Source organism: Triturus cristatus, chromosome 1_2, assembly GCF_964204655.1.
Source record: "Triturus cristatus chromosome 1_2, aTriCri1.1, whole genome shotgun sequence".
In the NCBI taxonomy this organism is placed as follows: Eukaryota; Metazoa; Chordata; class Amphibia; order Caudata; family Salamandridae; genus Triturus; species Triturus cristatus.
The window spans coordinates 1,064,708,929-1,064,781,017 of record NC_140580.1 but is presented as its reverse complement, the minus strand read 5'-3'; positions in this window follow the sequence as shown (position 1 = coordinate 1,064,781,017).

The following is a 72,089-nucleotide window of genomic DNA, read 5'->3' as shown; positions in this document are numbered from 1 at the left end:
ACGTCTAAATCAGACAAAGCTAAGAAACGATTCGCCAAAGGAAGGGCCGTGGGCATGGGCTCACTATTGTTAGTAATGGGTTTGTAAAAATAACCAAGAGTGAGCATACATATATTTGTCTTAAAACCCGGCAATAACTCACGAGTTCGCATTAAAGACTGGACAGTGTGGGGTCTGCAAAAATTTATAACAATACAATCCCCTGTGATGTTTTTGGCAGATACCCCCACCCATCCCACTCTCCGCACCATTAAGATTTCGTGTAACCTGGCCGGATCAAATCCCTTGCGTTTCCTCAACCAGTCCACACATTTGTTTCGAAGATCCACCCATGACTCCTTCTTTGTACCTGACAAACAAGGAACTCCAGCCAAAATTATCACATAAGGGTGTGACGCAGGGGGGAGGTTCAAAGTCTCGGTATTAGGAAAAGTCTTTTGTGGCATTGGGACTGTGGGCAGTGGTCTCACTTCGTGGTCCAATATTTGGGGAGGAACAGTCACAGGGGGATGTTGTGATAAACTACTAGGTGGGCACTGGGTTCTGCTGTTAGCATTAGCCAACCCGGGACCTAGGTTGACGATATCCCCCGGCAAACAAGTGGTTGTGGTTAGAGAACTACGATTATCAGCCGGTGGATCAAATGCTGACTCCCGAATTAACAGTTGCTCCATGCGTATAAGTCTTTCCTGTAAGGAGGCAAAATGTTTATCAAATAAAGCCTTAGAGTGACTAACTATTGCTTTCAAGCCCGACTCCAGGGCTAACATAATGTCATCCTTACTTTGGGAGTTTCTAATATCATCGGTTTGGGTGCCAACCGACACAGTATTAGGAGCAAAAAATGTTTTCAGTGGGGCATTATTAGGGTTTTCGGGGCAGCAATAAGAATTAAATTTATTATTATAGGGGCCCCTTTTCCGTTTTGCCGGCGGGCCCCTTGTTTTAGCCCCCACAATTATTTTAGAGGTACGTGATCTAGTGCGGGCTTTTTGACCACTAGAGATAGTACCTGCAGGTAAATCTGAAATAACTAAGGGGGAGGGTTGGGGAGAAGGTGTCACAGACATGGGAGGTAGGGTAGGTGACACAGAGAGGCGGTGATGTAAGATGTCTCCCTGTGTTAGGGCTTCAAGGGAAGAGCGCCGCTGAGCCGTTATTAGATCTAAAGATAAACGCCGCTCAGTTAGCTCAATATCATGTGTCAGTAAGCTCTCTGCCCTAATCATAAATGCATCAAGTGTCCCCACCACGCCCTTACCTCTATTCATTTTGCGTTATTTAAAACACCCCCAAAAGGCAACAGTACACAGCAGTTCCAACAGATCACACAGTCGGGAGATTGAAGATCACCTGGGCACGTAGTTAGTCGAGAACAGCAAAACCAAGGGGGGTGTCCCGGCCCGGCCTCCTCTGGCCCCGGACGGCCACAGACGGCCCGCCCTTTGCCCGGGCTTCGCCCGGCGCATCCCGCGAAGCGGGCCTCAGCGGCTCTTAAATGCGCCTCCGGGCGCTGTCGTGTTGTCAGCAGAGTGCGCCGCCGAAAAGGACCTTGGGAATTGTGGTCCCGTGGCGGCGGCGCGAGTTGCAGAGGCGGAGGCAGGGGCTCTTGTCACGGCCCACGTGATTCTGTGACTCCTGGCGGTGTCGGCGGTAAGTCAAAACTCCTGGTGGTGTGACGCTCTATTGGACTTCTATTCACTAATCTTTTCTTCTGGTTTTGTCTCCTCATGCACAACACTATTTTGTCAAAAGTCTTCATTCTATCTAGAATAAAAATGAAAAGCCTTCTCTGCAAAGCAAAGTACTTATCAACTACTCTCTCAACTTGTTCTTTCTGTTTTAGTGCCTCTCTCCTTCTTCTATACTCCTTCATAGTTCTATTGCCTCAGTAATTAAAGGACTGAATAGGTACTTGATGGGTAATAGGTTTACTTCAATGGTACTCTCTACGTAATTAGATGAGTGCATGAGTATAGCCTGAGTGTTTCATCAGTTCACACATGTGCCTCAGTATTTCAATGATGGTGTTTAGATGACTGCAAAGGTTTTGCACACACATTATAACGATTGCATAGTTACAACCTTGTTAATTGCATAAGTCAATAGTTAGTGCCTAGGTGATTAGATGAATGTATGTGTAGTGCCTGCATAGTTCAATGACTACCAAGAGTGCATGTGTAGTGTCTGGGTATTTGAATAACTCCATGGATAGTGAATTACTGATTTGGTGACTGCCTGCTTGGTTGATTGCATAAGTGTCTGAATACTGCCTGACTGACTGTGAAAGTACCTTCATTGCTGTTAGATACATTACAGTTGCGACTATATCTCTGACTCATTGTTTATCTCCTTCTGTCAGTATCAAACTACCTGTTTTACTGTCTATATGCTTTTCCTCTGAGTTATGTGTCAGTGAAATCTAGGTATCACACTTGTTTTATAATTGCATACATATCTCTTTAGAAAGATTCATTGCTTTGTTACTGAGCGTACACATGCATCAGTACGTTTCTAAAATGGAAAACAACATTTTGAAAATGTTCAAAGCACAAAATCTTTTGCGAATGGCATACCTACATAATTTCTCGAATACTTCTTCTGCTTTTAAAACATATATTCAGAATATCTCAAACAAAATATACACTTGAAATGAAGCTAGCACTAGAACTCTCGAGGCATTATGTACTATCAATCCTTCTCAATTTTAAACAAACCATGTTTAAAGAAAAACACTACCCTCACCATATACATGAAGTTTTCATCAGCCTTACTGAACATAGATCACCATGTAAACCTATATGCAATTTCTTAATAGATGCACACCTTCAAGCCATGTTTCCAAAAATATATACCTCTCTGCATCTTTAAGTAAACTCATAAGTCCCACCATATATATAGCTATGTGCATGCACAAAAAACATATCTCACCATCTAAGCATATGGAAAGTGGTCATATAAGTTAAAAACCACATTGACAAACACTTCCCCAAACATTCCCAACAAGTATTACTTCTTTCTAATTCATATACGGGAAAACAACATGTTCTCATCTTTTATTTGTGACTACATTACTTGTATAATAATATTGCTAAAAGTACTACAACTCCCAGAATGCAAATAGCAGATGGATCTATTCTGCACCTGATGTTCAGACATTAAAAACATTCTTAGTTCCTCATTTCAACTTTCCACAAGACCATATTGTTATTTTTCAATAAAATACAGAATGTAATGAAGAGGCACTAATTCATTTTTCTCTTACTTCCCAAAACGTTCACCACTAATCTCTTAAACACATACCCTCTAATAGATACTGTTTGTCTCATATATCTTTTCACATCACTCTGATACCCCTTTTAATCAATCTCCCAAATACATCTTCATTTTGAATGTACATCTTTAAAATAATTACAACGTTATTTACATACCAGTGAATTGAGTTTGTAGTTTATATTGATGATTTAGCTCTTTCTGGATAGTTTTAACACTGTTAAGATTTGTGAAAAACAAGGACAAGAATGGTACAATGGTAATGGTCTCATACAAAGCAACTCTAAAATAGCGACCTCTGCAACTTTCCACTCTATCATCATGAGAAAGGCAGCAAATGAAATCATTTTAGACTATTGCATCTCCACTTGTGAATGATTAGCATCTGTTAAGCCTTTCCCTCTCTTTCAAAGTGAAGTTCCTGTCGGTGAGTTTTCGCAATATTTTCATGATCATCACGGGGAAATCCTGAAAAAAAACAGGAGTTCAAACCTATTTCTAGCTTCATTTTTCTGAAATTTAAATTCTACACAATAGTTTATTACATAGTCCTGAGTTGGAAATTAAAACTTACCATTACTTACATTGTATCATCACTTCTCAACTTTTAACATCCTTCCCCAATACAATCTTACCTCAGTGTACCTAGCAACCCAGTGAACCAGTAGGTCACAAGTTCACAGCACATTCTAGAAAGAACATGCTGCATCCAAATAAGATACAGCAGATGTGCTTTACTCCACAGATTCAAAAGCATATCCAAGTCTGTATTTCATTTCTTTTCTTAAACAACAGCCAATAATACGACTTGTTGCTAAGCTATCCCACACACTACCTAATTTTATTCACTTTCATGCTGACAGCGTCCAATAAAATATATATATATATTTTTTTTTTAAACTCCATTTTAACTGCTTTTCCTTGGGAAAACGACTTCATTGAGTTCCAGCATTCTCCTGACTACTAGTGCTCCTTCACTTCAAAATGCCCAGAGCATGGATAGTGGGCCACAGCTATATCTATTGGGCTAAAGAGGCTGCAGAAAAGAGAAATATTGACAGGAACTTGGGTTGGCCAAATGCGCAGATGGTTTGGCCAGAGAGGGTTAAAATGTTATCAGTTGTTGGCTTTGGTTAAATCCATTGTGGATTCCCAAACTCCTCACCTCATGATCGTGGCAATGACCTAGGCACATTGACTGGGGTAGGGTTGAAAACCCTAATGAAGGATACCTTTGTAAAACTGATGTTGCTTTTCCCTTACACTGATTTGGTGTCCTCTAATATATGCCAAAGTCAGAAATGGAATGGTCAAATCAAATCTGTCCATAGATTGACAAAGTCAGGAAACATGTTAATAAAACTGTTTCTGCATTCCTCAAAGGCCATCGCATAGGCTGTATTTATAACTACAATCTGCGTTTTGACATGCATGGAATTTATAGAAATGATGGAGTGCACTTTACAGATGAAAGCAACAGGTTGTTTCTAAGTAACATGAAACTCTGCAGCCGGTCTAATGTATAGCAACCATATACACACAACCACCACAACGGCTCTTGTCAGTGCCACACTGGTACCAGAAATAATGTCTTTTTTTTTCCTAAGAGGTATTTTTTCTTTTGTTTTTGACAATCTTCGCCACAACGTCGCGATCCCCGTGAACATGTCTTAAAAATGGAAAACAAAAGCAGACATTCAATGACCACCAACACACCCAAAAATAATATTTTTAAAAATCCATTCTTCACATTACCCTTCATATATTACAATATGCATACTTCTTTAAAAACATGTTTAAACTAATGTTTCTGTACGGAGTTTCTTTAAAATCCATCTTTGAGACCCATTTTCCTTTTTTGCGGTGATTCAGGATGTCACGATTTTGTTGTTAACCATGGCGATTGCAGCTTTACCATAAAGTCTAAAACACATATATCCACACATACTACAGTATTTTACACACTAAGGGTTCTCTAAACTTATCTTTTTGTAGAGAGTTGCTATAAAAACCATCCCTAATACCTACTTTATCTTTTCGCGGTGACTCTGGAGACCACAATGAAGTCGGTAATGGTGATCCCCTGGACACGTCGCTAAAGCGGAAAACAAAAGCAGACATTCATTGGCCACTAACAAATCCAAAAATAAAAACATTTCCCTACACATATTAGTATATCCAACAACAAAGTTGCCTGTTGTGAAGGAGCCCACACGGGTAAGTTTCATTCTGCCACACATTTATTGAAAGAACAGCAATGTCCATGCAGTCAAAAAGGCCTTGCTTTCGTGAAAGTTCAGCCGACGCGTTTCGTGCGTGTAAGCACTTCTTCATGGGCTGTGGTTGTCACATTCAGCAGGAGTCATGGCTTTTTTCTCGGCCCCAAATATATACAAGTCTCCCGCCTCAGTGGGCATGGCCACCCAGTGGCCTGCTGGTAATTGTAGTGCTTTGTTTCTTCCTCCAGTGAGTCGCCTGACTCTTGCTGATGATAAAGCTTTAAATAATCCCAAGTGGGTCACGGGGCACAATTAGACTGCTTGTCATGCTTATTACCATCTTCCAAAGGCATCACCCGTCCTTGGTGCTGCAGCGTCGGTTAGCGCCACTGCATGGCTGCACATGTATTAGTATATATATACTTTTTTAAAACCATGTTTAAACTAATATTTGTCTACTAAGTTTATTTAAAAATCATCTTTTGGACCTATTTTCTATTTTTGCTGTTATTTGGGATGTCACTGCGACGATCACGCCTTTTCTATGAATTGTAAACACATATATGCACACATATTACAGTATTTTACACATTAGGGGTTTATTACTATACACTTCAAACTCATGTTTTCTAGTATATTTCTAGAATAACATCTCTAAAACCTATTTTCCGTTCTCGCGGTGAGGCTGGAGATCGTGATGACGACCGTAATTGTGATCCCCGTGTCACAAAAGCAGAAAGCAAAAGCAGGAATTTAATAGTCACCACCACAGAAAAGATTTATAACTATAAAATTAATTCTAACCATCACAGTAGATAACTCACTATAGAAATAACTCTATAAAAACATTTATCAGTATCTCAATATCTCTATAACAATGCATATTAATGATTTACTGATTTTTAAAAATATTTCCATTAATATTCGAGACAACGTTGATACTTGCGATGTCGCCGTGATGGTACATAGGTGGTCGCACTAGCGGTCGTGGCATCGCCTTGAATATTGTGCACGATTAAAAAGATCCATTTTAGACACATAACTTGTGTCACTAACACCTTCATTTCTCAAACATGGGGTCAGTGTATCTCCACCCTGACCCCTTATGTGGGCTTTCACACAAATTCTCAGCCCCGGGAACCATTCTCGATGGATAAAATGGCAGCCGCAACTTTCTATTCAAATTGCGCCCAGCCAATCTGAGCATTCCCGTTGGCGCGTGCATTCACGGTACATCACAAAACCTTCATGAAATATCCGCGGCCAGAGATATCACTATAACTTTAAAGTTATATTTCTCAACAACTACTGAACAGATTTACACCAATAAGCAAAAGGCACTTCCTTGAAAATACATCTACCTCCCTGTCAAATTTGGTGTAAGTCCGTTCAGCGATTCGGGCTGTAGGTGTATCTAAAGGTTCCTATGGGATTAACATTACAAACGCAACCTTATTTCATTAACATTGCAAACGCAACCTTATTTCACACCCCAAATTCTCAATCCGCACTGCACGGATCACCCCCCTACAATAGAACCCTCCTTGACACTTTTTTGAGAAAATTTCACGCAGATTGGTCAAACGATGCCAAAGTAAAACATGCTTTTCCTATGGAAACTAGGTCCTAACTATAACTACCTACTGGCAACCGCCAGTGAAACCGCCAGTGAGGCCGCTATTGAAAAAAGGATGCTTTCATTAGCAATATGCTGTCAAAACGGTGCCAGTTCAAGGACACAAACAGTAATAGGTTTTATTCTTTTAACTGCAGTGCATTCCTGCCCTTTCCCTGTAATGCAGTAAGGTGACCTGCTGCGCTGCTTTGCATTACTTTGCCATAAGTATGGGCCTAAATCCATCAGATCCTGGCACAAGCTGACCCACAAAATTGGAAAGATGTAAGACCCTCCTTGAATAGGGGGAGACAGTCTTGTTGCTAGAGCAAAAGTGGGATCAAATTGCAGAGTAAAAGACCCAAATACTAGAAGCCACAACCACTTGTCCCCCCTTTTAGGTCTCACCTACTAGACATCGCATGCACAGTGGGGTAGGTTAATCAGAAAGATTGGGGGTGTCAGCTTCAGATTTTCCAACAATCACGCTGGCATGTAATGCTAAAAGAAGTACCAAGTGAGAGATAAAATAACATTTTGTAAAATTACCTTCATTTTTGAGGACCAAAACAGTGAGGAAGAGAGTGAGTGTTCATTTTTGTCTATCTAAAAATTCCAGGGAAATGCGACAGACACCTCACCATACCTGACTGAAAGCACCTGTACCCAACTATATGTCAGAAAATAAATCTATTGGGGAGGAGTTACACCCCAAACAGCCCCCTGAAGCTGTGCCCCTGTGCAAGCGCTATCTCTTGCAATTCATAGTGGGTGCTTACCAAGAAAACACAGTGGCTTGTAGCATATCCATGAAAGTGCCAAACAACAGAACATCCCCATTGCCCAAGCCAAGAAATGTGCAGAATCCATTTGGGTAACAATCCTTCGCCATTTTTCTGACCTAAATGAATAATCGTATTTAAAAGTAAGGCAATGATAGCAACCCTCAAGTGCCTGAAGTTTCAGCAGTTGCAAAATACTCCTGTAGTATTTCAGCCATATTTAGCATTCATATAATTTGTGAGCTGCAGTCCAACTTAAAATAATTGTTAAAAAAACTGAAGTGTTTACTGAAGCATTAATTGCTAAAGAGGAATTCACGGTGGGTGAAGTAAGTTTCGGCCGAGGGGAGATCGGTGTCCATAAAGAAATATTGTTACCTTACGTTAGGTACAGCGTTTTACTGTCATTTCTATGGTCCCGTAGGAGTTTTGAAATCTAGGAACCTTTGACATCTCAGCTGAACTCATTGACTAAAGTCAGAGTGATCTATTGTGCAGATGAGTAAGTGAAATCTGAAGTCAAACTTAAACCGTTTGTTTGAGGGATAATATACAAATGGATGATATAGGTCTGAAATTAGGAACCTTGGGTCGGAAGGGAACAAAACGTGATCCGGCCGGAGAAACTACGAGCCGTATGCGTGTTTTCTGCCCGACTCATACAGCTGTACGAGCGAGCAAGTACGATGCGAGCTACGTGAAATTCACCGACCGAGTCATTTCCGGTTCCGAACTGCTCCCAACGTCTCGGCCGTAAGTAACCGTGGCGTGCAATGGATGCGATTTACGACCGAGCCAGTACGATGCACGTGTCGGACAGCCGGTGCGAGCCGGAGTGTCCGGCTCGCAAAACGTCTGGGAAGTTGCCTTTGGGAGTCCGTGTCGGACCCCCTGTCACCTGCAGCCTTACGACTCAGACACAGGGGGAGACCCGAGGGTCTCCCCAACACAGGCATGTATGGTGCGGATGGTGCCAACGCGTACCCACTGTAGGGGGCACCCTTGTTCGAGACGTACCCATTCAGTCAATGGGAGCCCATGTACGCGTTGTATGACCGGCTCCCATTGACTTCTATAGGAGTCTGACCGAACCGAGTCCAGCAGCATACGGCTGCATCGTTCTCGCTCAGTCGGACTGCAGGACTCCGGCTTAGTCGGAAAACACTCCGGATCCGGCTCGGTCGGAGAGCTTTCCTACCCGGATCGGAATCGACCCCTTGGTGTTATTTAGGAGAGCCAAAAATAGCAAGATACAATCAGAAATGACACATCCTCATTAACAGAATTAGGATCAGCGCAATTGTAGGTGTTCAAATGAGCGTATTAAAGCAAAAAATCCATCAATATGTTGTAATATTCACATTTTTGGGGTGATGGATGCGATTGTAGCACTCACCCTCTGCCAAATTTAGACTTGCCAATGATGACACTGTCACACGATACAAGAACTCTTCACACGGTCACCGGTGAAGAGCCAATATCACACGGTGAGCACAGGGTGAGCTGGACACACATGAACAGACATGAATTCCAGCTTGCATAGAGGCTCTCAATGGTTAAAATAACAACAAGGGAGGTTGCATCAAAATCCTTTGTTATTTGTGTTATCCCGCGGAGGAGTTGCTGAGCACAACAGTGCCAGTATGGAGACCCACCTTTTCCTTATGACCCAATCCCCTCTATTTACTCTGTGCTAGGGGTGGGCGGAATTTGCGGAATTAACCTTCGCAAATTATCGCGAGAATGTTTAAAATTATCGCAAACAAGCAGAAATATCGCAAAGATGCGGAAGTTTTTTTCCGGCATGTTCGCGAGATTTTCTGCATGGTTGCGGGTCGCCAACTTACCCATGTGGTTGCTTGCGGGCGCGGCCATCTTGTTTTGAGTTGTTCTCGCGGTGCATGATCGCGAGAAGAAAGACGTGATCGCGCGACGCATGACGTCACTGCGGGCGCGAACTGTCGCGAGACAGCGCAAATGGCTAAAAACAATACAACATCTCATGGAGAACGCGACCGGATCAAGAAAACTTGTCGGCGAACGCAGGGATGCAGGTAAGGCGATCGCGCGCGCGCGAGAATGTATCATTTTACAGCGCGAGCAAGAAACAAATTATCGCCAAGCTGCGGAAACCGGAATTTTTGACATTTTCGCGCTCTCCGCGGAACGCAAAAATGTCAAATTATCGCAATTTCCGCGAACGGAACGAAATTTTTGCCCAGGCCTACTCTGTGCTTGCCCAGGTAGCGAAGGGCTTGAGGGCCCCATCACCGCCAGGGCCCCACCTCCACTCTAACACAATGAAAGTTCTTTCAAGGTTGGCAGGTCTGCAAAAAATGTATATTTGTGGATGTATATGTGCCCCTTTTATGTAGGTTAATTGGGTGGAGAAAATACCATCTTATGTACGAGGAGTGTCGAAGAAACGAACTCGCCACAGAGAAAAATATTTCCCCAAGGTAAAGAAAAACATGTACATGGGCTAATCCTCAATTGTGCTTCATTTATGAACGCAACATTTCAATTGTGGTGGAAATTACTCATCAAGTTTTCGATCAGTACAGGAAATCTGTGACTATTGTTTATTTTTCAAGTAGTCCTGCGATGGGTTCTGACTTCCGAAATACATGGAACTCTGTCCCAATTTAGGAGTCGTCCTGTGGGAAAAGATTTAAGACTTTTTCATTTGGGACCTTTTGAATCCGGGAGAGAGTCCTAAAAACTTTTATTGTCTTGCTAGAACCACCTAGTCAAGAAAATAGTAACTTTGAAAGAGACATGTAAAATATGTTTGAGGGGACAATACATCACAGTGTCACCGTGACATCATTTGATAGCTCTCTCGTCCATATTGCGGGAGGGGGTCTCTGTCTCTTATCATGGTCCTGTCGGACAAATGGAAAAATGCATGTATTTGAGTCCCTAGATTCTATAAGTTCCCCCTTGAATTGCATTCAATGACCCTTTAAGCAATGCTACACGCAGACAACCCTAAGGGCTTGACCTGCCTCTGAGAAAAACCATGCCCTCTGTTGACTGAAACGTGCAATTTGTGCCCATCTGCTTGAGTGAGTGTGAGGAATGCTGCTTGTGGGGGACAAAGAAGGATACAGCAGCCCCCAGGGTCTGCACAATAACACCCTTCTAATTAGAGCACCATTATTGTGTGATACTCCGGGTGACTTTAATCAGTAGCCTGGCCCTTTGAGCAGTTACTTACTTCTATGGGTGTGTGGTGATGAGTTATTGATGATTTCACCGCTGCAGCTTTCAAGAAAATACATTATCTTCTAAAATAATTCAATAAGATAAGCCTATTAACCAAAATACATCTTTTTATTTTATTTGCCCCCCTGGGGCTTTAGGGCTCCTCTCATCCCGGGGTGCCCTTTCAGCCTTTCTCTCTCCCATAGTTGATACAGAGGGATGTATTAACACTGTGTTAATTTCCCTTGGGACTTTGTCGGCTGCATATTGTTGTTCATGAAATTCATGCAGAGCACATTGTGGTCTCGTGATTTCCAATCACAAGCTTCACCCAAGGTAGCGGTTTCAGAGAGGAAGTGGTTAATACTCAGGACAATATTTATTTACATGTTCTATAAAGCGGCAAGTGTCAGTCTACAATAACTTCGCAGCGCTGAACTAAAGAGAAGTAAAGCAGTGCATGTGGCACGGGCGCTCAAAGCCTCTCCTTGGACCCCGTGGCTCACTGAATACATCTCAAACTTCTCTACAGAATAGTCACTGCCTGAAATGCTTAAAATCGCTTTTCCAAACTATATTGTCGAACAGAGTCACAAAACCATTTATGAATATGGCAAGCAGTACTGCAGGAGTACTCTACCATACTCTTCCATTCCTTTCTGAATCGGCCCCAAGACGTCCAACGATCTATTAGTAAAAGTGCGAAGAGGACACCGCCATTTCTATGTGTTCTATTTGTACTAACTGTATACAATACACTGAATATTCCCACTGGATTCTAATATTTGGGGTCTTATTCTTAGTCTGATTCACAAACCACATATGTAATATGTAAAGTTGTACTCAAAAACTACTTGCTTCCGAAAACATCCAAATGACAAACCTACAAGCGTGAATGTCCACTGTCAACCGTCCTATCTTTTCAATGAGGAGATCCTCACACATGTAGGTTTACTACTAAGGTACCAATTATGATGTCGTCAGGAAAGTATTCCAACTGAGTCGGGTTAGGAATGCTTTCCTGACGATTCGTATTCGGGGAGTCCTACCGACCGATTACAATGAGTCTGGATGCTTATGGACTCGGTTCGGTCAGACTCCCATTGACTTTAATGAGCGCCTGTGTTCCGGACAAGAAGACAGGCTCCCATTGAAAAAAGGGGTGGGCGGGGAAAACCTTGCACCCTGTGGCGGGCACCCCATGGTGGCTGCCACACTGTCCATGGTTGGGAAAGAGGGTTCCTTGGGTACCCCCACAGGCCCCATACAGAGGCCTATGGGTCATCATACTCACTCGTTCAGAAACCTTCTTCATTGGGCTATACGATTCAGCTCCAAAGGCCTGAATTCCATTCGGAACTGATTTGAACAGCCCAGCCGGCTCCCTTGCATCGTACTCAGTCATCCGGAAAGGTGACTGATTTGGTCGGGAACAAGGCTTTTGAATCCGATTCGAACAAATCTGATGCCCTTCGGAGCTTTTCCTGACGACATCGAAATCAACCTCTAAATGTGGCCGGGACCAGTGGCTGGAAAATTAGGCATGCTTCTAATGAATGGAAGGGGGTTAGGCAGGGCTAAGGAGGTGTTTAGGGAGAGACAGATACACACGCACAAAAGAATTAGCCCATTGCTATTCACAAACTCCACGTCTAAAGTTACTACAGCCACAAAAGGATGATAAACAGTAGTAAATGTACTCCAGCTCAGTCCTGGAGTAAGTCCATCACCACACATAACCAACCACTGCTACAGCAACACTCTCCCATTGAAAATAGTAGAGACTGGCCCTTAAGATAGAACCCTCTAGAAAATAATGTCAAAATGTTAATGTTAAACCTAAATATATATAAATTATAACATTTTTAATAACTTTTTTTAAATGTGAAATACATGTTACTGTAATTTAAAAAACAAATTATTTTAAATTAATTCTATTAATTTTTGTAATTGTAAATCATAAAAAATAATTATAAAAATGTCTTATGTTAAGTGGGCATTTAAAAAGAAATCTTTTATATTAAATGTATATATGTTTGGATTTTTTTCTTTTTGGCGTCAGCTATTGCGATTATAGCGCGGGCAGATGCTGCGGGTTTCCTCAGGGGTCCTCTAGATCTATCCAGTTCGGGGGATAGCAAACAATTAAAATGCCTGCCCCAAATTTGCGGTATGTGGCTATACTGTGCAATTGTATTGTGTAGCGAGTAATAGAACTACAGGTCATCAAAGTTGGGACCATAAATGCCTATTAAGAGCATCTCAAAGTGTCCCCTGCTGCAGTGAGCGATCACGTATCTCCCTTCTTAGTTCAAGTATATCTCCCTTAGTCTGATGCCAGAACCACGGCTGTTAGACGGTGACCCCAGAGGAGCCCGGAAAGGGGGTCCTGACTTCCCTGAGTCCCACCCGTGTTGTATCGTAGCCAGGCACTGGCGAGAGATTCCCCAGGGGGAGGAATCTCGTAACTAGGATCGTACTTCTGGCACCACACAATACAGAGAGACCACACTGGGTATTCTCAGAAACAAGCTTTATCAAATAGGTATCACTGCAAATATGTACAAGGTGAGCACGGGCTCAAGAGTCTCGGAAAGGTAGGGGGTAGCGGGACAGTCTTTGGTAACGGTTCACAGCAGGGACGTATCCGGCGCACAGCTCACAATCCTCGAGCCGGGGGATACGTGGTCGGAGTCGGGGTCCGGCGGGACCGTGAGAGTCTGGGGGAGCCGCGAGTCACTCAGCAGGGCTCAGGTACAAGTTCGGAGGTCTTACGATCTTCAGGGAGCCGCGAGTCACTCAGCAGGGCTCAGGTACACGTTCGGAGGTCTTACGATCTTCAGGGAGCCGCGAGTCACTCAGCAGGGCTCAGGTACAAGTTCGGAGGTCTTACGATCTTCAGGGAGCCGCGAGTCACTCAGCAGGGCTCAGGTACAAGTTCGGAGGTCTTACGATCTTCAGGGAGCCGCGAGTCACTCAGCAGGGCTCAGGCAGGTTTCAGTTCCAGGAGCCGTGACCACGTCAGCAGGCTCTCGTTGTTCCAGCGTCGAATCTGCCGGACAGTCTCAGAGCACCCCTTGTTATAGGTCGACCCCGCTTTGATGTCCGGAGTCTGCGCAGGCAGGGGTCTTGTCACCTGGGGGCCGCTTGTCGGGGTTTCCTGCTATTGTCTTTTGATCCCCTCAGGGCCGGGTCGGGAGGAGTCCCAGACACCCAGCAGGCACGGAGCCAGCCCGCAGGGAGGCCGGAGGGCCGATCGAAACCCATCGTCCCAGGGGAGTTCAGAGGTGCGATAGAAACTGCTCCTCCCTCTCTCATCCCCTGGAAGCGTGATGTCCTCCAGCCGGAGTGGCGCCTCGAGGCCCGGGTCGCGCTGGGGCCGGCGGCCATCTTGTTGCAGGGAGTGGGCACGCGGGCCCGGGGTGGCCGAAAGGAGGGAGGCCATGGACGGGGATGTCCGGGGTTGGTGCAGGTGTCCTGGTGGGAAAGGTCGGCTGGGCCGCGTGCTTGGGCTGTAGGCACCAGGTTCCGGTGGTGCGGGGGCACGGAGGGCCTTTCTACGAGGCCGGGTCCAACACGCGTCCCCCCCAGCTGAAAGCCGGAGAGAACTGCCCATCACCTTGGGGGGTTCTCTTCGCTGAGGCGGAAGAACCGGGAGAGGCCGTCAGCGTTGGCGTGGTCCGTACCAGGGCGGTGTTCTACGGTGAAGTCCATTCCCTGGAGGGAGATTGACCACCGCAGTAGCTTGGGGTTTTCTCCTCGCATCTGCATGAGCCATCGCAAGGGCTGATGGTCAGTTTGGACCCTGAAATGAGTGCCGAACAGGTAGGGTCGTAGTTTTTTGAGTGCCCAGACCACGGCAAAGGCTTCGCGCTCTATGGTGCTCCACTTCTGTTCTCGGGGTAGCAGCCGCCGACTGAGGAAGGCGACGGGCTGGTCTAGGCCTTGATCATTCACTTGGGACAGGACGGCCCCAATGCCATGCTCGGAGGCATCGGTCTGGACTACGAACTCCTTGGTGTAGTCGGGAGCCTGGAGGACGGGGGCCGTGCACATGGCCTTTTTTAGAGCATCGAAAGCTTCCTGGCAGGCAGCCGTCCATTGCACCTTCTTTGGCTGTTTTTTAGACGTGAGTTCCGTGAGAGGGCTGACCAGGCTGCCATACCCCTGAATGAATCGGCGGTAGTAGCCCGTGAGTCCCAGAAAGGCTCGGACTTCCGTTTGGGTGACGGGTGGGTCCCAGGCCAGGATGGCGTCGATCTTCGGCTGTAGAGGAGCGACCTGGCCACTCCCGACTTGGTGCCCCAGGTAGACTACGGATCCTTGCCCGATCTGGCACTTGCTGGCTTTTATGGTGAGGCCTGCCTGGCGCAGGGCGGTTAGCACTCTCCGGAGGTGCTGGAGGTGCTCACTCCACTCTGAACTGAAGACAGCGATGTCGTCCAGATAGGCCGCGCTGAACTGTTCTAGCCCGGCCAGGACCCTATTTACCAGTCTCTGGAAAGTGGCCGGGGCATTTTTCATCCCGAAGGGCATCACGCGGAAGCGGTAGTGCCCATCGGGGGTGGAGAAAGCAGACCTCTCCTTGGCCCCTTCGGTGAGCGCAATCTGCCAGTAGCCGCAGGTGAGGTCGAAAGTGCTGAGGAACCGGGCGGCCCCTAGTCGGTCAATGAGCTCGTCGGCTCGTGGGATGGGGTGGGCATCGGCTCGGGTAACGTCATTGAGCCCCCGGTAATCCACGCAGAACCGGAGCTCGGGGGCGACACCGGGGGCTGCTGCCTTCGGAACCAGGACCACGGGGCTGGCCCAGGGACTGTCAGAGGGCTCGATCACCCCCAGGGTCAACATCTTCGAGACTTCGGCTTGAATACAGGACCGGACCCGGTCAGGAACCCGGTAGGCTCGGTGTCTCACCGGCGGGCTGTCCCCGGTGTCCACATCGTGAACACACCAGTTGGTGACCCGGGGGGTCAGGGAGAAGAGGTCAGAAAATTGTCTGAGGAGTTGGCGGCAGTCCGCTTGTTGCTGGGCAGTGAGGGCTGGGGAGAGGTTCACTCCCTCCACGGAGCCATCCTGCTCCTTGACACACAGGAGGTCCGGGAGGGGATCCGACTCATCTTCGGCCCCGTCATCGGTGGCTAGCAGGAGGCTCAGTTCTGTCCGCACGAAGTGAGGCTTGAGGCGGTTCACGTGCAGGACCCGGAGGGGATCCCGAGGCGACTGGACGTCCACCAAGTAGGTGACTTGGCTCTTCCTCTCAACCACTTTGTAGGGCCCAGTCCATCGGTCCTGGAGAGCGCCAGGCTTCACGGGGGCCATGACCCACACCTGCTGGCCCGGCTGGAACTCGACCAGAGTAGCATTCTGGTCGTACCAGCGCTTCATTTCTTCTTGACTCGCCTCCAGGTTGGCCTCGGCCAGTTCTCGGAACTTCCTGGTCTGGTTCCGGAGGGCCAGGACGTATTGGAACACATCTCGGGGGGTGGTCTGGGGTGCTGCCTCCCACCCTTCCTTAACCAAACTGAGGGGACCTCGGACGGGGTGCCCATAGAGTAATTCAAACGGGCTGAACCCTAAGGACTTCTGGGGGACCTCCCGGTAAGCGAACAAGAGGCAGGGGAGCAGGACGTCCCACTTACGCCGGAGGGGCTCTTCTAGGCCAGCGATCATCCCTTTCAAAGTCCTATTAAACCTCTCTACTAGGCCGTTCCCTTGGGGATGGTACGGGGTGGTGAACTTATAGGACACCCCACATTGTTGCCACAGGGACGTCATATACCTTGATATAAAATGAGTGCCGCGATCGCTCACGACCTCGCGGGGGAAACCCACCCTGGAAAAGATCCCCATCAGGGCCCGGCCCACCACGGGGGCCGTAATGGTGCGCAGGGGAATAGCCTCTGGATAGCGGGTGGCGTGGTCTACTAGGACCAAGATGAAACGGTGACCTTGGGGGGTGGGGGGGTCCAGTGGCCCCACGATGTCGATTCCGACTCGTTCGAAGGGGGTACTGACGACCGGGAAGGGTTGGAGGGGAGCCTTGCGCTTCCCCCCACTCTTCCCACTGGCTTGGCACGTGGGGCAGGACTTGCAGTGGGCCTCTACCGCTGCTTTCATCTTAGGCCAATAAAAATGGGTCACGAGACGGCTGTAGGTCTTGTCCTGACCCAGGTGACCGGCGAGGGGGACATCGTGGGCTAAGCCCAGGAGGAAATCCCGGAAGCGGAGGGGTACCACCAGTACCCGTCCGGATCCCAGCTCCACTGATTTCTGCTCACTATACAGGATGTTATTTTCCCAATAGATTCGGTGCGTTCCGGTCTGGTCACCTGCGGCTTGGCCCTCGGCCTGGCGCCGCAGCCCGACCAGGGAAGGACAGGTGGCTTGCTCCCGGCAAAATTCTTCCCGGGTGGGCCCGCCCTCGTGGCGCCAATGGGCCAACTCGGGTAGATCCCCCAACTCGGGGACCGGGGCGGGGTCGGATGGTGCGGGTTCGTCGCTGGCGACGGACCCTTCTGATGGGGGAACGGGAGGACCCTCGGCGGGGACGGTACGGGCTTCTTCGGCCGGGGGGCTCTCGACTTCTCTCCGGGGAGTGAGTCGGGCGGTCATAGATCGGGTGGTGGCACACACCCACTCGGGGAGTCCCATCATTCCTAGGTGGGCCTTGCGCTCTACGTGCTTCCAGGGAGAACCCTCCAGGTCGTTCCCTAAGAGGCAGTCGACCGGCTGGGAGGTCCTTACGGCCACCTTGAGTTTACCTATCACCCCTCCCCACTCAAATGGCACCAGGGCTACCTGACACATACTTTCCCTATTGTCTGCAGAGATTACGGGGCAAAAGACATTGGGGAGGATCTGCTCCTCGGGAACTAGGTGCCTGAGGACACCGGTGATACTGGCCCCGGTGTCCCGCAGGGCCTCTACCTGGTGGCCATTGATCTTGACAAGCTGCCCATATTTCTGTGTGTTGGACGGTAGGAGGCTACCAGGGATCATTTCCCTATCTCCCAGGGATACTAGGGCCATAGCGGCGGGTTCCCACTCCTCGGCTTCCTCAACCTCCTCCCCCAGGGCTACGTTGGCTATCTGTCTCGCAGGGGTGACTTGGGTGGCCATGGGGCACTCTGGGTCATTGGCGTAGTGCCCGGGTTTCTGGCAACGAAAACATGTAACGGTCACCCGGTGTCCTCGTCTCCCAGGGGGCCCTGTTACTGGTGGGGGGGGCGCCGGGAAAGGTGGAGGTGGTGTCTTCGGGGGGCTAGGCTGGGACTCTCTCGGCCCTCCCTGGTTCCCTCCCCCTCTCTGGCGGGGTGGTCCCTGACTGGTTCGGGGGTACTCTCCTACCATGCCCCGGGAGACCCGGGTGTTGGTCCAGCGGTCGGCCTCCTCAGCCAGCTTCCGGGGATCTGTGAGCTTGCTATCCAGCAGATGTTGACGAAGCTCTACGAAGCAGTTCGCAGCCAGATGTTCCCATAACATGAGGTCAGTGAGTTCGGCAAGGGTGGTGACCTTGCTGCCCTTGACCCACCCATCGAAGGCCCGACTAAAAAAGTTTACATACTCCACCCAGGTGGTGCCCGGGATCTTCCTGCAGTCCCGGAACCGTTGGCGGTACATTTCTGGGGTGAGGCCGTATCTTGTGAGGAGAGCCTCTTTCATGTGGCTGTAGGAGGTCTGCAGGGAGAGGGGTAGGTCGAGCAGGGTGTCCCTTCCTTCGCTCAGAAACCGCCCCCACAACCCCGCCCCCCAGTCCTTCTCTGGAATCCGATGGGAGGTCATGGCGACCTCGTAGGCCCGAAACCATTGCTGAATATCATCGTTTTTATAATATTCTTTGACCACATCCTTGGGGATGTGGACCTTCTGTTCCGCTGGGGGGGCCGTCTCTCAGTTTCCCGGGGGCCTCCCTTCCTCGTTTCTGGCCTTGAGCTCGAGTTCCTTCAAGCTGCGCTCGTGCTCCAGTTGGAGCTTTCTTCCTTCGTGCTCCCGTTGGAGCTTCTTTTCTTCCAGTTCGCCTTGTACGCGCATTTGCTCTACCGCTAGCTTTTTCTCCGCTAACTTCAATTCGCCCTCGATTTTGAGTTTAGCTAACTCGAGTTCATGACTGCGGCGTCTCTCTCTGTCCGCGAGTTCTCCCGGGGATAGGCCCCCGTCTGGTACAATGCCTTGCACCTGATTGTCGTTGCTTTCACCTGGAGGGGGTTCGGCTTCGTCGGGGCGCTCCCCCGTGCCTTCCGGGTGGGATGCCCCGGTCTCCACCCAATTTTTCAGTGCTTTCTGCAAGTCTTCCTTAGTGTTGAGGCCAGTGGTAGCTATTTTAAGTTCCTTGCAAAATTGTTTTAGCTCTTTGTGTGTGTAGTCTTCCAGATGCTCCACCTGGAACACTCTGTTGGCGTTGGTCTCTGCGGAGCTCATGGCGCTTCCTTCTGCCATCTCTGTTGGTCGTGCGTTCGTTGTTCACTGTACGATCTCTAGGTGATGGGCCCGAATCCCGTCGCTTGCCACCAATGTTAGACGGTGACCCCAGAGGAGCCCGGAAAGGGGGTCCTGACTTTCCTGAGTCCCACCCGTGTTGTATCGTAGCCGGGCACTGGCGAGAGATTCCCCAGGGGGAGGAATCTCGTAACTAGGATCGTACTTCTGGCACCACACAATACAGAGAGACCACACTGGGTATTCTCAGAAACAAGCTTTATCAAATAGGTATCACTGCAAATATGTACAAGGTGAGCACGGGCTCAAGAGTCTCGGAAAGGTAGGGGGTAGCGGGACAGTCTTTGGTAACGGTTCACAGCAGGGACGTATCCGGCGCACAGCTCACAATCCTCGAGCCGGGGGATACGTGGTCGGAGTCGGGGTCCGGCGGGACCGTGAGAGTCTGGGGGAGCCGCGAGTCACTCAGCAGGGCTCAGGTACAAGTTCGGAGGTCTTACGATCTTCAGGGAGCCGCGAGTCACTCAGCAGGGCTCAGGTACACGTTCGGAGGTCTTACGATCTTCAGGGAGCCGCGAGTCACTCAGCAGGGCTCAGGTACAAGTTCGGAGGTCTTACGATCTTCAGGGAGCCGCGAGTCACTCAGCAGGGCTCAGGTACAAGTTCGGAGGTCTTACGATCTTCAGGGAGCCGCGAGTCACTCAGCAGGGCTCAGGCAGGTTTCAGTTCCAGGAGCCGCGACCACGTCAGCAGGCTCTCGTTGTTCCAGCGTCGAATCTGCTGGACAGTCTCAGAGCACCCCTTGTTATAGGTCGACCCCGCTTTGATGTCCGGAGTCTGCGCAGGCAGGGTTCTTGTCACCTGGGGGCCGCTTGTCGGGGTTTCCTGCTATTGTCTTTTGATCCCCTCAGGGCCGGGTCGGGAGGAGTCCCAGACACCCAGCAGGCACGGAGCCAGCCCGCAGGGAGGCCGGAGGGCCGATCGAAACCCATCGTCCCAGGGGAGTTCAGAGGTGCGATAGAAACTGCTCCTCCCTCTCTCATCCCCTGGAAGCGTGATGTCCTCCAGCCGGAGTGGCGCCTCGAGGCCCGGGTCGCGCTGGGGCCGGCGGCCATCTTGTTGCAGGGAGTGGGCACGCGGGCCCGGGGTGGCCGAAAGGAGGGAGGCCATGGACGGGGATGTCCGGGGTTGGTGCAGGTGTCCTGGTGGGAAAGGTCGGTTGGGCCGCGTGCTTGGGCTGTAGGCACCAGGTTCCGGTGGTGCGGGGGCACGGAGGGCCTTTCTACGAGGCCGGGTCCAACAACGGCGAACTCACACTAAAACCCCACAAGAGTGTGACGTGAACCCTGCTGTGAGACATTCTCCCTCATCCTGCGCTGAGAAAGTAGTCCAGCTCGAGGGGCCAAATGCGTTTCCTTAAGTATAGCTACATCTGTTTGGTGTTATTGTAAGTATAGTACCACCTTACATATTTTATGGTGATCGTTTAGTACTCTGACATTCCCGGTGAAGAACCTCAGTGTAGCCCCATGTGCAGATGCGGGAATATCGGTTCCCTTTTCATCTCCCATCCCTCCCATCATACATATGTAAGTCACAGAACGCACTCAACCAACCACTTCAGAATTACCAACAACTATGGTGCAACAGTGGTGAAGAATAACACACTCCCCCCACCCACACCATGTCCTTAGTAGTCGGCAAAGCTTGTTCGTACCGCCCCAGACTAACCCCTAAGAAAAAACAGTATACACAATCATCAAGTGTGTATAACACGCAAGGGCAGAGATTGCCAGATCACCACTACGTGGACGATATGTTAATCGCTACTGAAACAAAGTCATGCATATTAATACAAGAACTATTCCTAAAGACCAGGTAAGTACAGTCAGTCTTATCTCTTGATGATATATGTAATTTATAACCGATCATGCTGTTCATAATACTGATTCGATGACCTAGCAGGCAGAACCAGCATCTCAGTTTAGCTCGACCCAAAATTGTATCCTGTTTCTCATTACTGGAGACAAGTTCTCCAGGTCAGGGGTTGGAGGATTCAGTTTCCGAGCTCAACATACAGCATTTGTGTATCGATGCAGGCTTCTATATCTAGCGGGTGTTTGTTTAAGTGTCATGGTAAATCAATACGTACATCAGTTAGTCTTGTTGGTCTACTTCACAGGTGATTTCTTGGCCATCTGCTGCATGTCCTGTAGCACGCTTGTTGCTCTTTGCCTCCTCCACTTTTTTGAGTGTTTGTTAAAGTCTTTTGGGGTCATCAGTACTCGCAACCATACTGGGTAGAGCATGGCATATTCCACATTAAGTTTGCGGAGTTTCTGTTTCGCAGGTGTAAATTGCATCCTCGCTCCTTGAACGTGTGGAGTGAAGTCCAAGTACAAGGATAGTTTGGATCCCTCATAGCAGAGTGATTTAAGCTCTCTAGCGCGTCATAGGGCCTCATCTCTGTCTTGATAGTTGACACCGGAAACGGAGCTAGTGATCGATGGGCACGTTCAACTATAAATACTGTTGAGAAGCTATCTCAGCCTTGTAAGGTTATCAGTAGCTTCTCAACAAAGGTTTCCATGTTTCCTGTGGCAGTGGATTCTGCCAGATCCACTATGCGTATATTGTTTCTTCGTAAACGGGCTTCCAAATCCTCTGCCTTGCTTTGCAGTGATGTTAGTAGTTTTTCTGTTTTCTTAATCGCCTCAGATATTTTGGTTTGTAGGTCCTCTGCTTCAAAGAACAGTCTCTCTGAGTGCTTGTCAATCCTTTTTGACATACGGTCCATTCGGTAGGAAAGAGAGTCAATCTTGACATCAATGGTGGACAAGCTCTGCTGCATAGTCACCAGCATCTGCCATATATCCTCTCCAAGTTCTGATCCCATTGCACCATCTTCCTGCTGTGTCACATACCCTAATGGATTTGCCCTGCTCAAAATTCAGTTTGGACTGGCTTTTGTCAGGCTTCCTCATCGCGACAGACAAGTGCGTGAATTCGCAGCATTGTGCAAGTTCCGTGCACCCAACTAGGCCAAAATACAGTGTCAATATGTCTTTCACAGTGCTTTGCATCAGCCTCAAGACTCAGCTTTGGCTTTTTGTCTCTGCCCTGGTTTCTGAGACTGTGATATTGGTAAGTATTAGAGGTCACTGGTAGTGTTCCCGCTTTATTTTGCAGTTCAGTGCTGGAGTATTTCCTAGGGGGTACTCAGGCTTTCAGGGTGAAGAGATGGCTTCCATGCACATCTGCAGAGCAGCCAGTAGCACCACACATATCAGGCACTTTCCTGGGCCTGAGAAAAGCAGCAGCCATCTGCGCGTCGGGACTGGCAATGTTCAGGAGTGTCCGATGGTGTCACGCGGCACCTCCATGTATATCGCCTATGCAAATCTGCATCGGGTGGTGGGCGCCATGCCTGTGTATTTGGCCTTCAGCTGGAAGCAGGGACTAGACAACACGCACTCTCTGCTGCGAGTCTGCACTAGCCGGATTAGCAGTGAAGGGGGTAGCAGCTCTCCGCAGCTCCCGTCGTTGTCGCACCAGCAGGCCACTGCAGATGAAACAGCTGCTGGCACTCTGTGGTAGCTGCCGCCCCAGGAGTGGAGGGCCGCACACCCAGCAGGTAGGCGGAGAATGCCTGTGCGGCCCACAGCGCTATCTTCAGTGAGCGGCTAGGCCATGTAGGTCGATCATTTTATCCCGGGTAAAGCAGAGCCTAGGGCTGATCATCAGAGGCTGTAGTGGGTTTCGTCGGAGGCCTTATGTTGCTTTGTCACCTTGACAGTTGTCAACAGCATTACTCAGTAGTGATGCTGGAGGATCTTTGTTATTTTTAGTAACGGCACAGGGAGCTCGCTTAATGTGCGGCCATCTTGAGGCCAGGCAAGCTCCACCCCCCTTAAATTAAATATTTAATTTAAAATTAAGTTAATAGCGCTGAAGTATTTTTATTGTGTTCTATATTTAAAATGAAAATAGCAAATGCATTTATGTTTAACATAAAATAATTGTTACTATTTATTTTTCAAATTTCAATAATTAAAAAAAAAAAATCTCATACTTTACCATACCGAGACCTCCACCCTGGTGGCAGCAAACTCTGGCTGCAAGTGAAAAGGTACTAGTAGTAACTTTACACTCTTAACTTAATTTTCACTTAAAGAGTTAATCAATTACAGTATATTAAAATTATTTTGTAAAGATTTATTAAAACATAAATACCTAAATTAATGTAACTTAATTTAATTATTTGTTTTAAAATGAGTTACAATTGTTTTTAAATTTAAAACTTCAACATTTGACCATAAATATGTTCTATTCATAAAAATGTGTTTTTAGCATTTATTTAAAGTCATACATATTTTTTAAAAGCCAAAATAAATTAGTTATACTAACATTTTTTCCTATAGAGTTTTATTTTAAGTCCCTCCCTCTGTTATTTTCTATGGAAGTGTGTTAAAGTTAGAGCGATTTTCCATGTTTGGTGCTGGACTTATTCCAGGTCTGTGCTGGAGTACATTTATTGAAATGGAAATTATAATTGCATTTATATAGCACTTACTACCCCATACGAGGTGTTGATCAACATTACTACTGTTGTGGTTCCTTGTTGGCTGTAGTCATTTTACACTTGTAGATTTCGCTTCACACCCTGTTTCAGGAAGAGATGGTATGTAAGTCTGCACATTATAGTAAATTTACACTCAGAAATGGCGAATAGCCAAAAGTAGGACATTTACCACAAAGTGTAGGAGTAAATTAGCACGTGTATATAATCTCATGTGTATCTTTGCATTTACACATAGACCTCCTAAGGCCCTGGTTATGAAATAGGAGTAGTAGTAATTAGCGCATGTCAGGGGGAATAGCACATGACATTAGCAGATCATCTGATAACGTGTTAAAAACCTCCTGTGATATTTGGCACATGTGCTAAATACCGCATGTTTGTAGTCCACACGTGATATTTAACACATGCTATTTACCACATCCAAAAAAGAACACATTTGGTAAATAACACCCAATTACAAGTATAAGAGGTCAATAAAACAGTGGAAAATGCCACCTTTCAATACCTCCAGTCAAAATCATGTGGTAAAAATTCCTGAAAATAGTAGGCAATGAAAGAAAAGCGGTAAAACAAAACCAACATAATAAAGCAAAATATAAGAGAGCACATGCACAAAGCGGAAAAAAAATAAAACCTCACACACATCTGCACTCAGAACCAGACCTACATAAACAACCATGAACAGATGAATCTCTCAGTGGCTGATTGCAACAACTCACACTTCCATTCCACAGTACACCAACATGCACACAGCACTGCTAGGCTAATTTATCGTGCTATCTCGGACCCATGTTCTGCTACAGCAAACCATGCAGCACCAGGATGAAAACCAGACTAGCTATTAATGACTTCAATGGCACAGGAACACAAGAGAGCCAAAATTGACACATTAAAGCTGGAACCCATAAATATGAGTCGGCTTGAGATCCAGAGGATGCACAGGCCTGATATGGACACCATACAAAACATATTTTCATTATACAGATACCTGAAGCCCAATTCAGTAGTTTTGGTGTATGTCATTTGCCAGACAACCTTTAGCAAAACAACTCTACTAATAAGTGAATGTTTTGTACAGTGAGTGAGCAGCATCCACAGGTCCTCTTGGACACCCATGCAGCTAATGCCAGCAAAGAAAACATCTGTGCTACAACAGGATTTCGTGACATCCTGGGGTCAATTGACTGCACTCATTGGCGGGCCCAAATGAATAGAAATATGTGAACTGAAATCGTAAAATGAAACACATTATTATACGCAAATTCTGTTTGATGTGGATCTGTGTATACTGAACTGGAGTGTTAGGTGCTCTGGATGAAACCACATCTGGCAAGAAGCAGCATACTGTGGCACAAAAATCACCCTCAGGTACTTGGCAGACAAATCAACCCTTCAATACATTATGACTGTTGTGGTCCAATTTCAATATGTGTCAGTAGTACCATTAGAAAGTTGTTCGACCCCATGACATCATATTCATGGATCAATGTAAATATGTGTAACAAATGACATCAGTCCCTCTTCACAATGTGATGATGATTCTCAGCCAAGTCAACTTTTCAACAACCACATTTACTTCTATTATAACTCTCACATCTCTTACCTTGGATTCCTCCAACCTCAAAAGCTTCTTTCATGTCTTCCACTTCAGACACGTTGAGGATGGAGGACCTGGCTTGGCAGTTCAGGCTGGACTCTTCCCATGAGGAACAGGGTCAAGACTGATTTGTACATGGCTGGGTCCAATCTTGGGTAGTGTGATGAGCAAAGAACAATGGATTAAACCTAGCTCTTTGTGACTGGGCGTGAATTTTTGCACTGTTCAGCATTCTGTCCATCATTTGTTCCTTTTCCTTTTGTCGCACTAAGGGCCTCATTACGGTGTCGATCGGAAAGCCTCTGACTGACAGTTGGAATCTCCTAGACCACATCAGAGCCCTTTGGACCGACTTGGTCAGTTTGCATTTCGACCGACTGATTACGATGTTCGCGGTCGGATTGCAACCCGAGCGGTTGTTCCAAATTGGTTCCGACTGGCCCTTGGAGTATTCCTGTCAGTCGTAACCACATTGTCCACCCCTATGGGCAGCATTTCCGACCGACGGACAAGCAAACGCGGTCTCCTCCTCCTGCTTCAACAGCATCCGTATGCTTCGCAAGATCTACAGATTGATCCCCTCCGAAACCAGAAGGACGGTCACCCAGGCCCTTATCACCAGCAGGATGGACTACGGCAACACCCTCTACGCGGGAACCATGGCCAAACTCCAGAAAAGACTCCAATGCATACAAAACGCCTGTGCACGCCTCATCCTCGACATCCCCCGCCACAGCCACATCACCGCCCACCTGAAGGACCTGCACTGGCTTCCCGTCAACAAAGAGGATCACCTTCAAGCTCCTCACCCATGCTCACAAAGCACTCCATGACGTCATACCAGCATACCTCAACAAGCAACTCACCTTCTACACCCCCAACCGCCAGCTCCGCTCCGCTGACCTCGCCCTCGCCACCGTCCCACACATCCACGAACAACCACCAGCGGCAGATCCTTCTCCCACCTCGCCACCAAGACATGGAACACCCTCCCCATCCACCTTTTACATACCCAGGACCTGCTGACCTTCAGGAGACTCCTCAAGACCTGGCTGTTTGATCAGTAGCCGCTCCCCCCCACAGCAACTTGAGATCCTCACGGGTGAGTAGAGCGCTTTACAAATGTCTGATTGATTGATTGATTGAGGGATTACAATGCCAATTTCCAACAGCTTTTCTGAGTCCGTCTCCACAACATGAAAAGGCTGTTCGAAAGTGACTTTGGGGGCCCCTGACAGGGCCTCCTAGAGTCCACTGCCTCCAGTTGATGGCCGAGGGGTTAACCAAGGGACCCCCCTGTGAAACCCTGTACTATGTGGCAGGCACCGTGGGGTGCCTGCGATAGGGTACAGGGCTTTCTGCAAACACCCCATTTCCCCATAGGAGGCTGTGCCATGGCCGGTTGTCGGGTGGAACACGAGCTCCAATCGGGAACTAATGGAGCTCCGACCAAACAGTGTTCGCTTGCATCGTAATCCATTGGTTGGAACCGTCGAGCGAAAGTCGGTCAGTTCCTATTTCCGAGATGGTGTCAGTCAGAGGTTTTCCGACCAACATCGTAATGAGGCCATAAGTGGATTCAAGGTAGCTTGAATGATGAGAGGTGATGCCTCAAAACCGGTCCTAGGATGCTTGTTTAAGGGCCAGTGAGGACCGGGCTTGGCAGTTTGGGCTTGACTGTTCTCATGAGGAACAGGGTCAAAACTGATTTGAATATGGCTGGATCCAAACTGGCGAGGTGAGCAAAAGAATGAAGGATTAAACCCAGATTTTTGTGACTGGGGTGAATGCATTGTTCAGCATTCCGTCCATCATTTGTTCCTTTAGCTTCCATCATAATTAGGGCCTTTATTTTGAATTACAATTAATTTAAATATATCAAATTAAATTACATTTATTTTTTTAAGTTAAAATTAAATAGTAAATTTCCACATGAAGTAAAAAAAACGTATGCTATAATTATTAAAAGTGATTTATAGAATTAATTAAAAATAGTTGCATTATAGTTTAGATTGCAATGTTGCATTAAATTATATATTCTACAAAGGTTGAATTTTTTTTTATTAATAAACAATAAATAGGTTTTATTGTATATATTTTTTACATTGCATTTTATCTATTTGTATTTTAAACTATTTTAAATATTGTGATTTAATTTAACATTATTTACTATAGAGTTTTATTTTAAGTCCCTCTCTTCATTATGTTCTATAGAATGGTGTTGCAATATCATTAATTGACCATGTGTGGAGCTGAACTTACTACTGTTACTTCTGGCAGTAGTAACTTACACTATTCAATTTGGCTCCACACCCTTTTTCAGAGGGTGACAATATAGAAGTCTACACTTTTAAGTAACTTTACACTAGGATTTTGTGAATAGCCTCAAATAGAGTTACTCAAAAGTGTAAGAGTAAACTACACCTGTAAATTACTGACAAGTGTAAGTTACCTTTGTGAATAGCCCCTATTGTAGGATCATGTGTCATAGCACATTTCAATTTCAGTTTGTTTGCCTATGCTCCGATTCTTAAAATAATGAGTAAAAGTAGTAGAAGTTTATGAGCCAACTGGTTGTAGATTGATTACATGCAGAAAGGCAGGGCTCTTTCCCAGCTTACAGCCCCCAAACCTGTGGCAGTAATATGTTTCCAGCAAAATCCTGTGAAACGTGTTCATTTGCAATTGTGGATATCGGTTGGAGCAGCCACATGTGCAATTGTATATTGTGCACAGTTGTCCCCCCCAACCCCTACACAGTAGCATCCTGGGGAGCAGATGTATCCACTCATAAGTACATCTTTTTACAATTCTAATAATTACCTTGGTGAATTTCGAAAGTGAATTATACTCTTAAAACCTGAGCTTACACACACACATCGATTTGTGTATTTGGCCCTTGGATGTCAAAATGAACCTTTTGCCACTAATATGAACCAGAACATCAGACAGGCAATCATTCAACAATCCGAGAGGCACAAGAACTTCCAAATCAGATTAAATCAGAATTGAGATCAAGAGCAAGACTTTAGACCTGGCAATTGTGCACTGCATCAATGTGGAAGGACAACAATTTATGAGGTAGGTGCAACTGTGCATAACTATAAAATAACATCAGTTGAATAAAATAGCCATCCGTATGTATCATAAAGACCTTCAGTTTAAGAATTTTATAGTAAATATATATAACCCAAACTAGGTATAACATATTTCAATCTCCAGTCAAACTCACAGTTTTGCATACATTATATATAATCCTAATTCTTTGAGATCTAGGTGAAACATTTAAATGAATAATTTGAAAAACTATATGTGTAAATCAATAACTTTTAAACAAAAAAAATATTGTGGCAAACAGGTAAATTATTCGAGAGAAGAAACAGGTACAATTTGAAAAAAACATATTATCAAGATATAAAATGAATGAACTAACACATAATTTTTGTTGTTGGCCAATTGCAAATCATAATGCTTTCATAATTCAAGAGTAAGTTAGTAAATACACACATTCTAAAAAGATTATTATGAGAAATCTTTGAAAATTATTAAACTGGCTTCTGATGGGTAAAGTTTGAGTAAATATCTATAGTGTCCCATTATTGGAGTGCCATAAATTTAATATTAGATTCTGCTGGTAGTGAGGTTCTTGATTGACCCCTGCAGATATGTACTATAAAGAGGGATGCCAAAGGGACTATTGCTATTTGAGGGCTATTCTCTGGAACGTCGGATCCTACTTAACTAGAGCTTCTCTTACTAAAATCAATAATGATAGACCCTCTGCATGTAATCAATCTGTACCTTCCCCTGCATACCTCGATGTAAATGTGAGAAAAGCACTAGACATAAGGAATTAACTGGTGATTGAAAGATATATTCTTTGCAAATTCGATAGGTTTACAAATGTGTATATTTTGAGCAATGTTGAGGGATGATCCGATGGGCAAATTATGATAGTAAATACTAGGTTGTTGTATTAAAAATGTTCTAATGTAAATTTTATCGGCGTGTTGATGTACAATAGATTTCTCTCAAAATGTACCGGTACATAAGGGGTATTTTCCAGTACTATGGAGATTGGTACATGTGAACTGGAAAAACACTGATTTGCTATGACCTTTTTCCTGTTTTAGCCCTATAAAAAGATAGCAGCCTGGAGCCGACTTTGCACTTCTTCCCTTATGACATAGCAAATTGTTACTCTTTACCCATATTTGTAAACTAATACCGACTTTTGTGACCATATATTTTACAGAAGTTACATTTGGGTGGAGCAATTTCACATGAATATGCCATTGTGCATAGGAAAACTCTGTAGTATGTAAGCCTGAAGAAATAAATGTGGGATACATTTAACTTTGATTAGATTGAAAGTTACCTCATATTGCTGTTTGGTACTGTGCAGAAAAGCTGTGCATGGATCAAAGGCAAACATAAACCAGAAAACTTTGAAAAATGTTGTGAATTGGTGATAATCTGGAGTTTTGCCAAAGTTGCCAATTTACAAAAAAATGTTTTCCCCTATTGTTATGGTCGCCCATAAACGTGGCTATAATGAGGCACAGAAATGCAGGCATATTAACGGTGTGCTCCTACAATATAGACACATTTTGCTGCTGCAGATAACTTATGCTTCTACCAATTTTTTTGTGTTAAGATCCGTATACCCCATCCACTATGGAGACAGTAGGATTCACTTTGTTTACTTTGTACAGTACAGAGCAGGTACTTCCCCAGAACTAAGGGCCTCATTACGATGGCGGTCGGATGAGCATCTGACCACCATCGTTTCTGGCTTGAGACCGTCCAAGGAGTCCTGAGAGCCCAAATAGGAGACAACCACCATGCAGGCGGTTGTAAACATGCCATTTTCTATTGTGGCTTCGGCAGTGGCCCGGAAAAGGGCAGCAGCACAAGCCGCAGTAGAAAATGCCATGTATTAAACATTGTAGTGCCTGACACATGGTGAATGGATGTTTGAGGGCGCACCACATGTGCCCCCTGGATGTTGGAGGGAGCATCGCATGTGCCCCCCGGGCCACATAGCAGAGGCCCACGGGTGACAGGGGCCCTGCTGGGGGCCCCCAAAGTCACTTTCCGACAGCCTTTTCATGGCGGTTGGACCGCCATGAAAAGGCTGTCAGAAACTGACATCTTAATCCATACGGTGGTGCCTCTGCAGGCACTGCTTTCATTGTAGAGATTAGGGTCCAACCGCCACCCCTATGGGCTCCTTGAGCCCCTCAGAGGCAGCAGTCTTGCCCACTGCCCAATGCGCTCTAACTGCTGGTATCCTAATCTGGCGGTCAGACCGCTGCCTCAGATGTCAGACTGACCGCAGCCGAGGGCCTGTCGGTGGCAATCTGCCCATCATAATTAGGCCCTTATTTTGGTTCTCAGCCCAGTACTATGCCCCATACAGCAAATGGGCCGCCTTTCATAGCTCAGAGATATGGAATAGGACACAGCTAACCATTGTAGCCTGGTTAAACCTTGTTACAGCTAGGCCTAGGCGGAATTTCAATTATGCCAGAGGAATCAAAGTAATTTTGGTAATTCCACATTACTCTTTGACATGGAATAATAGCACAATTACACCCGCTTGCGTAATTAGGAGTAAATTGGGGGGAAAACATCCTACTGCAAAGGCGTATTTAGCGAAGGCTGTTCACACTCGCTATTCGTGTTCTGTTGCATTTAGTGCTATGTCTTATCAGAAAATGCATTCTTGCATGCATTTTTAATGTAACGGTACATTTTGTGCTAAGAAAATAGTGTTAAATGCCTAGTGTAAGCTTGGGGGAAATCCTTCCCCAAGACCGCATTGTGGGCTCGATTATGAGTCTGTTGATCCACGGACCTCCAGACTCATGGGGGCACAACGGTGGCAGTCTTCCAACTCCCTTATTACAATTTGGGGGTTTGGACCGCCATTGCCCCGCTGTAGCTGCCAGAGAACTGTCATTCCCTGGCAGTGGTGCGGCAGTGTAGAGGCAGCAATATGCTTGGTGGGACCGCTGAGATCCCGCCAAGAATATTACAAGTTTCCTCTCCGCCACGGTTTTCATGGTGTTTCCTCCTCCAAGAAAACCGTAACGGAGAGGAAACAAGGCCCCATGTTGCCTCTATGCCATGGGGTGCATGCAGGTAGGTACAGCATGTGCCCCCTATGTGCATGCACCTCAGTCCCTTCATGACATGGACTTTATAGTCCATTGCCGGGCAGGAACTGTTTTTGGTTTTCCTATTGCAGTGCCCACTTTCTGAGGCACCATCATGGGAATGTCAAAACGTAAATGCCTGCCAGACACAAGAAACACTTGTTACTCTGGCGGGCGGACCGACCACGGGTTCTGTGGTGAGGTGGTGGACTGTCCTGGCACTCCCAAACTCGTAATCAGGCCCTTACTGAGCACGAGTGGATGCACATGTTCTCTTACAATTAGCGCTATTTCTTCCACTTTGGCCACAAGGGGGCATTTGTGCGATAAAAAATAGTGCTAAATGAAGAATGACTCTTCTCATGTAATTATGCATAATCTTGTTGAATTTTTGGGTAATTACATGTGATTATGCTACAAAGAATTACGCAAGTTACATCCGTCCTTAGGTACAGCAGTAACTATTCAGTGCTTTTTATCGACTTTTTTGTTGTCTATGTTTAAATAAATATATAATACAAGCAAGATTCCAAACAAAATACATTAAAATGTACATTTGTCTTTTGAGAAATGCAACTTGACCGTCACAAGTATATATTGATTAGTTGTGCCTAGAAAAATAACAGAAGCCCCTTCATTCCCATCTGTGCAACCTCTTCGTTGCAGGATGGGCCTCTTGTTTCTCTGGTCTGCCTCATGAAATATGAAGTTGCATGTAATTTCCACAGTCCAATTCATCCTTCCACATTTCTGGGTTGTGAAAGATGACGACTTGAGGAAAAATTGTTCTGCTATTTTAACTCACATGAGACATGTCTGGTTAGGTACCGCCACTCCTGCGCACATCCTCCACAGTGAGTGCAGTGTACAGGAGGGTCCTGATGACATTAACGGTGATCCAGCCTCTGTTTCCTGAGGTTGCACAGTTCTTAACAATGAACTACACATGGTATTGTAACCCATCAACTGCATCGAGAATGTCGTCTAAGGGGCCGATTCCGATTGCACATGAGGATCCACCCCCCCCGGAAGAAGAGGGGTCGTCCGAAGAAGGACATGTGAGAGGCAGATGTCCCAGCACATCCCCCAGGGCCTCTAAACCTGTTCTGGACAATGTTCTTTGTGCGCAACCCGTTCACCTTGTCCAATCGCACACAACTCGCCCACATGACATGGAGGGTTCATGTTGGGCCAATGTAGCAGACGACTGTGGACTTTACTCTGGACATTTCATCTACCAGCACTTCCAACTCCAATGTGAACTTTGGATTCCCAAACCACTGTACAGCACCCACCATCCTGTGCACTTCACTCACAAATGTTTGTAAATAAACTCACCAGTACACCATACTTGCCTCTGTTGTGATTCCAACTTGTCATGTTCAGGGCTAAGTCGATCTGCTACACAACACAGTGCATGCCAAATACTGCAACAATATGACCAACGTAAGGTGAGTCATGGGGATGTGACACATGTGAGGGAGACACACCACTATGGCAACACAACATATACTCACCATGACCATGTTACTCATCACACACAATGATGTTGACCTGAAACACATTGGCATGCACAGACACAACACCAAGCACAGTCAGTGGTAACAAGTCCACAGGTGAGGTAAGCAGATGTCACTCAGATGTGGGAAGACAGACAACGCACATCACAAAGCGTAGCACAGGTTCATTACACATCAGCAACACGTTTATTCCACACTAGTTGCACGGTAATTCTACGTAACAGTGGACACACGCTCACAATGTGTTGGAGAATGGAAGTCCAGGGATGTTGGCTTCTGGGTGTTGGGGGTCAGTGTTGACCACACAACAGGCAAAGTACCCTGGGAAGGACAGACACGATACAGTCAAAAGCACAGACGAACAGGAGAGAAATGCAATACACATGCACAAAACATGTAGCAAAACACCTACACAAACACTAGTTAGCAGTACTACCCTATTGTGGAGTGCACACCACCTGAATGGACACATCACAGCACACATCCAGTCAAGTGGCACACAGACACACTCAGACAGCAACAGAGCTGGCTCAACACATTCCAGGCTACCTCCATACATTCACATAACAACACTGGAAACTCACATTCAGGTGAAGAAGTTGTTGATAAGCTGGGAGCGGACGTCACCATCATCTTCATCATCACTGGCATCTTGGCCCAGGCCGGGATCCTCCACAGGTGCCGGACGTTGGTCGTCGTCATCCTCATCCTAGATGAGAGGCACTTCCTTCCGCACCGCCATGTTGTGTAGCATGCAGCAGAACAGTATTATTTTGCACACATTTGCAGGCTCATATGGGAGAGCCCCTCCGGTCCTGTCCAGGTAGTGAAAGTGGCTTTTCAGGAGGCCGAATGTCCGCTCAACCACCCTCCTGCTCCGACGATGTGCCTCATTGTAGCGCAGCTCGGCTGGTGTCACAGGGTTGCTGAGGGGTGTCAGCAACCACGGCATGTTGGGGTATCCAGAGTCACCTACACACACAAAAATGAACAAGTAACTGAGTTATGTAGGAGTGGGGAATACAATACTGACAAACACACACAATGAAAAACAGTCAGTACACACCGACAAGCCAGGCACGCTGAGCTGGCATCTGTGACATCAGCGTTGCAATGTGACTACTCCTCATAATGTAGGCATCATGCGCCGAACCAGGGAACCGTGCACACACATGTGTGATCTAAATGTCAGCAAGACAGACCACCAGAGCATTGATCGAATGGTAGTGCTTCCTGTTCCGGTATGCCTGCTCATGTGCCTGTGGTGGTATCAGGGCAACATGTGTCCCGTCAATGGATCCAATGACGTTTGGCATCCTCCCCAGTGTATAAAAGGCATCCTTAATTTCAGGGAGTTCATCTTGGCTCGGGAACTTGATATACAGTTCATGGAATTGCAACATCCCCTCCAAGACATCGCGTAGCGCCCGACTAAACATCGTTTGCGACTTACCACCAGCAGTAGCCACAGTGTACTGGAAGGTACCGGTAGCAAAGAAGTGCAGGGCTGCCATCACCTTCACCTCTGGGGACAGTGCTGCAGGGTATGTCCGGCCAGGTACCAGATGTGGCACCAACTGCTCCGCCAACTCCTCAATCAGTGGCCTGGTGAAGCGGTACCGTCTGATGCTGTTGCATTCCTGCATGGTTGCAAGGTCTGAGAATGGCCGATGGACAGCTGGTGCCCTGCAGTACAGAGATGCACAAAGGAAGATTGTCAGTACATCCATCCATGTGGCCATGACCACGATCACTATCACTTGCTAGTTCATGACATTACACAATGTACTGAGGTGTGTGCTGTTGGGCATGGACACATATGTCACCTACAAGACCACCACCTCACATCTCAATTCCACATGTCCACATGAGTGCCATGTAGTGCAATGGGCTAATCATCTGGCTGTGTCACCCAACCTATGTGCTGCCGCAATGTTAAAAAAACCCACCCCAGTGACAAATGAGGACTCATGTCTCCCAGGCATCACTGATCTTTGCCAAGCAGAAACCCAGGGTCCCTGTATTGCCACATCAACACAGCAATGGACATGGCGTAGCACGTACACAACACTAGGCAAGCGTAAGTCCCACAGGTAGTGGCCACTGTTGTTCATGCCGGCCCTACATGTACGTCTCTTAGACACACACCCCATCAAGGTTGATGCATATACCACATGGATGTGGAGACTGTCACCCATTGGTAACATGTGATCAGACACATCTGAGACACAACATGCACACAGACTGTGGGTGCACATCAGTATTGGGGCTACAGGTCTCACTGTGACATACATGCCATCACCCCCAGGACTCAGGGTGTATGTGACATGTCTTAAACATATACAACCTGACACTGTGGCCTTCACTCATGCCCATTACTGTCCAATTGCACATCACAGAGCAAATGTGCACAACGCACAAATGGCTCTTCCCCCATGTACAAGATAACAGCCTGGGAGTGGCTGCACAAAGTGTGGCCCCCTCAAACACCCAGGGAATGCAGCCTTACATGCCATGGGACACTGTGTGGCCAATGCTATAGTGTGACAGGTGTGTGACAGGTGTGTGCAGGTGTCCATGGCCAGTATATGTGTGTTGCATCCGTCTAATAGTCACACTAATGGGGTCCGACGCGGGTGACAATGCATACGCATTGCACGGGTCATGACCGAGCCGTGCGTATGCCTTGTCATTGAATGCAATGAGGTCCGACGTGGGTGACAATGCGTACGCATTGCACGGGTCATGACCGAGCCGTGCGTACGCCTTGTCAGTGAATGCAATGAGGTCCGACGCGGGTGACAATGCGTACGCATTGCACGGGTCATGACCGAGCCGTGCGTACGCCTTGTCATTGAATGCAATGAGGTCCGACGCGGGTGACAATGCGTACGCATTGCACGGGTCATGACCGAACCGTGCATACGCTTTGTCAGTGAATGCAATGAGGTCCGACGCGGGTGACAATGCATACGCATTGCACGGGTCATGACCGAGCCGTGTGTACGCCTTGTTATTGAATGCAATGAGGTCCGACGCGGGTGACAATGCGTACTCATTGCACCGGTCATGACCGAGCCGTGCGTACGCCTTGTCAGTGAATGCAATGAGATCCGACTCTGGTGACTATCATGCATACGCGTCGGACAGGCATGGTCCGAGACAGGCGTACGCCTTGGCCATTGAATCTTATGGAGACGGGTGCATGTGTATATTCAAAATACGCATTGTACAGTCAGTTGAACGAGCCGGGCGCACCCATTGGCTCAGGACTGTCATGGAGACGGATGCGGATTTAAAACTTGTACGAGTTGTGCACTGGATATTCAGTTGGATGCCTACAACAATGTTGCAATTTCAAGTGTTCCATGAAGGTGAATATTTGAATGATGCGGAAGGCGTGTACGAGTCGTACATTTGAATGGATTGTTCAGATTCATAGGATGCAACCGTGTTGGACCTATCACTTGGGACATATGGCACAGAGTCTGCCTCTGCAGCACAGATATAAGGCTGGCTGGCCCCCAGGGAGCTCACTTGCCTGCACTACATGCTACTGGACCACATCCCTGCTACCACTGCTGCTGTCTATGCATACTCTGGCTCCTGCTATGGCACGTACACTGGAGAGGGCCCCAGCCTTCACTGACGAGGAGAACCAGGCCCTGCTGGACGGGCTCCTTCCAGAGTACTGAAAGCTCTATGAGACACCAGGGGAGCAGGTGATTGTGCTGTCCACTGCCTTCCTAATTATGCATGTTGTCTGAATAGCAGTACTAGCAGTGTGTACACCAGTGGCAAGCATTTCTCACTGACTACTTTCATCCACCAAAGTGTGTAGGTACATGTAATGAATAGTTTTCCTGCTGCTAAAGTGCATTATTGCAAGCTTAAACTATCCAGGCATTGTTAACATGTCAGACATGCATGTGAGTTTTTATCCCCCATGGTTGCACTACCTGTGTAATTTATTTCCCTTTGTGATGATGACATGTATAACCAGTTGTGTGCTGCACAAATCTGGGGCATGTGTGTTAATGTACTTTTCACTTTGTCATCCTCACAGGTTGATGCCCACCAGAAGCAGGAGATCTGGCTGACCATCGCCCGGGCTGTTCGTTCTGTGGGGGTCTACAAGCGCCGCATCCGCAACTGCCAGAAGAAGTGGCAGGACCTTCGGGCTGGACCCGGAGGATAGCTAGAGTCCAGCTGAAGCTGTCACCTCCAAGCAGGAGGGGTGGACACTGGACCCTGACTCCCCACATGCTCCGGATACTGGCGGTGGTCTTCCAGGACCTGGATAGGCAGCTGAAGGCCAGACAGCCTGATCTGTGTACTATGTCTGACATGCAAATAGCAGTCTTTTGTCCGGGTCACACTTCCACATTACGTAGGTCTTGTCGTCCCAAAATCAGGTCCCTCATCTGTGTGATGCACCCTCCTCATCTGTTCCACAGGTGTGGCCCCTATAGTCTGTTGCTTGTGTCACTAGGGCACTGTGTCCCTGCAGTCAGCTATGTTTCAGGTACCAGTCAGCATCAGTTCCCGTGACTCTGTTGTGTGTTTCATGTGTGGTTCAATTGTTTACACAGTGCCTGAGATCTGACATGTGAACTGTGTGTGCCCTTGAGATGTGTACCAATTGCTGGTCTGACTCACAACATGTTTCTGGGTATTCAAAACAAAACCATGCGGCAGGGGCTTCCAATTTTTGGGCATCAGGAGTATGTATATCAAGTATGTCACAATTGCTTAGCCACCTGACTACTGTCTGGGCCAAAACACTGTTTCACTTAGTCCTGCCCAGTCATGCCCCCTCAAGGGCATTCATAAACACTCTGTAATCCCACTCCTGTGTATGAAATTGCAGGTTGTGCTTAGTGACATGTGCCCTCAGGTGTCTGCCTCTGTGTCATTAGGGTGTGGCTTGTTGCTATGTACAACTGGGGTGTCCATGATTCAGAGGGTCAGCATGACATCTGCAATGTGACTGTGGGAGACAAGACCTGTGTGACATATAGGTGTGTGATCATCTGATAGCTTACAATGGTGTATGCAACTGTGTCCCTCATGCAGCTGAGTTATATGCATGGCAGACTGTGATGTGTTAATGTACATGGATTTGTGTTTGCTGAGACTCATATGAATGATTTTCATGATGTGAGGTCTTCCAGGTCCTGGATATGTTGTTTGCATGGGATGGGCAAGTGTGCTGGCCATCTGCAGAGTCAGATTTACCCCTGAGCTAGGATTCAGTGCATATTGTTGTTGTCTGGATGCCCTGCCCCTGTGACAGGAGACAGTGTTGACTGACTTTCAGGGCATCCCAGTGCCATGGCATTGAACTTGCTATGAGTGAGCCTGCGTTGTGTTCAAGTGTGCACCATGCACCCCATTGTGGCCTTGCCCATCAGGACATGAGTACAAAATAGTGTGTGTTGCTGGCATGCATCCCAAACATGTGAAATGAGTCTCTGCCCAACCCTTCATCCGGACACCTATACTGAGTCAGTCGCAAGAGATGTGCTGTGGGTCTAGTGACATACTCCTACATGTTCACTTGCATGTACAACTAATGTGTGGGCGGTGCATGTTGGCACATTGGTGTGTTAACATCCAACATGCAACGGACATATGTGTGAAAGTCAAGGAGGGATATGTGTGCCATGGTTGATGTTGAGAATGACATTTGTCTCATCCTAAACAGTGTTGGCACTTTGAGCTGTGTTGCCAGGGCGGGCTTGCCCTGTGATGTGATGTACTCACTGTGGTGTGTGCAGTTGGTGCAGGTGACTGATGTTGTTCTGTTACTTCCTATTCCTATCCAGATACATCCACGGCCACAGGAGTGGACAGCTCCACGGACCAGGAGGAGCCACAGAGCCTTACAGGAACAGAAGGAGAGGAATCAGGTGGACCCAGTGGCACGAAGGGCGAGTTGAGCCACACAGAGGAGTCATCAGCACCATCCCCCCCAGCTGAAGGCCACAGCAGCTCTGAGGATAACTCCCCTGTGGAGGCGGGTGTCATCAGCCACCAAACCCCAGCTAGTGAGGCTGTCTCCGCCACCGCCACCACCACTACTACCACCACCAACCCCCATCGGCTCCCATCCAGAGGTCCCTGTGGGCTCCCGTGTTCGTGAGCATGTCTCCTTTGTGCCAGGCACCGCACCCCCTGCCCCTATGTCCCATGCTGCCCTGAGTGAGGAGTCTGTGGACTTACATAGACAGATCCATGTAGGGCAGACGTCGATGCTGAAGGTCCTCCATGCACACACAGGTCTGTTGACACAACTGGTGTCATTCATGGAGGGCATTTCCTCGGGCATGTCTGCCCTACAGAGGACCAACCACTCCGTGGCCTCCTCCCTGATGGCAGCAATGTCCCTCCTCCAACAGTCCCACACCCCTCCTACCCCTGCACCACCCACGATTCCTAGCACACTACCTGTCCTAAGCACAGAAATCCCCAAACCAAGGGCTAGATTTGCACACAAGCAAGCGCAGGGGACTGATTACACATTCAAAGGGGCTGGTTTGCTGACACACACACAGTCATCCACAACCACTCCACAGTCCTCCGAGACCTCTCCCTCCCAGCCCCCTTCCCTTGCCTCACCTGCAATCCCATCCCCCCAGAAGCTCTTCCTCTGTGACCTTGGCCTCTTCCCCACCCACCCAGCAGATCCTGATTACAAGGGGAAGAGGAAGTCCCCACACACAGAAGGGAGTGCCCCTCACACCCGGACACCGTCCCCCAGGTGCAGTCAGACCGAGACACCCACCCGCAAGTCCCCCCGGTGCAAAAAGAGCAAGACCCCCCGCCAGCACGCAGCTCCAAGGCAAAGTCTCCGTCCTCCATCTCCCAGGCCACCACTCCAGAGGTTCCCCCGCCACTTCCTGCCCCGGGTTCCCCCACACACAGATACACCATCGCCAAAATGCTAAGGCCATCCCCCCCTAGCACTTGCTCCTCCACACCTGGTCAGACAGTTGATGCCACTGATGTGGGGACCGTGTCCCCCCCCTGCCCTGCCGACCTCATCTGTTCTCCATTCCGCTCCCATGGATGTAGGCACTGCTTTGGAGTCCACGACTACCCCGTCTGACTTGGGCACTGCAGTGGTGAGCCACTCCACTCCATCTGACCTGCCCACTGGAGTTGTGCCGGCACCCACCCCATCTGACTTGTGCCCCACAGTTGTGACAGCACCCACCACTTCAGTCTGCTCCACTGCAGTTGCAAGTGTCTCGCCTGTATCCCCCACCTCTTCACTGCCTCCTTCTGCTGCGCCCTGATCCTGTCCTTGCGGTGCCTGGCCTGCCCCCATGTATGCCCCTCCAAGGGGATGACCCCAGTCCTTAGCAGTGCTGGCAAGCAAGGTGTGACAGTTGCCACTCTAGTTCACTCCTTGGCATTTTGACATGGACTGGCCATTGGCCTCTTGGTTGCACAGACGTTTAGCATTTCATATACTGAATTTGTCACTCTAGTTCACTCCTTGCCATTTGGACATGGACTGGCCATTTGCCTTTTGGTTGCACAGACGTTTAGCATTTCATATACTGAATTTGTGACTCTAGTTCACTCCTTGCCATTTGGTCATGGACTGGCCATTGGCCTTTTGTTGGAACAGACGTTTCACTTTTCATATGCTGAATAAAGCTTTTTACTTTGTCCCTGTGAACTTGATTTAGCTGTACATCATGTTGATGTTGTTTTACATGCCCTTGCACCTGTAATGCTTGGTTTACAATGTTGCATACTGATGTGTTGATGTGTGGTACTCCCTGTGGTCCATGAGATATGTATCCTATTCTGGTGGGTATCCATGTCATCCTTTGCAGCTACCTGGGTGTGTCTGGATCAACTATTTGTGTACATCTCTCTGTGAGCATTTCATTGGCATGGTCACATTTGTGGCTTGCACCCCTGCACATATGATTTGCTTACCATTGTCCAAATTGTCACTTCAACATACTTCGTGCTCATCACTACTGGCCCTACAGGTGTGGGCATCATTGTAATAGGAGCAACTGGGTCCTCTGTGCAACTTAATAGACATATGTTTTGGGTATGTGCAGCTGACTTAGGGGAGACTCCCGTACCCAGGCTGTTGTGACCAGAGCCTTCATTGTATGGGTAACTGATGGCTGACTGACCAAGTGTTCTGCAGACATGAGTGGGACTTGCGGTGAATATGTTTTGCACAGCTGGGCTCCCACAGGAGTTGTGTCCCCTCAAGTTAGTGTGTTGTCCAGTGACATGACCTGGGCCCATGGTGTGTGTTGTATGCGCATGTGTGTGTGTCCACATTCCTGTTCATACACAGACAGTGTTCCCTTGATATGTTCCTGTTGTTGATGCTTGCTGAGTGGTACTGGGTTCATCCCACTACTTTTCCAATGGGCTACTAGATGTGTGGGTGCATGACACACTACTGTTAATTGGTGTATCATCATTGTGATTTGTCAGTTCTGAGTGGTAATGATGTTGTCAGACACAGATGGGACACAGTCAGGGTCCCTCAAGGCACTTGTTTGTTCGCAATATCATGTAGTTGTCCCTAGGTGGTAGTTTTCAGTGATTGAGACATTTGTATGTGTGTGTGACTGCTCCCACTTGTCGGGTTCATGGCAGCGATGCTGGCAGGTGTCAGCATGGGTGCCTTGTGTTCCTCCTTGGCATCTGCATAGTCCTGGGACTGTGGCAGGGATTCTGAAGGTTACATGACCTTTGAGGTCATGGCCATGTACCACATACTGTGCAGTGTGTCTGTCATTCCCCAGGGTTGTAAACAGTCCTTGTGTGATGTGTGGGTGCACCTTAGTTCCTGGCAACATGCCTGTGTTTGTCATGGGTACATGTGCAATGTCACCTGTCCATGTGGGCTTCACAGATACATATTGTTGCAGTTCAGGTGTGTGGTGTTGATGGTAGACTGATGTGAATGTTTGCATGGATGGTCCCCTAGCTCCCGTTTGTCCATGGATGAGGGGCCATGCTGAGTGATTTGTGTTTGTGTATGTGTGATGTACGTTTGTGGCACAGGACACATGTTTGGGTTTCCCAGTTTGTACGACATCTGCCTTGGTCATCTCAGTGGATGTGTCATGCATGCTTGTGTCACCCCACTGTCTGTTCCCTGGGGGGTAGTGGTGTTGTGTGTCAGTCTCTCGCTGTGTTAGTTTGTGTTCATTCCAGTTTGTGTCACGTGTGTCTGTTGTGCTTCCTCTTATCTCCCAATGCCTGATTGCCCACTGAGGGTGTCCCAATGATGGTTTTCTTTTGTATGGCACTGTGTCCACATCTGTGTCACTGTGGTTCAGCCCCCCTCATGTGTTGTGTAGTTGCCTGGGGATACTGTGACACACACACACATATGTTGTGTCCGATGTGCAATGTGAGTTTGCCTGTTTGTGCATCTGCACCAGCGCATTGTTATTGCTGTTGTGGGCCTTGGTCTGGATGCTGTTTCTGTGATTTTACCTGCTGTCCCTGTGAGTCATTTCACATCATTGTGCACATTCATCCTGGTTGTTGGGTGCAATTGCTGGCATGGAATGTGAGTTTGTGAGCTGACACCTACAGTCTACACATGTTGTTTTGATTGGTGTGTCTATTTTCGAGATGTGTGCATGCTTGGTGATGCTCACTTCTGCTGTTGTGTCATTGTACGCTGTGTGCATTGTCAGCCCCATGTGTTGTGCTTGTCTGCACATGGCCGAGAGTGTTATGTTTTCAGAGCACTGTTAGCCTCACCACATCTCTGTGTGTATGGGACACAACCACTAGTTTGCCCCAGAAGTGTTTGATGTGTTGGGAGCAGGGATCATACATGCTGTTTGTTATTTGCAGCTTTGACCATGATGACACTTACCTTTTGGTCACTGTGTTGATGGGGGTTTGGTCCTCATCACCACAATGCTCGACATCTGCTGCATTTTGTGAGCCCCCACTTAACTTCTGCTGTACACAGTCAGGGGGTGTTCTTTTTACATTGCCACAGTGCTATGGTGATGCTTGCCTTGTGTATGTCACACTCATGTGTTGGTCACACATGTGCTGTTACTTACATTGTATGTTCGTAGCCATAATCACTGTTGTGGGCATTTGTCACAGACTACACACTGTTGTCATGATGTCACGGGGGATGTATTTTGTGGTCATACCTGATGTTTACGTATGCTGGATGTGTTGAGCATCACCCATCCTATGACTGGGGGCGGCAGGGGTGATGGGCAACATAAGCACTATGGGGGGGTGGCAGGGGTGATGGGCAACATAGTCCCATAGTCCCTATGGGTGGGGGTGGCAGGGGTGATGGGCAACAGGTCCCCTGTGAGTGGGGGTGGCAGGGGTGATGGGCAACATAAGCCCTGTGAGTGGGGGTGGCAGGGGTGATGGGCAATGTAAGCACTATGGGTGTGGGTGGCAGGGGTGATGGGCAACATAAGCACTATGGGTGTGGGTAGCAGGAGTGATGGCAACATAAGCACTATGGGTGTGGGTGGCAGGGATGATGGGCAACATAAGCCCTGTGAGTGGGGGTGGAAGGGGTGATGGGCAAAATAAGCACTATGGGTGTGGGTGGCAAGGGTGATGGGCAACATAAGCACTATGGGTAAGGGTGGAAGTGGTGATAGGCAACATAAGCACTATGGGTGTGGGTGACAGGGATGATGGGCAACATAAGCCATGTGAGTGGGGGTGGCAGGGGTGATGGGCAACATAAGCACTATGGGTGTGGCTGGCAGGGGTGATGGGCAACATAAGCCCTGTGAGTGGGGGTGGCAGGGGTGATGGGCAACATAGTCCCTGTGAGTGGGGGTGGCAGGGGTGATAGGCAACATAAGCCCTATGGGTGGGGGTGGCAGTAGTGATGATCAACAGGTCCCCTGTGAGTGGGGGTGTCAGGGGTGATGGGCAACATAGTCCCTGTGAGTGGGGGTGGCAGGGGTGATGGGCAACAAGTCCCCTGTGAGTGGGGGTGGCAGGGGTGATGGGCAACATAAGCCCTGTGAGTGGGGGTGGCAGGGGTGATGGGCAACATAAGCACTATGGGTGTGGCTGGCAGGGGTGATGGGCAACATAAGCCCTGTGAGTGGGGGTGGCAGGGGTGACGGGCAACATAAGCACTATGGGTGGGGGTGGCAGGGGTGATGGGCAACATAGTCCCTATGGGTGGGGGTGGCTGTAGTGATGAGCAACAGGTCCCCTGTGAGTGGGGGTGGCAGGGGTGATGGGCAACATAGTCCCTGTGAGTGGGGGTGGCAGGGGTGATGGGCAACAGGTCCCCTGTGAGTGGGGGTGGCAGGGGTGATGGGCAACATAAGCCCTGTGAGTGGGGGTGGCAGGGGTAATGGGCAACATAAGCACTATGGGTGTGGGTGGCAGGGGTGATGGGCAACATAAGCACTATGAGTGTGGGTGGCAGGGGTGATGGGCAACATAAGCCCTATGGGTGGGGGTGGCAGTAGTGATGAGCAATAGGTCCCCTGTGAGTGGGGGTGGCAGGGGTGATGGGCAACATAGTCCCTGTGAGTGGGGGTGGCAGGGGTGATGTGCAACAGGTCCCCTGTGAGTGGAGGTGGCAGTGGTGATGGGCAACATAAGCACTATGGGTGTGGGTGGCAGGGGTGATGGGCAACATAAGCCCTATGGGTGGGGGTGGCAGTAGTGATGAGCAATAGGTCCCCTGTGAGTGGGGGTGGCAGGGGTGATGGGCAACATAGTCCCTGTGAGTGGGGGTGGCAGGAGTGATGTGCAACAGGTCCCCTGTGAGTGGAGGTGGCAGTGGTGATGGGCAACTTAAGCCCTGTGAGTGGAGGTGGCAGGGGTGATGGGCAACATAAGCACTATGGGTGTGGGTGGCAGGGGTGATGGGCAACAGAAGCACTATGGGTGTGGGTGGCAGGGGTGATGGGCAACATAAGCCCTGTGAGTGGGGGTGGCAGGGGTGAAGGGCAACATAAGCACTATGGGTGTGGGTGGCAGGGGTGATGGGCAACATAGTCCCTATGGGTGGGGGTGGCAGTAGTGATGAGCAACAGGTCCCCTGTGAGTGGGGGTGGCAGGTGTGATGGGCAACATAAGCACTGTGAGTGGGGGTGACAGAGGTGGTGGGCAACATAAGCCCTGTGGGTGGGGGTGGCACGGGTGATGGGTAACATAAGCACTATGGGTGTGGGTGGCAGGGGTGATGGGCAACATAAGCCCTGTGAGTGGGAGTGGCAGGGGCGATGGGCAACAGGTCCCCTGTGAGTGGGGGTGGCAGGGGTGATGGGCCACATAGTTCCTATGGGCGGGGGTGGCAGTAGTGATGAGCAAAAGGTCCCCTGTGAGTGGGGGTGGCAGGGGTGATGGGCAACATAAGCACTATGGGTGTGGGTGGCAGGGGTGATGGGCAACATAAGCCCTATGGGTGGGGGTGGCAGTAGTCATGAGCAATAGGTCCCCTGTGAGTGGGGGTGGCAGGGGTGATGGGCAACATAGTCCCTGTGAGTGGGGGTGGCAGGGGTGATGTGCAACAGGTCCCCTGTGAGTGGAGGTGGCAGTGGTGATGGGCAACTTAAGCCCTGTGAGTGGAGGTGGCAGGGGTGATGGGCAACATAAGCACTATGGGTGTGGGTGGCAGGGGCGACGGGCAACATAAGCACTATGGGTGTGGGTGGCAGGGGTGATGGGCAACAGAAGCACTATGGGTGTGGGTGGCAGGGGTGATGGGCAACATAAGCCCTGTGAGTGGGGGTGGCAGGGGTGATGGGCAACATAAGCACTATGGGTGTGGGTGGCAGGGGTGATGGGCAACATAGTCCCTATGGGTGGGGGTGGCAGTAGTGATGAGCAACAGGTCCCCTGTGAGTGGGGGTGGCAGGTGTGATGGGCAACATAAGCCCTGTGAGTGGGGGTGACAGGGGTGATGGGCAACATAAGCCCTGTGGGTGGGGGTGGCACGGGTGATGGGTAACATAAGCACTAGGGGTGTGGGTGGCAGGGGTGATGGGCAACATAAGCCCTGTGAGTGGGAGTGGCAGGGGTGGTGGGCAACATAGTTCCTATGGGTGGGGGTGGCAGTAGTGATGAGCAACAGGTCCCCTGTGAGTGGGGGTGGCAGGGGTGATGGGCAACATAAGCACTATGGGTGTGGGTGGCAGGGGTGATGGGCAACATAAGCACTATGGGTGTGGGTGGCAGGGGTGATGGGCAACATAAGCACTATGGGTGTGGGTGGCAGGGGTGATGGGCAACAAAAGCAGTATGGGTGTGGGTGGCAGGGGTGATGGGCAACATAGTCCCTGTGAGTGGGGGTGGCAGGGGTGATGGGCAACAGGTCCCCTGTGAGTGGGGTTGGCAGGGGTTATGGGCAACATAAGCCATGTGAGTGGGGGTGGCAGGGGTGATGGGCAACATAAGCACTATGGGTGTGGGTGGCAGGGGTGATGGGCAACATAAGCACAATGGGTGGGGGTGGCAGGTGTGATGGGCAACATAAGCCCTGTGAGTGGGGGTGACAGGGGTGATGGGCAACATAAGCCCTGTGGGTGGGGGTGGCACGGGTGATGGGTAACATAAGCACTATGGGTGTTGGTGGCAGGGGTGATGGGCAACATAAGCCCTGTGAGTGGGAGTGGCAGGGGTGATGGGCAACAGGTCCCCTGTGAGTGGGGGTGGCAGGGGTGATGGGCAACATAGTTCCTATGGGTGGGGGTGGCAGTAGTGATGAGCAACAGGTCCCCTGTGAGTGGGGGTGGCAGGGGTGATGGGCAACATAAGCACTATGGGTGTGGGTGGCAGGGGTGATGGGCAACATAAGCACTATGGGTGTGGGTGGCAGGGGTGATGGGCAAAAAAAGCAGTATGGGTGTGGGTGGCAGGGGTGATGGGCAACATAAGCCCTGTGAGTGGGGGTGGCTGGGGTGATGGGCAACATAAGCACTATGGGTGTGGGTGGCAGGGGTGATGGGCAACATAAGCACTATGGGTGTGGGTGGCAGGGGTGATAGGCAACATAAGCACTATGGGTGTGGGTGGCAGGGGTGATGGGCAACATAAGCCATGTGGGTGTGGGTGGCAGGGGTGATGGGCAACATAAGCACTATGGGTGTGGCTGACAGGGGTGATGGGCAACATAAGCCCTGTGAGTGGGGGTGGCAGGGGTGATGGGCAACATAAGCACTATGGGTTGGGGTGGCAGGGGTGATGGGCAACATAGTCCCTATGGGTGGGGGTGGCAGTAGTGATGAGCAACAGGTCCCCTGTTAGTGGGGGTGGCAGGAGTGATGGGCAACATAGTCCCTGTGAGTGGGGGTGGCAGGGGTGATGGGCAACAGGTCCCCGGTGAGTGGGGTTGGCAGGGGTGATGTGCAACATAAGCCCTGTGAGTGGGGGTGGCTGTGGTGATGGGCAACATAAGCACTATGGGTGTGGGTGGCAGGGGTGATGGGCAACATAAGCACTATGGGTGTGGGTGGCAGGGGTGATGGGCAACATAAGCCATGTGGGTGTGGGTGGCAGGGGTGATGGGCAACATAAGCACTATGGGTGTGGCTGGCAGGGGTGATGGGCAACATAAGCCCTGTGAGTGGGGGTGGCAGGGGTGATGGGCAACATAAGCACTATGGGTTGGTGTGGCAGGGGTGATGGGCAACATAGTCCCTATGGGTGGGGGTGGCAGGGGTGATGGGCAACAGAAGCACTATGGGTGTGGGTGGCAGGGGTGATGGGCAACATAAGCCCTGTGAGTGGGGGTGGCAGGGGTGATGGGCAACATAAGCACTATGGGTGTGGGTGGCAGGGGTGATGGGCAACATAGTCCCTATGGGTGGGGGTTGCAGTAGTGATGAGCAACAGGTCCCCTGTGGGTGGGGGTGGCAGGTGTGATGGGCAACATAAGCCCTGTGAGTGGGGGTGACAGAGGTGGTGGGCAACATAAGCCCTGTGGGTGGGGGTGGCACGGGTGATGGGTAACATAAGCACTATGGGTGTGGGTGGCAGGGGTGATGGGCAACATAAGCCCTGTGAGTGGGAGTGGCAGGGGTGATGGGCAACAGGTCCCCTGTGAGTGGGGGTGGCAGGGGTGATGGGCAACAGAAGCACTATGGGTGTGGGTGGCAGGGGTGATGGGCAACATAAGCCCTGTGAGTGGGGGTGGCAGGGGTGATGGGCAACATAAGCACTATGGGTGTGGGTGGCAGGGGTGATGGGCAACATAGTCCCAATGGGTGGGGGTGGCAGTAGTGATGAGCAACAGGTCCCCTGTGAGTGGGGGTGGCAGGTGTGATGGGCAACATAAGCCCTGTGAGTGGGGGTGACAGGGGTGATGGGCAACATAAGCCCTGTGGGTGGGGGTGGCATGGGTGATGGGTAGCATATGCACTAGGGGTGTGGGTGGCAGGGGTGATGGGCAACATAAGCCGTGGGAGTGGCAGGGGTGATGGGCAACAGGTCCCCTGTGAGTGGGGGTGGCAGGGGTGATGGGCAACATAGTTCCTATGGGTGGGGGTGGCAGTAGTGATGAGCAACAGGTCCCCTGTGAGTGGGGGTGGCAGGGGTGATGGGCAACATAAGCACTATGGGTGTGGGTCGCAGGGGTGATGGGCAACATAAGCACTATGGGTGTGGGTGGCAGGGGTGATGGGCAACAAAAGCAGTATGGCCATGGGTGGCAGGGGTGATGGGCAACATAAGCCCTGTGAGTGGGGGTGGCTGGGGTGATTGGCAACATAAGCACTATGGGTGTGGGTGGCAGGGGTGATGGGCAACATAAGCACTATGGGTGTGGGTGGCAGGGGTGATAGGCAACATAAGCACTATGGGTGTGGGTGGCAGGGGTGATGGGCAACATAAGCCATGTGGGTGTGGGTGGCAGGGGCGATGGGCAACATAAGCACCATGGGTGTGGCTGGCAGGGGTGATGGGCAACATAAGCCCTGTGAGTGGGGGTGGCAGGGGTGATGGGCAACATAAGCACTATGGGTTGGGGTGGCAGGGGTGATGGGCAACATAGTCCCTATGGGTGGGGGTGGCAGTAGTGATGAGCAACAGGTCCCCTGTGAGTGGGGGTGGCAGGGGTGATGGGCAACATAGTCCCTGTGAGTGGGGGTGGCAGGGGTGATGGGCAACAGGTCCCCTGTGAGTGGGGTTGGCAGGGGTTATGGGCAACATAAGCCATGTGAGTGGGGGTGGCAGGGGTGATGGGCAACATAAGCACTATGGATGTGGGTGGCAGGGGTGATGGGCAACATAAGCACAATGGGTGTGGGTGGCAGGGGTGATGGGCAACATAAGCCCTGTGAGTGGGGGTGACAGGGGTGATGGGCAACATAAGCCCTGTGGGTGGGGGTGGCACGGGTGATGGGTAACATAAGCACTATGGGTGTGGGTGGCAGGGGTGATGGGCAACATAAGCCCTGTGAGTGGGAGTGGCAGGGGTGATGGGCAACAGGTCCCCTGTGAGTGGGGGTGGCAGGGGTGATGGGCAACATAGTTCCTATGGGTGGGGGTGGCAGTAGTGATGAGCAACAGGTCCCCTGTGAGTGGGGGTGGCAGGGGTGATGGGCAACATAAGCACTATGGGTGTGGGTGGCAGGGGTGATGGGCAACATAAGCACTATGGGTGTTGGTGGCAGGGGTGATGGGCAACAAAAGCAGTATGGGTGTGGGTGGCAGGGGTGATGGGCAACATAAGCCCTGTGAGTGGGGGTGGCTGGGGTGATGGGCAACATAAGCACTATGGGTGTGGGTGGCAGGGGTGATGGGCAACATAAGCACTATGGGTGTGGGTGGCAGGGGTGATAGGCAACATAAGCACTATGGGTGTGGGTGGCAGGGGTGATGGGCAACATAAGCCATGTGGGTGTGGGTGGCAGGGGTGATGGGCAACATAAGCACTATGGGTGTGGCTGGCAGGGGTGATGGGCAACATAAGCCCTGTGAGTGGGGGTGGCAGGGGTGATGGGCAACATAAGCACTATGGGTTGGGGTGGCAGGGGTGATGGGCAACATAGTCCCTATGGGTGGGGGTGGCAGTAGTGATGAGCAACAGGTCCCCTGTTAGTGGGGGTGGCAGGAGTGATGGGCAACATAGTCCCTGTGAGTGGGGGTGGCAGGGGTGATGGGCAACAGGTCCCCTATGAGTGGGGTTGGCAGGGGTGATGTGCAACATAAGCCCTGTGAGTGGGGGTGGCTGTGGTGATGGGCAACATAAGCACTATGGGTGTGGGTGGCAGGGGTGATGGGCAACATAAGCACTATGGGTGTGGGTGGCAGGGGTGATAGGCAAAATAAGCACTATGGGTGTGGGTGGCAGGGGTGATGGGCAACATAAGCCATGTGGGTGTGGGTGGCAGGGGTGATGGGCAACATAAGCACTATGGGTGTGGCTGGCAGGGGTGATGGGCAACATAAGCCCTGTGAGTGGGGGTGGCAGGGGTGATGGGCAACATAAGCACTATGGGTTGGGGTGGCAGGGGTGATGGGCAACATAGTCCCTATGGGTGGGGGTGGCAATAGTGATGAGCAACAGGTCCCCTGTGAGTGGGGGTGGCAGGGGTGATGGGTAACATAGTCCCTGTGAGTGGGGGTGGCAGGGGTGATGGGCAACAGGTGCCCTGTGAGTGGGGTTGGCAGGGGTGATGTGCAACATAAGCCCTGTGAGTGGGGGTGGCAGGGGTGATGGGCAACATAAGCACTATGGGTGTGGGTGGCAGGGGTGATGGGCAACATAAGCACTATGGGTGTGGGTGGCAGGGGTGATGGGCAACATAAGCCCTGTGAGTGGGGGTGGCAGGGGTGATGGGCAGCATAGTCCCTATGGGTGGGGGTGGCAGGGGTGCTGGCCATGCAACCCCTATGGTGGCCTGTTGTTAGTGGCCAGGATATGTATCCCCTGTGTGTGTGTGCCATTTTGTGGGTGCATGTCGTTTGTTTATGTGGTGGGTGTCTGACTTACTGCCTGCGCCATCGGCGTCGGTCCCTGATCCGGTCATAGATGTAGAGTACTAGTATGACCTGCGCGATGGGATTCATGTTGTGTTTGTGTCGTACACGCTGCTTGTTGTTCCGTCTCGTACCCGCTGCAAGCTGGTCCGTCTCGTAGCCGTGTAATGATCTGTGGCGCGAATCGTAGCTGATATGATTGTTTTCCGGATGCTGTGACGTGCCGTACATGATGACCCGTCCGGCTCGTAGGAAGTATGCATCGTACTTGTCATGCCGGAAACTGCTATGGATACTGCTTCCGGGCGACACGGTTCCTCTTTATGAGTTACGGCTCGGACGGAGAATGGGGCTTGATTCACAGCCTACGTGTCGGTCGTGTTTTTGGCAGTTATGCACATCGTACTTCCTATACAGGACGGACCGGCTCCGGGTACGTGTCGGTCGCACGGTAAGGCTACGTAGAGCTGTCCGACCGGCCATCGGAATCGGCCCCTTAGTGTTGGAGTCTTCTTGTACATGCTCGTCCTGAATTTCAGCAAGCATTGTCAATAGGTCTGGTTTTGGGGAAACGTCCTTTTTCATGAAGGGTTTATCATGCAAAGCCTTTTCAACTAAACCAGCACCACGACAGCATCATTACTACACCCGTATTTGTTTAGAATGCCACCCCCACACATGTCACTACAATGAAATATTTTTGGGGAGTTGACTACGTTAGTGTTTTACACCAACTTTGTAGGTGCTTGTTTTTTTACCTATTAATTTAATAATAAATATTTCATTATATGGCTACTAACATTAGGGTGATGTAATGGGCAAAAGTGTTTTGGCATGGGGTGCATCTAAATGTTGTGATAGTAGGTTTAATGTATGTATTGTTAAGAATTTAATTAATTTATTGTTATTACTATAACAATTATTTAATATATTATTTATTTATTACACATTTATTTAGTTGAGTACCTTGAGTATTATTGTGTATTTATTTTTTCATTTTTTTGTATAAAATATTATGCATTTTATTAAATGAAATTACTTTTAGATGCAGGATCTGTGGGAAAATAGAGGCTTGAGGTGAGGAAGTGTAGTAATACACAGGTATCATTTGTGATACCTGAGTATTAATTTATAATTATTTTTAATTGTATTTAAAAAAAGCTAGTAGGCATTTAAATAAATTTAAAAAAGTAACTCAATTTTAATTGTGGGATGCAAGGGAAAATAGTAGTTTAAAGTGGGGAATTATATTAATACACAGGTATCATGTTTTAATACCTGAGTATTCATTTATGAGTATCTTTTTATTAAAACTAATGCGCTTTTAAATAAATATTTAAAAAGTCGCTTACTTTTGGGAGCAGGAGGTGAGGGAAAATAGAGATTTGGGGTGGGGAAGTGTTTTAATACTGAGGTGTTAGTTTTATGAGCTGAGTATTAATTTGTTTCTATTTTCATTGTTTTTTAAAAGTACCAGGAATTTAAAAAAGTTTATTAAAAAAGGTTGCTTACTTTTAGGTGTTGGATGCTAGAGAAATAGAGGTTTAGTTCGGGAAGTGTATTCATACTCAGGTATTAATTTTAACACCAGAGTCTTAATTTGAACTAATTTAAAATTGTGTTTATAAAAATATATCTGCGAGTTACATATTTAAAAAATATTGTCACTTACTTTTAGGAGCGGGATGTGAGGGAAAATATGTGTTTGGGGTGGGGAAGTGTACTAATACTAAGGCATTACTTCTAATACCTGACGATTATTCTGTAATTATTTTTACCTTTGTTTTATTTAATACTCAGGAATTAATTTTAATACCTAAGTAATAATTTATAGTGTTTAAGAATTACAGAAAAAAATATTTTACAATTAATGCACATTCACTAAACATCATATACACATGTACAACACAACTGGCTTAAAAAAGTCAAATCTTTTGAAAAGTAAAATTTTTATTTATCATTGAATTTAAAAACAGAATGCTTAAAAATAATTTTATTACATTATATATTCAATTAGAGCAAGTAAATATTTTTTAAAACACCTCAAAAGATTTTTGTAAACATTGTTTAGAACATATTCTCAATTATCATCATTGGTACACAGGGTGTCAAATGTCCATTTTCTTTAACAACAGCCAGGACTGACATACGCAGATGAACTTCAAAATGTACAATTGGGAGAGGAAGCAACAATGTTAGGAACCAAGAGAAGTGTTCTGGCATGTAAGAACGTTTTTTGACTGCATACTTCTAGTACATCGGTGGTCATCTTTACTGTAAGGTAGAAGTGGGCAGGTACTAGGTATAGCAATGTGTTAAAAATGTATGATACGTATCTCTTAACCAGAAAAATATATATCATGCAGGTTGCAGCAGTTTTACCTCGTTGCAGAGCTTTGGGTAAGTTCAAGAAAAGGGTTATAAACAACTGGAAATGAAGGAGAGATGTCAAAGGGTAGGAACAACCCCCCAAAAATTCTTTAGTTTAAAAAAATAGCAAAAAAGCCAATTACATTGATGTGTGCTATGAAAACAGGCAAGTGATATGGTGGGTTTAGCAGTTCCTCCTTTCAATTACAAATTTTGGCTTACTCATGCGACTTGACCTGCTTAGACAGCTAATCCAGGTGGTCTCAAAGTAATTTAGTAAGGGGGCCTATTTTTCATCATTTTGGACAAAGTAATCTGATTCAGAAATTGATATGTAAAATTCTTCTACACTGTCAGGAAGCACAAAGGTTAACACTGTTAATTTACGTAATTCAAATTGTAGTTTACAATTTGTGAAATATTCCTCAACTAAGGATTTTTTTGTATTATACACCAAAATGCCTGAGAAAAGTGAAAAAAACATTCTTTGAATTTTTGTTTCGGGGTACAATTTGGATACTGTGCATATCATTGACAATACAAAGTCAATTATTACTTTTCTCAGACTTTTACTCATTGTTTTAGCTTTTACCACAGATAAAAATTCCGTATAGATGGAGGATTGCACATCAGGTAGTAAAGTATATACTAATGGTACAGTGGAATTATTAAGGTTAGCGTGAGTTGTGTAAATTTGGGTGAATGGATGAGGCGTGGACTTAAAGGTCCCATCTATCATCAAAATTCTCAAGAGTTTCCAGGTTATGTGCCATGCTAAAAATTAGTACTCTTTTTACAGGGTTTGTGTTGTCATGCAGAAGGAAAGGTTCACCACTAAGATAAAGTAGACTCAGAGGTTATGTAAATGTCGGAGTAAAAAGGAATTTGGAGCTGAGAATGGAGGGCATTCTGCTAGCAACATACATTGAGAATATTTTGTGATACCTCCCACAAAACTGAGCCACAGGGATCACTGGAGGTGGATGCAAGCATTGTTATGTGCTGCACATGTTCTCTAACTTCCTAAGCCATTCCAGAGTCAGAGTAGTTATGCTCTGTATTACTAACAACAGTCTGCTTCAGAGTAACCTCTGTGCCTGTGCAATGGGATGAGTGATAATGTACACACCTCCAATAATTCATGTGCTCAGTTATCTTCTCCTTTCAGTAGAAATAGCCATTGTACTTAAGAAGCTTGTTTTAATGTCTGGATTCGACATGCAATGCTTCGTGGGATGCTACCATTTTGTTCAGGCCTGCAAAAACAAAATGAAAAAACAAAAGTTTAATTAATTACATTTTATTGTTTTAAAACAAACAAAAAAGTTCATGTAGAAAGGGTGGAAAAATGAACAAGTTCTTACTTTCTGCAACTGGTGAAAATGGACAAAGGAAATTCCTGAGAATAAAAAATTTGACCCCAGCCACTGTCCAGCACCCGCCCTGAGGGACACCACCAGCTGAGTGACAATAGTAAATTAGACCCCCAGCCACTGTCCACCACCTGCACTGAAGGACGCCCCCATCAGAGTTATAATGGTAAATTTGACCCCAGCCACTGTCCAGTGTCTGCTCTGAAGGACGCCCCAGAAGAGTAAGAATAGTAAATTACTCCCCAGCTACTGTCCAGCACCTGCCCTAAGGGACGTCCCCCAGCGGACTAAGAATAGTAAATTTTACCCCAGCCACTGCCCTGCACCTTGCCTGAGGGACACTCCCAGCGGACTGATAATGGTAAATTAGACCCCCTGCCACTGTCCAGTACCTGCCCTGAGAGATGCCTCCAGCAGAGTGAGAATAGTAAATTAGACCGCCAGCCAAAGTCCAGCACCTGACCTGAGGGATATGGCCCCAGCATAGTGAGATAGCAAATTAGACCCCTGCTACTGTACAGAACCTGCCCTGAGGGACGTCCCAAGCTGGTTGAAAATAGTAATCAAGACCCCCAGCCACTGACCAACACCTGCTCCTAGGGACACCCCCAGCAGACTTAAAATAGTAAATTAGACCGCCAGACAATGTCCAGCACCTGACCGGAAAGATGGTCCCAATTCGATAATACTAGAAAAAATAATAATTTCCTAACCAGAACCAGTATAATATACTGCTACTTTTTTTTAAAATTTATGTGTTGGATGTTTAACTTAACTTGAAATATATACCAACTATATACAACGACAGGACTGGCTATTTCTGTTATAAAAAGGAGTATGGTCTTACTGGAATTCAAGCGTCATGACAGTTACCTTGTACTGTGGGAAAAAATTACATATGTATATGTTTAGAAGATATATATGGATTAAACAAAACCATTTAAAATAGGGTCCAAGGGATATATATTTTAAAGACCCACACCTGATTTAATCCCCAGCACCAACTGAATGTATAACACACGAAACACAGGGGGTCTAACAGCCAAATTTGAGAGGCTACACTGTCGATACTGAGTCAACAAGATCTCAAAATATCTTTATCGCACACACATAACGTATTAATAAAGATAAAGAAGGAAAAAAGGCTAACACTACATGCATAGAGGAGACCGGTACATCATCGATTATTCGTAAAATGGCTGATTAATCCACAACAGATTGTAAAGGGTTTCCATCAAATTAGACTCAATGATCAGTCCTATCATTTGGCCAAACCCATGTGCAAATGAGGCTGGTCCCCTGATCAGTGGGACACTCAGCTCCGCACCTTATTGTTGTATCAGGATTTGGTCCACCAAATACACAAACCGTCCATGATGACTGATCTTTTGATGGTAAAGTAAGAAGAAATAGTGCAACGAACAAGAAAGTGATTTCAAATAGGATGGAATGTCCTCCTTCTAAATACTTTATTCTACGGACTGGACACGCCTCCTAATTAAAAAATAGAACAGTGCAAAAGAAGACAGTGACAATTATCTGTCTACATAAGGGCCAACATGTTTCTGCCTAACGGGTATTTAATCCCTTGGCATTCGTCAGGGCCTCTGCTCGTATAATAGTTGCACTCCTAATAGTGAAATATAGAATTCACTACCATCACCAAAAACAAATTATAGTAAAACTGATTAGAAACGGTACAACCTGTAACAACCATGGACATTAACCCTCCGATTCACAATGGTTACTGTGAATTCTGTGAAGGAAAACGTTATATCATTAGTACTGTATTCGATGCATCAGTCTCATGTGCATAGTGTGTCACCAAACCAATCAATAATGTGTGTCAGAAAATTAATTTTTATGCTTACCCTTTGTGGTAGGGCAATAGACCTCACCTCACCTGGACACTGCTCAGGTACTAAGAGACAACACCAACACGGGCGCTCCTAGCTTTCCACAACGTGGGAGAGGTAGGGGGAACAGACCCTACTCATATGGTAATCAACATATTGATCCATACCAGCAATGGTGGCCACCCACCCCTTGGGGTTTTCCACCGAACCAACAGCTTTACCCTGTGCCTCCACTTCCGCCGAATCTCCAAGGGTTTCCAAATGCCTACAATTCTCAACATTTTTTAGGGTTTGGCCCACGCCGACCAAGAGGCAAAAGGCGAGCAGCACAAAACACAGTTGTACAATGGGAAGACCAGACAGGCCCACATCCAGGTACACGGAGCCAAACTGCCAAGAACCAGAAAGCAGGCCCATCGAACAATCCCTCGTAGTCAACTTATCTAACAAGATACTAACTCCACTTGAAGAACAAGTACTGAATAAAGGCTTGGGTTTCGTCATGACGAATCATGGGGACCCATTCACTTTCCAATGCGAATTGAGTCAGTTTTTCAGGAAACTTAGATTACACTATCTCTTCAAGGATCAGATTAATGCTGATTGCGATACAAACACCGGTCTTAGACCAAAATCTAAATTCCAGCCACCTATTCACACGGTTCCTCCACAGGTCTTAGCCTTTGAGCAAGCTGTTGCGGGTGATATTGCTTCACTGTGGAGCACAACAGTCAGGTCATTTAACAACCTTACCAAATCAGAACAAATGACACTGAAATCACTTTCAGAGGATCATTTAATAACTATAAAGCCTGGAGATAAGGGCGGCTCTATAGTTATTTTAAACACCACGGATTACCAGACTGAGTGCTATAGACAACTAAACAATAGACAGGCATACTCTCCCTTGTCTACAGATCCTACAGAAGAGGTGACTAAACAGATACAGGATATGGTTGAAGAAGCTTTATCTGAGGGTTGGATCACTCAAAGTCAGGCGACTTATTTGGTTGCTAAACACCCAACCACTCCTTATTTCTACCTTTTACCAAAGGTACACAAACCACAGAGGCCACCGCCTGGTAGGCCTATTATTTCAGGAATAGGGTCTCTCCTGGAGCCGTTGTCAACTTTTGTCGATTATTTTCTGCGGCCAATTGTACATAAAATGCCTACATATGTGCAGGACACTAAAGATGTCCTGCGTGTCCTTCCAGAAATTGATTATGATATTGAAAGAGACCTTCTGGTCTCTTTCGATGTAGAATCACTGTATACTTCTATCCCTCAGGATGAGACTTTGGAAGTCGTAACATCCATCCTGAGGGATAGTATATGTGAAACTATCACCCCTGTACCATTTATAATGGCTTTGGCAACTATAGCCATGAAAATGAATTTCTTCAAGTATGAGGACAAGCTGTTTCTCCAGATCTCGGGCACGAGTATGGGCAGCGTTTTCGCACCAAGCCTGGCGAATTTATACGTGCACCAGTTCGAACAAGAACACATACTGACACCCACCAACCCCTTCTACACCTCTATTAGGTGGTGGAAGCGTTATATTGACGACGTGTTGGTGGTGTGGAGAGGCACGGTGGATTCCGTCAATGAATTCCACCAATGGCTAAACAGTAGAAACCAGTTTCTTAAATTCACCATGGAAACAAATAAGGAAAGAATTGCATTCCTAGATCTGTCGATCTATGTCACATCTGCAGGATTGCAGAGTGAACTGTACAAGAAACCTATGGCGCGGAACTCACTTCTCCTTTATGAGAGCTACCACCCGAAGTCCCTGCGCCAGAATCTACCATATGGCTAGTTCCTACGGGTTCGCAGGAACTGCTCCAATAGAGAGGACTTTGAGGTGCATGCTAGGAATCTCTGTGGACAATTACGGGACAGACACTATCCTAATTCACTCATAAAAAGATCAAAAAAGAGAGCGGTTAACAACAATAGGGAGGCCCTCCTGGAAGCTCCAATCCCTAAACCACCTCTGACTAGACTCACTTTCGTGAGCACCTGCAATACTAGAAGTAATGCCATCCAGAAGATTGTCAAAAGACACTGGCGCCTTCTGAACCATGGGAGAGAGAAAATCACGCAACCCTTGTTTGCGTTCAAAAGGGCAAGCAGCATTCGGGATCGACTTGTTCACACACGCCCAAAAGAGCTCCCTAGGAAACTTGGTGGAACACTGTGGAACCTTCCACCAGCTGTCGGGCATCACCCTTGCGGCATTTGCTCAGTCTGCCCTCAGACCAAACATACGAAGGAGATAGATATAGGCACCACGAGACCTTGGTTGCAGAGTAACTATAGTAATTGCAATAGTACCAATCTGATTTATATGCTGACATGTCCTTGCTCCACACGATATGTGGGTATGACGACCCGCAAAGTCCGCTCCAGGATGTTGGAACACAAGAGTTCTTTTTGTTGCAAGAAAAACAACACTAAACTTACGAGACATTTCCTGGAGCGTGCACATCTAGAAACGGACTTCCAATGGACTGTCCTGGAGAAGCCATATATACCCAGTCACATAAGTGATGTGTCGGGTTACCTTTTTAGAAAAGAGCAAAAATGGATTTATAAACTTCGGACAGATACAGGAGGATTAAATGATGATATTCCTTGGACCGCCCTGTAGCCTTGGCACTAGTGAGTAATAACTGGGATATACTGACTGTAATAGGGTGTGTCTATATAAACATGTTGTACATATTGATTCATGCCTGAATTACTTTGCTCACACTCTTCTCATAATATCACAAATAGGTTTGATTATGGGAGTTTTCTGACATACACTGGAGGGTGACATATAGCTATGCATAACCATTAGGATGGTTCCCACATTTTAAGATTTTGGAGCATCTGCATAGTTATGCCCATTGAATACACTCTGAGGCCACTCATGGCATACTACTTAGAGCATTTGTGTTCCCAAAAACAACATTGGAATATCACGGACCAATAGGTTGCAGTCATTGCACTACAAAGATGTCCGAAATGACATCATTGGGCAGCTGTCATTGCCCAATGACTGGTACTTTTTCAAAAACAACACATGGTCAATCGTGATTCTATGATATACAGGTTGGAGCCTTCAGAACTACAAAGATGGCCGATATGTTGTCATCGGGTAGTTCTGAGCGCATCTTCCCGCGTGATTTCGAGCGCTAAGTAGTGCGCTCTTGTTCCTAAGAAAACAAGCTCAAGTAGGCTTATTTTGGAGAAAAATAGGCAGAGACTCACAACACTGGGGGCATTCTAACATCATATGCACGTGAGGAATAATCACGGTTTAATGATTACCAGATCATAGTGTTAGGAACTACAAAGATGGCCGATATGACATCATATGGTAGTTCTGAGCACTTCCTCTCGCGAAATCTCGCGAGATTTCGAGCGTAAAGTAGTGTCCTTAGTTTTCGTATTAAAATAAAGACCAATAAGGCTTACTTCACAATAAATGTCTGATAATAGTGTCTTTGCCACTAATATATACAAATTGAAGGGACACATGATAAGATCGCCACTATCTAGTATACATCTTAAAGGTAGAGGGATACTTCACTAACAAACCCTCACTAGACTACTTATACTAGCATCTCCTACAGATCGGTGCCTCCCCCAAGTCTCAGATGGGAGCTTGAGGTACCGACGGAAAGGTGAGCAGCTACCACAGAATATTTTTAGAATATTTTTAGCTATACTATGTTGTAAACTTTAGCAAATCACAGGTTTTGAAGATCAGTATGTTGTAAAATTCCTGAATAAGCATACAAAGGAGTTTTAATCTTCCTTAAAGTTTGGTTTCTTAGTCGAGTTTCTGGGTCATTTTGAGGCTTAGTACACTGAGTTTGGGGTGTTTATCTACCTCACATGTTTTGCCTCTAGATACAGGGCATTTGGTTATAGGAATGATCATAGGCAGGGTATAAAGCGGAAAAAATTTCTTTACAGTACTTTGCCACATTCTTTTGTTTTCCCTATATCTTTGTAGTGCGGGGCCTCTTAGTACCTGAGAAGTGTCCAGGTGAGGTGAGGTCTATTGCCCTACCACAAAGGGTAAGCATAAAAATTAATTTTCTGACACACATTATTGATTGGTTTGGTGACACACTATGCACATGAGACTGATGCATCGAATACAGTACTAATGATATAACGTTTTCCTTCACAGAATTCCCAGTAACCATTGTGAATCGGAAGGTTAATGTCCATGGATGTTACAGGTTGTACCGTTTCTAATCAGTTTTACTATAATTTGTTTTTGGTGATGGTGGTGAATTCTATATTTCACTATTAGGAGTGCAACTATTATACGAGCAGAGGCCCTGACGAATGCCAAGGGATTAAATACCCGTTAGGCAGAAACATGTTGGCCCTTATGTAGACAGATAATTGTCACTGTCTTCTTTTGCACTGTTCTATTTTTTAATTAGGAGGCGTGTCCAGTCCGTAGAATAAAGTATTTAGAAGGAGGACATTCCATCCTATTTGAAATCACTTTCTTGTTCGTTGCACTATTTCTTCTTATTTTACCATCAAAAGATCAGTCATCATGGACGGTTTGTGTATTTGGTGGACCAAATCCTGATACAACAATAAGGTGCGGAGCTGAGTGTCCCACTGATCAGGGGACCAGCCTCATTTGCACATGGGTTTGGCCAAATGATAGGACTGATCATTGAGTCTAATTTGATGGAAACCCTTTACAATCTGTTGTGGATTAATCAGCCATTTTACGAATAATCGATGATGTACCGGTCTCCTCTATGCATGTAGTGTTAGCCTTTTTTCCTTCTTTATCATTATTAATACGTTATGTGTGTGCGATAAAGATATTTTGAGATCTTGTTGACTCAGTATCGACAGTGTAGCCTCTCAAATTTGGCTGTTAGACCCCCTGTGTTTCGTGTAGAAGATATATATGCCATATATTGTGGCAACTTCGCTATCATCAAAATACTACCATTTGCTCTAAAGCATGTACATCACACAACTATGTTATGCAAAATGGCACCAGAGTGGCTCAAAACATTATTTATGCCCACCCTGGCATTGGCCAGTAGCTGATCTGAGAGATTACTAAAGAGAAGTTGCATTTCGCCAATAGTCTCCCTGGCACTCTCTAGGACCAACGTAAGAGATGTACTCAGGGCACTGTGTATGGGTAATTAACCGGTTTTTATTACACAGATTTTATAATGGTTTAAAACTTTACAGATTTTTGGGGATAAATTTGTCCCCCATAATAATCTGAAGTACATGCCCAAAGGGGTATGTTTTTTTAAAATTGTTAATTGCTCCAACATTGAATTGAATCCTTATTTAAGTAGACCAAAGAATATTCTTACTTTAGTAGTGTTTCATTTCTTGTACATTCTTATAAGTAGCTGTAAAACTGGCAAGTGTACTGAAAATAAGTAAAAAATATTTAAAAAATATTTTTTAACATTTTGGGGCAGATTTGCAAGCTTCTTGCGACACTTTTACGCTGCTGTTGCGTCACGTTTGTGACGCAGCGGCGTCGTAAAAAATGCGCCACATTGTGACACATTTACAACGTGATGCATCTAGGGAGATGCATCACGTTGTAAAGCCCTGTGTCACATTATACCTGCGTCGGGTATAATGTATGCAGGGTGGGCGTTCTGACGCAAGAAAGCCTCATAAAAGTGGTGCAGTGAAATCTACAAGATTTCACTGAGTCACTTCTACGACGCCGCTGAGTCAAAACCTTACCCCTGCTTGAAGCAGGCGTAAGGAGTGACACAGCACAATAGGAATGGGCATTCCTAAGCATTGATGGAGTTGTGTTGCACTTGCAACATGACTCCAGCAGTGCGTTACCTTTATGACAACAGATGTGTGACACATCTATCAATCCTTGCGCCACGGTGCATTGTAAATGCGACGCATCCATGGTGACGCAAGGGTTTTTTTGCGTGACACACTTGAACTGACGCATCTATGCTAATTTTCAGAGATGCGTCAGTTCTTGTAAATCTGCCACTGTATTTCTAAGCTGATCACAGAAAAGTAGGTCTAAATGCAGTACTTCCATTGCTCTCTAGCTGGGACTGTCTTGAGCTATAACCGTTTTTGACACTGCAGGTGTCAGAAGCGTCTTGTGGTGATCAGTGTTACAGAGCAAGTGACAACAAAATGGTGGTCGGCAACATTTATATATTTAAGTTTTGGAGAATATTTTTTTTAATAAAAATATGTTTTGGAATGCATTTTTTATTATTATTTCAAATATGAAAGAACAAACTTTTTTTTAAACACGATATTCTTTGGTGCTTTTCATTGCAGGAGAAGAAAAGGTAACCATTTTGATTTGTGGAACGTTCAGCAATAAAACAAAACAGTAAGGTAGGACTACTTGTCCATGCTCGTACACGTAGGGCAGCAAGTTACTGGTAGACTGTCAACACAAATCAATCAATTCCCCCAAAGCCGTTAAGTTACTGGGCTCATTTCAACCGCTCTCCAACGTGAAAAAGTAAGAGCAATGTTGGTTTTCCTGCACATTATTTTAAAACAGTTTCTGGGGCATATTTCTATTTGGTATATTAAAGTTAAATGTTTTAATTGAATGCTTATCATGGCGTTCATTGCTCTGTTATTTTTACTTGCCCTCTACTTGACGCCCTGTCTTCAGGCTTAGTTGAAGAAACTGACGTGGCACTGCCTGTTTCGTAGTAACACCTTCATTGAAAAAGCCATTGGGATTCCAGCTTTTTGCTGACTGGTACTGGTGGAAACTGACTCTGACTAACCAGGCCCAGAGCCAGTGCTATGCTGAAAGACACTTAGAATACAGAGAAAACACCTACATACACTAGGGTGCACTATGGATTTGGGGTACCCCTGTGATTTGCATGACCTCCCCTGTAAGGCCCTAGTACATAATAGGGCAGGGGGATTAAAACACTCTCTAACTCATAGGTGCAGAAGAAAGCAAGTGAAGTGCAGATAGAGGCAAGAGAATTGCTGAAAGAAGCAACAGAGCTGTAGAAAGAAGCAAGAGAAATGCAGAAGGAGGCAAGTGAGGTGCAGAAAGAAGCTAGGGCAGAGCAGAAAGAACCAACAGAGGAGCAAAAAGAGGCAAAAGGGGTACAGAAAAAGATAGGAGAGGTGCAAAAAGAGGCACGAGAGGTGCAGAAAGAGGCAGGAGGGGTGCAGAAATAATGAAGAGGGGTGCAGAAAGAAGGAAGAGAAGCGCAGAAAGAATCAACAGAGGTCGAGAAAGAGGCAAGAGAGGTGCAGAAACAGGCAGGAAAGGTACAAAAAGAGGGAAGAGGGTGCAGAAAGAAGAGGAAAGAGAGGTGCAGAAAGAGAAAAGAGGGGTGCAGAAAGAGGCAAGTGGGGTGCAGAAAGAAGCAAGTGAGGAACAGAAAGAGGCAACAGAAGTGCAGAAAGATGCAAGAGGGGTGCAGAAACAAGCAAGAGAAGTGCAGAAAGAGGCAATAGAATTGGTGAAAGAAGCAACAAAAATGTGGAAAAAAGCAAGTGAAGTGAAGAAAGAGGCAAGTGAGGTGCAGACAGAGGCAAGGGAGGTGCAGAGAGAGACAAAAAGGGTGCAGAAAGAGGCACAAGAGATGCAAAAAGAAGCAAAAGAGGTGCAGAAAGAAGCAAGAGAAGTGCAGAAAGAAGCAACAGAGATGCAGAAAGGGGGAAGTGGGGCATAGAAAGAGGCAAGAGGGATACAGAAAGAAACAAGAGGTGCATAAAGAAGGAACAGAGGTGCAGAAAGAAGCACCAGGGGTGCAGAAAGAGGCAAGAGAGGTGCAGAAAGAAGCAATAGAGATGCAAAAAGTGGGAAGAGGGGTGGATAAAGAGGCAATAGAAGTGCAGAAAGAAGCAACATACATGCAAAAAGGGGGAAGAGGGGTAGAGAAAGAGGCAAGAGGGGTGCAGAAAGTAGAAGAGATGTGCAGAAAGAGGCAAGAGAAGTGCAGAAAAAGAAAGAAAGGTGCAGAAAGAAGCAACAGAAATGCAGAAAGAGGCAAGAGAGGCCAAGAAGAAGCAATAGTGGCTTGCACACCATTAGTACCAATTTAACACCCACATTTAGCAATAAGGTGACCATTCAAGGTTTACAAAGGACCTTCCATCACGCTGTAACACTTGTCGCTGCATTTTTGGTAACGTTTGATCTGTTTGACCTAGACACAAGGCTTTTTTTGTTCAAATCTGCAGATTAGGCAGCAGATTATGAATTAAGTGCCTAATGCGGAAATTATGTAATTGTGAAAAAGTTGGTGCAGCCAAACAGTCGCATAATTCCAGTGGCCCTGCTCATACCTCTGACTATGTCCAGAAGCTCTCCTCAGTGATTCCTTCTTTTTTTCTCATTGAGTTAATAGTTTAGCTTCTATAGAAACGAGGAAGACTAAACCTGAGGTTACCACTCTACAACACAGACTATCATACCACATAATTACTCTCCATAACATATATCCAACTCTACATAATTCCTATAAAATAAATACCACATACTTTCTATCCACATAATTTCACTGCACAATTTACCACATAATTCCATTACACACAACGTACATCCACTCCACTCCGAAAAACATTAAAAAACTTTTACATTTACATCGCCAATAGCTCTAACTCTCGCAAATATGAAACCTATAACATTGCAAACACTTCTTTAACTAGTAGTCGCGTTTGCAGAGTGGTGGAGAAAGGGGGGCATGGCCTCCGAAGACGTTTTAGCAATCCCACTGAATGGGACTTACTGGAGTTAACAAGAGGGATAGTTGGCCCCCAAGGACATCTTTGGGGGCCAAATACTTCTCCTATTACCTCCAGTAAGTCCCACACAGCAGTATAGCTAAGTTGTCATAGCAGGCCACGCCCCCTTTTCCCACCACTCTGCAAACGCACTTACTCGTGTGATCTTGGATAAGGATTAAAGTCCCCTTCGCTGCAGGGGGTCCCTAGGGGCCAACTAGCCTACCTGATACATCCAGTATGTTCCAGATAGTGGGATTGCTGAAAGCTGGACACAGGCCATGCCCCCTTTCTACACCACTCTGCAAACATGCCTCGTGGCACACTGCTATTTGGGGGATGAAGTCCACTTTAGTCCTGAGGTCCTCAGGACATAAGAGGACCTCATCGACACCCAGCAGTGTGCTAAGAGGTGCATTTGCAGAGTGGTGTAAAAAGGGGCATGGCCGTAGATCACCTCTCAACAATACAGCTGTGTGGCACTTACTTGAGAAACCTGGTGGGCTAGTTGGCGCTAGGGGTGTGTTTGCTGAGTGCTGCAGGGAGGGGGTGGACCCTCTGGCGAGATACCAGCTTTTTTTTTGTTTTCTTTGAAGGGGGCTGTGTGGCCCCCTTCTTTCAATATGTTTTGGTCCCTGGGGACCCCATCCCCCAGGGCCTGCCATTTTTAAAAAAACAACGGGAAGGGGGCCATGCTGCCCCCCTCCCGAGGCCAATTTCGGCCCCGGAGACCCATCCCCCGGGGGCAGAGAAAAAAGGGGGGTCCCAAAACGCGTTTTCCCCATGTTAATTGTCATAGGAAAAATTGGAACAGGCTACAGCCCGAACTGCTGAACAGGATTACGCAAAATTTGGCAAAAAGGTAGCCCTTGGTTCAGAAAGAGACCTTTTTTTAAATGGTGTTAATCCGTTCAGTAGTTCCTGAGAAATTTAAAAAAGAAAAGATATCGATATCTGAGCACCGAGGAGTCGCCGCAACTCCTCCCTCGGACGAGCTTCACTCTGATTGGCTGCCCCCCCACAGCCCTGGGGGCCGCCACCTCCCCAGGGCTCTATTTAAAAAAAAAAAATATGTGTGGGGACACGCCCTGGGGACCGCCACATCCCCGGGGCTTTTATGATAAAAATGCGGGGGCACCTAGCCCCCCCGCAGTCCCGGGGACTGCCACCTCCCCGGAGTTCTAATATTTTTTTTAATATCCTGTGTGTGGGGCTCAAGCCCTTCTACATGCCCCGGGGACCACCACCTTCCCGGGGCACTAAGTATTGAAATGTGGGGGTCCGTTACGGACCCCCAAGCTCTGGAGACCACCACCTCCCTGGGGCTGTGCACTGGAACGGAAGGGGGCCTCGCAACCCCCCTCCTGGAGCCCTCGATGGCCCTGGGGACCACAATCCCCCAGGGTCCCGGGGTGCCCACCCCAGGGACACTGCTGTTTGCTATGATAGGGCGGGAGCCGTGCGGCTCCCGCCCAGTCATAGCAAACACTGGTTTAACCTGCTCTCGCTTCCAAAATCCAAAGCAGATTGCTTTTCCACAAGGGGAGCTGCATGTTAGCAGCTCCCCGTGTGGAAAAGCAATGCCGGGTCACGCAGGAGGCGGGGAGCCGGCAGGTCCATGGGGGAATTGGGGTTTCCCCCACGGTCCCCAATGGAGTGGCCAGGCCTCGGGGGATGGGGTCCCCGGGGCTGGAAGTGGCCTGGGAGAGGGGCCACGTGGCCCCACTCCCCTAAAAAAAAGGTTTTAAAGGAAAGGCCGGACTTGGGGGATGGGGTCCCTGGGGCCAGAGATGGCTTAAAAAAAAATGAATACTGGCCATGCGCCGGGTGATAGAGTCCCCGGGGCAGAAAATGGCCTCTGGAGGGGGGCCACATGGCCCCCTTCCTGTATTAAATTTTTTTTTTAACAAAATAGGGGTCAGGCCCTAGGGGATGGGGTCCCCAGGGCCCAAAAAATAGGGAAAGAAGGGGGGCACACAGCCCTCCTTCTAAAACATTTTTTAAAGCGGCATCGCGCTGGAGGCCCTGCCCCCTCAGTGCTTCACTCTGCAAACGCGCCCTGTGGAGTGTTGTAAGTTGGGGAATTAATTCCCCTTGAATACTGGGGGTTCAAGGGGACTTAATCCCCAACTTAAAACGCGCTACAGGGCGCGTTTGCACACTTGTCACATCAGGCTCCGACCCCTCCCTGTACCACTGTGCAAACAAACCCCATGGCGCATTTTAAGTTGGGGATTAATTCCCCTTTAATCCTGAGGGTCCCTGGGGGCCAACTAGCCCATCAGGTACCTCCAGAAAGCGCCACAGGGCTGCGTTGCAGAGAGGCAGTCAGACGCCATGCCCCTTTTTACACCGCTCTGCAATGCAGCTCTGTGGCGCTTCCTGGAGATACCTGGTGGGCTTGTCGGACCCCAAGGACCCTCAGAAATCAAGGGGACTTAGCCCCCCAACTTAAAACGCGCCACAGGGTGAGTTTGCACAGTGGTGAAGGCAGGGGGTCGGGCCTGATGTGACAAGTGTGCAAATGCGCTCCGTGGCGGCATTTTAAGATGGGGGATTAAGTCCCCTTGAATCCTGAGGGTCCCTGGGGGCCAACTAGCCCACCAGGTGCCTCCAGTAAGCACCACAGGGCTGCGTTGCAGAGTGGTGGTCCCAGGCCACGCTCCTTTTTACACCACTCTGCAACGCAGCTCTGTGGCACTTACTGGAGATACCTGGTGGGATAGTTGGCACCCAGGGACCCTCAGGATTCAAGGGGATTTAATCCCCCAACTAAAAATGCACCACGGGGTACGTTTGCACAGTGGTGAAGGCAGGGGGTGGGGCCTGGTGTGACAAGTGTGCAAACGCGCTCCGTGGTGTGTTTTAAGTTGGGGGATTAAGTCCCCTTGAATCTTGAGGGTCCCGGGGGGCCAACCAGCCCACCAGGTACCTCCAGTAAGCGCCACAGAGTTGCGTTGCAGAGTTGCGTTGCAGAGAGGTGGTCTGAGGCCACGCCCCTTTTTACACCTCTCTGCAACACATCCACTCATTCACCCATACAATCACTCATACATACAGTCACACATCAATACAACACTATCATAAGCAGTCATACACCAATACAGACACTCACACACCACCACTCATCCAGAGTTACTCAGACACCTAGTCAGTCATGCAAAGAATCAATGACACTTCCAATTACTGACCTATACAGTTATACACACACCACATCACTTATTCAAACAGAAACAAACGCATACTTACTCTCTTATACAATCACTGATACAAGTATACACTCATTCATACAGCCACTTTCACAATCTCTGACTCTCAAGTATAGTCATTTAAATACTTCACCTCTCACATACACTGCCTTTTACATATGTAGTTACTTGAACATGTACCACTGAGACATCCATTCACTCACCAACATACCCATATACACACTCACCCACCCATACAGCTGTTTCCACATGCACTCTTGAACCCATACACACAGTGAACCAACCACTCAAACATCTATGCACAGAGTCACACACCTCCCACCCACCCACACACACACTCAGGCACCCATACAAATACTCAGGCAACTAATTGATAACCCATATAGACGCTCATGTAGCTATTGACCAACCCATGCAGCAGCTTATACAACAACAGACAGACTGATACAGACATTCACACAGTTTAGTCACTAACCCACACATTCAGTAAGACACATTCAATCACTCACTTAAACAGTCAGTCATGCACCTACTAAATCCTCCATCCAGACACTTATACACCCACTCATTCTTCAATACTCCTTGGCATATATATATACAACATATTTAAATTTTAAAGAAAAACAGTCACTGGATGATGTCATCAGTGATGTCATCAGTGATGTCATTTGAGACGTCATCAGTGATGTCATCAGTGATGTCACTGACCATGTCATGACTGATGTAATATGTGACGTCATCAGCAGTGCATTGCGTGTGTGCAAGTTATAGTTAGCTGAACTAAATATAACGGGGAATTTCTATGGTTTTGTATGGGAGAAATGTCCAACTAACTATAACGTCCCTGAAACCTGTGGTTTTATCAGTGAAAAAAAATATATATATATATATATATGTATATATATATATATTCACTGAAAAAACCATAGGTTTCACACATGTTATAGTTAGCGGAAATGTTTCTGATAAAAAACCAATGAAATTCCCCCGTTATAGTTAGTGCAGGCAACTATAACTCACGCGACCGCAATCCTCTGCTGATGCTAATACTGTATTTAGACACTTATTTGGCCATGTCTTCTTCCATACATTTTTAGCTATACATATATAACAAATATTTTTTTTTCATAAAGACACATATGTCATCAGCAGAAGATTGCGGTCGCGTGAGTTATAGTTGCCTGCACTAACTATAACGGGGGAATTTCATTGGTTTTTTATCAGTAAAATTTCCACTAACTATAACATGTGTGAAACCTATGGTTTTTTCAGTGAATTTGCAAGGTTTTTTAAATGCTAATTCCTAACTATAACGTGTGTGAAACCTATGGTTTTTTCAGTGAATTTGTACGGTTTTTTAAATGCTAAGTTACTTTACGCCATTCGTGGCGTGCGCGCCCACTTAACGCAGTTCGTTCCGTGCGCGCACGGTGCGCTTCGCGCACCGTACGCGCACAGTGAGCACGCGGTGCGCTTCGCGCACCACGCGCCCACTTTACGCAGTTAGTGCCGTGCACGCACGGTGGGCACGCGGTGCGCTACGCGCACCGCGTGCCCACGTTACGCTAGATGGGCCATGTACGCACGATGCGCTTCGCGCACCGTGCGCACATGGAGGACATATGATGCACTTCGTTTTGAAAGGTAATATTGTAATTTTTCGTATATTTTATAAGTCATGCACAATTAGTGCCCTTCGGGCACCAATTGCACTCGGGGAGGAGAGAGTGTGGATAATTTTTTTTTTTTTAAATTTTTTACCGTACGCGTACGGTAAGCTTAATCGGCGAAATTACCGAAAAAATAAAAATTCCGTTTTTGGCCTTGGGGGATCTTTGGGGACTCCCTCAACATGGCTATGTGTGTGGGAGCTGTCTAAACAGCCCCTTTACATGTTTTTGGGCTTTATATTTTAAAAATCACTCTCAGTGCGAGAGAGAAAATGGCGGCCGCCGCTTCCTGGTTTCGGCCGATTCGAATGTTTACTTAGATCTAAGAGCCAATCAGAATCGCGCTCGCGCACGCCACCGTACGCGTACGGTAAGCGTACCGTAAGCGCACCGTAAGCTGGCTCAGATATATATATTGATTTAAAGGCTATTTTCTCAGAATCTACTTAACAGATTTACACCAAACCTACAAAAGGCACTTCCTTGACCTGAGGACTACCTCTCTGCCAAATTTCTAGTAATTCTGTTCAGCCGTTCGGGCTGTAGCCCTGTCTAAAGGTCCTATGGAAAAATGCATGGGAAAAACGCGTTTTGGGACCCCCCTTTTATCTCAGCCCCCGCTTGACGAATCCCCCCGAGACTTTCAGGGTAGGAGCGGAGCGTAGCGCCCCACCTATTTTGAAAAATTCGCGAGGATTCGTCGACCGGCGCCAAAGTTATTCAAAATAGAATGTTGCGGATTTCCTATGGAAACGTGGTCCTAACTATAACTACCTACTGGCGACCGCCAGTAGGTAATATATATATATATACATATATAAGCACAAGCACTTTAAGTGGACTGTCTACAGCATAGGGAACGAACCTATGGTCTATGATGACAGAATGCCGAAACGCATCGACCATATCCCCTTTTTGCACTTTGAAAATGAAATAATTAGAAGTATAAAGCTAGCAAGCCTAAATGAATACCCAGCACACACAAACGTGCATGTTTTCCAGAGTGAGGCTTGAACCTTTTTGCACATTCATGTATTTAGAGGCTCATTAGGATGGCGGACATCTGGTGTAAACCGGGACCGTTCGGCATGCAAGCGGCGGTCCTGCACACCCGATCAGGATGCGTCCGCCACCATGGCGGACGGATCCTGCATTTTAACATTGCTGCGGGTGCTGCTGACAATGTTTAAATGCCATGTTGTGTCTTTCACAGCACTACGTGGCAGGCACCACCTGGTGCCTGCCACATTGTCCTGTGAAATGTAGGGGTTACCATGGGTACACCTTCAACTTCCCCCTACAAGGGGGGCCTGCAACGGACAATGATACCCATATTTGTGATAAAAAGGGATGTGTAGACAGAAGCACAAGTTTGTAATAGAAAGGGAAGTGCACACTAATGCCCTCACTGGTGTCAAGAATGTAACTGCACACAGATACCTTCAGTGCTGACAGAAAGTGATTTGAATACAGATGCACTCATTAATTGCATAAAGATGGTGGGCACGAG